This window comes from Plecotus auritus (genome assembly GCF_963455305.1).
Source record: "Plecotus auritus genome assembly, chromosome: 7".
Lineage (NCBI taxonomy): Eukaryota > Metazoa > Chordata > Mammalia > Chiroptera > Vespertilionidae > Plecotus > Plecotus auritus.
Genome location: NC_137774.1, coordinates 71,986,934 through 72,044,411, shown reverse-complemented (window position 1 = coordinate 72,044,411; position 57,478 = coordinate 71,986,934). Strand labels below are relative to the sequence as shown.

The 57,478-nt window shown below is 47.4% G+C and overlaps 3 protein-coding genes and 1 long non-coding RNA gene across 5 annotated transcripts; 2 read left to right on the top strand and 2 right to left on the bottom strand.

Moving 5' to 3' along the window:
• Positions 1–1,831: 1,831 nt before the first annotated feature.
• Positions 1,832–3,645, top strand: LOC308252686 (small ribosomal subunit protein eS26-like; the record flags this gene model as incomplete). The annotated part of the gene is made up of 3 exons (XM_080677446.1): positions 1,832–1,851; positions 3,090–3,210; positions 3,412–3,645. The coding sequence occupies 3 exons, from the start codon at positions 1,832–1,834 to the stop codon at positions 3,643–3,645; spliced, it is 375 nt and encodes a 124-aa protein (XP_080533572.1).
• A 23,534-nt stretch (positions 3,646–27,179) lies between these two features.
• Positions 27,180–28,408, top strand: LOC308254841. The gene is made up of 2 exons (XR_013961253.1): positions 27,180–27,451; positions 27,799–28,408. It is a non-coding gene; the product is annotated as an uncharacterized lncRNA (long non-coding RNA).
• A 13,879-nt stretch (positions 28,409–42,287) lies between these two features.
• LOC308252685 (caspase-14-like) lies at positions 42,288–47,223 on the bottom strand (the record flags this gene model as incomplete). Its single annotated transcript, XM_080677445.1, has 11 exons — positions 42,288–42,401; positions 42,952–43,055; positions 43,575–43,649; positions 44,060–44,176; positions 44,483–44,705; positions 45,247–45,414; positions 45,551–45,661; positions 46,444–46,532; positions 46,642–46,837; positions 46,924–47,064; positions 47,149–47,223. 11 exons carry the CDS (start codon positions 47,221–47,223, stop codon positions 42,288–42,290), a joined length of 1,413 nt encoding a protein of 470 aa, XP_080533571.1.
• A 1,390-nt stretch (positions 47,224–48,613) lies between these two features.
• Positions 48,614–55,054, bottom strand: ZNF213 (zinc finger protein 213). Of its 2 annotated transcripts, none has more exons than XM_080681307.1 (6): positions 54,773–55,054; positions 52,952–53,458; positions 52,154–52,277; positions 51,822–51,895; positions 51,497–51,620; positions 48,614–50,141 (listed from the first exon to the last, which is right to left on the bottom strand). In XM_080681307.1, exons 2-6 carry the CDS (start codon positions 53,348–53,350, stop codon positions 49,483–49,485), a joined length of 1,380 nt encoding a protein of 459 aa, XP_080537433.1. In that variant the 5' UTR covers positions 53,351–53,458; positions 54,773–55,054; the 3' UTR covers positions 48,614–49,482. The 2 variants fall into 2 exon arrangements, with proteins under 2 accessions (XP_080537433.1, XP_080537434.1); XM_080681308.1 differs by having other exon boundaries at positions 48,620–50,141; positions 51,497–51,578.
• Positions 55,055–57,478: the final 2,424 nt, after the last annotated feature.

Genomic DNA, 57,478 nt, shown 5'->3' with positions numbered 1-57,478 from the left:
TGTCCACCCCAGGTGACTGGGGAGGCTGAGCCACTGGGCCCTATAGGACACCAACCACACAAGGCCACTCTATCAACTCAGGGAGACTTAGCAGCTCCACCCAATACATAGAAATAAACACAGGGAAGCCCCCAAAATGCGGAGACAAACAAGTCACAAATGAAAGAAATGGATGAAAGCAAAATACTGGATATAGAGTTCAAAACCACGGTTATAAGGTTACTCAATAATCTTCTAGAAACCCCAAGAAATTTAGTGAGACCCTCAAGGATATGAAAAATGACCAATCAGAAATTAAGCATACACTGACGGAAATAAAGAATAATATAAGAAATTCAACAGCAGACTAGAGGATCCCAAGAATCAAGTCAAAGATTTGAAATACGAGGAAGCAAAAAACACCCAACTGGAAAAGCAAAAAGAAAAAAGAATCCAAAAATATGAAGATAGTGTAAGGAGCCTCTGGGACAACTTCAAGCATACCAACATCTGAATTATGGGGGTGCCAGAAGAAGAGAGAGAGCAAGATATTGAAAACCTATTTGAAGAAATAATGACAGAAAACTTCCCCTACCTGGTGAAAGAAATAGACTTACAAGTCCAGGAAGCACAGAGAACCCCAAACAAAAGGAATCTAAAGAGGACCACACCAAGACACATCATAATTAAAATGCCAAGGGCAAAAGACAAAGAGAATATTAAAAGCAGCAAGAGAAAAACAGTTAATTAGCTACAAGGCAGTACCCATACGACTGTCAGCTGATTTCTCAACAGAAACTATGCAGGCCAGAAGGGAGTGGCAAGAAATATACAAAGTGATGAATAGCAAGAACCTACAACCAGATTACTCTACCCAGCAAAGTTATCATTTAGAATTGAAGGTCAGATAAAGAGCTTCACAGACAAGAAAAAGCTAAGGAGTTCATCACCACCAAACCAGTATTATATGAAATGTTGAAGGGTATTCTCTAAGAAGAGGAAGAAAAAGGTAAAGATAAAAAATTATGAACAAAGTGACGACAAATACATATCTATCAACAAGTGAATCTAAAAACCAAGTGAATAAGAAATCTGATGAACAGAATAAACTGGTGAATATAATAGAATCAGGGGCATAGAAAGGGAGTGGACTGACAATTCTCAGGGGGAAGGGGGTGTGGAGGGTGCGGGAAGAGATTGGATACCTATGGATGAGGACAGTGGTGGGGGCGGGGAAGGGCATAGGGTGGAGTGGGAACCGGGTGGAGGGGAGCTATGGTGTGGGGGGGGGGGGAAGAGGAACAACTGTAATAATTTGAACAATAAAGATTTATTTTTAAAAAATTAGAGTAGAGCCCTAGCCGGTTTGGCTAAGTGAATAGAGCATCAGCCCATGGACTGAAGAGTCCCAAGTTTGATTCCTGTCAAGGGCACGTACCTTGGTTGCAGGTTCCCCAGTCCTGATCAGGGTGCCTGCAGGAGGCAACCAATCAATGTGTCTCTCTCATATTGATGTTTCTCTGTCTCTCCCTCTCCCTTTCACTCTCTCTAAAAATGGGTGGAAAAATATCCTCAGGTGAGGATTAACAATAACAACAACAAAAAGAGTAGAAATCAATGAAATTTAAAACAATCAATAGAGAAAACCAAAATCAAAAGCTGGTTCTTTGAAAAGATCAATACAAGTGATAAACCCCTAGCCAAACATACAACAAAAGAGAGAAGGCACAAATTACTGCTATGAAAATGAAATGAAAAAGGAGCCATCACTACAAATCCTATGGACATTAAAAGGATAATAGAAGAATATTATGAACAATTCTATGCCCATAAATTTGATAACTGAGATGAAATGGACCAATTCCTTGAAAGGTAATCTACCAAAATTCAAGGAAAAATAATCTGAATAGGCCTATATTAAACAGTATGAATAATTAATAACCTTCCAAAACCGAAAGCACTGGGCCCAGATGGTTTTACTGCTAAATTCTACAAAAACATTTAAGAAAGAGATTATGCCAGTTCTCTACAATCTCTACCAAAAATAGAAACAAAAGGAATACTTCCTAACTCATTCTATGAGACCAGCATTACCCTAATACCAAAGACATTCCAAAAATGGAAATCTACAGACTAATATCTCTCCTGGACATATATGCCAAAATCCTCAAAATATCAGCAAGTTGAATCCAACAGTATATAAAAAGAATTATACATCAGGACCAAATGAAATTTATTCCAGGTATACAAGATTGGTTTGACATTTGAAAATCAATTAATGTAATCCATCACATCAACAGGCTAAATAAGAAAATTATATAATCATATCAGATATAGAAAAAATCATTTGGCAAAATCCAACACCCATTCATGATTTAAAACAAAACAAAACAAAAACAAGCAAACTAGGAATTGAGGGGGACTTCTTCAACTTGATAAAGAACATACACAAAAACATACAGCAACATCATAATGGTCATAAAATAGATGCTTTCCCCCTAAGATCAGGAATAAGGAATAAAATATCCCCTCTCACCACTCCTATTCAACAACACACCAAAATTTCTAGTCAATGCAATAGGACAAGTAAAGGAAATAAAAGGTATACAGATTTGAGAAGGAAGAAATGAAAATGTCTTTGTTTGCAGGTAAGATGATTGACTATGTGGAAAATCTCAAAGAATAGAAAAAAACAACAAAACTCCTGGAACTCAAACAATATAGAAAACTATCAGGATACTAGACCAATCTACAAAAGTCAACTGCTGTCATACGATCCAGCAATTCTACTTCTGGATATATAGCAGTGAGCAATTGGAATTTGAAATTTAAAATACAACACTAGCCATAGCCGGTTTGGCTCAGTGGATAGAGCGTTGGCCTGCGGACTGAAGGGTCCCAGGTTCGATTCTGATCAAGGGCATGTACCTTGGTTGTGGGCACATCCCCAGTAGGGAGTGTGCAGGAGGCAGCTGATCGATGTTTCTCTCTCATTGATGTTTCTAACTCTCTATCCCTCTTCCTTCATCTCTGTAAAAAATCAAAAAAACACTTTTTAAAAAAAAACAAAACACTATTTTTGGGATTTGAGAGCTGGGTCAATGGAGGAGTGGAAGGAATACCAAGAAAAGAAGGAATAATGATCATGCCAAAAAAGGCCATGGCCATGTGGAGCCTATTTGTTGCACCAACTGCACCCAATGCGTGCCCAAGGACAAGGCCATTAAAAAGTTTGTCATTCAGCCCTAACCGGTTTGGCTCAGTGGATAGAGTGTCGGCCTGCGGACTCAAGGGTCACAGGTTTGATTCCGGTCAAGGGCATGTACCTTGGTTGTGGGGATGTTTCTCTCTCGTCGATGTTTCTAACTCTCTATCCCTCTCCCTTCCTCTCTGTAAAAAAAATCAATAAAATATATTTTTTTAAAAAAAAAGTTTGTCATTCAAAATATAGTAGAGGCTGCAGCCATTAGAGACATTTCTGAAGCAAGTGTCTTTGATGCCTATGTGCTTCCCAAGCTATATGTGAAACTACATTACTGTGTGAGCTGTGCCATTCACAGCAAGGTAGTCAGGAATCTTTCTCGTAAAGCCCGGAAGGACGGAACACCCCCACCCCAATTTAGACCTGCTGGTGCTGCCCCACGACCTCCACCAAAGTCTATGTAAGGAGCTAAGTCCTTAAGGACTGAAGAAAAGTTCTCTTGGGGGAGGAGGGGACAAATAGAAATTGTACTTTAAAAATAAAAATATGCCCTAACCGGTTTGGCTCAGTGGATAGAGCATCGGCCTGCGGACTCAAGGGCCCCAGGTTCGATTCCAGTCAAGGGCATGTACCTTGGTTGCGGGCACATCCCCAGTAGGGGGCGTGCAGGAGGCAGCTAATTGATGTTTCTCGTCGATGTTTCTAACTATCCCTCTCCCTTCCTCTCTGTAAAAAATCAATAAAATATATTTAAAATAAAAATAAAATAAAAATAAAAATATAACACTATTTTCATTAGCACAACCCCCCCAAAAAAAGTTTATGTCTAAATCCAAAAAAATATGTATGAAATCTATACAAGGAAAACTTGAAAGCAATGAAAAATAAATCTAAATTAATGGACAGCTATCCCATGATCATGGATAGGAAGACTCAGTAGTGTTAAGATATCAGTTCTTCCCAAATACTATCTATATGCTGATGTCTCCAAAATGAATATTTCCAACTCCACCCTCTTCCCTGATGTCTAAGTCTATATATACCTTTCCTTTTTGATAGTTCCACTTGGATGGTCCAATAAACATCTCAAATTCCAAATGACCATAACAAACATTGTATGGTAATGCAGTATTTTATTTATTCTGTCCGTTAATGATTAACAGTTGAGAACATTTATAATATTAATGGACTCAATCTAAGAGAAGTTCTTTAAAATATTTCAATACCAGGTATTAATAAGAGAGTCAAAATTACTGTCAAAAACTTATAATAAATGTTTGGTGTTAGTCTACATATAACTTATAATAAATGTTTGGTGTTAGTTTAGCTTTTGGTGTAAAATTCTTTGGCTGCAAGAAAGAAATTTGGTTTATTTCACTAGTAGGAATATCTCTTAATGCTGGGATGGCCTCTTTTTGTATTTCTTCTGCTGTTGATTTTTAGCATAGTTATCTATGGTTGTGTGAATAGAACTGAGTGGATAGGTACTCATCATGTTTAAGAGTACATACCTGATTACTCTAGGAATGAGGAGGTAGACAGGTAATGCAACTGCCCAATAGGTTTGGGACCAATAGGTTAAGCCTAAAGAGTTTAGCCAAAATTCAGAAATAGAAGCCCACATGAAATATAGTAGGAAACTATCATATCAAATATTACATAAAAACAACACACAGGCACATACAGAGCCCTTCTCTACCATTATCTATGTCTCTTTTAGTAGCTCATAGAGATCAAAGAAACAGCCAATTATTCCTGAGTTTATCTCAAGCTCAGCTGATGGATTCAGGACTCTTATTATTCCTAGATCTGGAAGGAGGTTCTTCAAAGAACTTCACTTATTAGTAAAGAAATATTGACAGCTCCACTGTTATGATCTTGTTATGAGGAACTAGCCGATGTTTCTCTTTATTATAAGGTTTGGAAAGTCTTGGAAATACAGGTAGTTCCTGAGCAAATGAGGAGCAGAAGTTCATGGCCGTAGCCCTCTGTGCAGGAAGGGTGTTTGGGGAAATTGGAGATGGGTATTTATTGTAGCTTCCATGTCCGTTGGACCAAATTTCCTGAGAACCTCATTAGAGATAAGCAAAAAGAACTGTCCCACCTACTTTCTGGTCCCTGGGGACTCAACAATGATGATGAAGTATATTATCAAGTCCTAAGTCAGAACTTGGAGATAAAGCACTCTAGGTTGAGACAGGTCCCAGAGAAAATTTCCAAGACCTCATTGCATCATCTTGAGGATCAAAGCTTACGTTTATAGATTTTAAAATTCCATTGTTGTTTTCTTCTTATTTTCTTAGTTCAGAAACTGGGATTACTGTAGTATTATCTGAATAAACCTCTTTTTTTCTTTCATGTCTGGTCATTTACTGTGTAGTGTTAGTGATGTGTTTGCAGAGAGGGATGCTGGAGCGGGGGAGGGGCAATGGCATTACAGAGTTGTGCTGAATCCTTTAAAGCATTTGGTGTGAAGGATAACCTGCTTGTAATTACGAGGAGAAATGTATCAGAGAGAGCACAGCATGCCATGACTGAGAAACTCTAGGCTCCTAGAGTAGATTTCTTTTGGGATATATTCTCAACTCACAATGAGTCATTTTTCTGAGAATGAGAACCTTAGGGTTGTGGGTTCCAATTGCACAATTTATACTGTACCACCTCCTGCCCAGGAAGGACTCATGATTGGAGGAGGGAACTAGGGACTGACGCTGAGGAGCTGCAGGCCATTCTCAGTATGACTTGGTCTGGATATGTAGAGCCAGATGTTTACAAATCTCTCCTGACTGCCTCATAGATGGAGATACAAAAGATTATAGAGTAGGGCAAAAAATGCAAACACAGAGAGAAGCAGAGATGAGCTAGAGAGACTACTGATGGCTTTCCAGTTCAGGGTTCCAATCCTTTTCTAATAATTGGCTACATTACGGCCTCACTCACAGTTCTTAGTTGCAAATAACAAAAACCAAGTTTTGCTGCGCTAAGCAGAGAATTATTTCTTGAAAATGATAATGGATACCTTTCAAAAACACTGAGCAGCTGGATAACCAGGCTTAGAAGGTCACACACCAGCTATAATAGCCCAAATCATGCCACAGAACTGGTTTTATTAGCATACCAATGATTCCTGCTACCTCCAAGCACAAATGTTAAGAGTTCATGGCTTTGGCCCAGACAGTGTGGCTCAGTTGTTTGGGCGTCATCCTGTGCACCAAAAGGTTGCTGGTTCAATTCTGGCCCAGGGCACATAACTGGGTTGCAGGCCTGATCCCCAGCAGGAGGCATGCAGGAGGCAGCCAACTGATGTTTCCTTGATTGATGTTTCACTTCACATTGATTTTCTCACTCTCTTCCTCTCCCTTCCTCTCTCTATAAAAATCAAATTTTAAATATTCTTTTTTTAAAAAAGAGTTCATGGCATTGACACAGCTGTCACTGGACATTGGCTGCCACCAGTAGCACTGTTGCCTCGGAATCCATCTTGCTGCGATGGCAGCCACTACTAGAAAAAGTTTCTCTTGGTTTCCCCTTCTTCATGTCAAAGGCTAAGTCAAGATATCTGATGGGTAGTCATATGCCCACATCTCAGCTGCAAGAGAGGCTGGGAGACAAGTTGCTCAGGGTTTCCTTATATAGGAATAAGTAGGCTTTTTACCCAGCCAGAATTATGAGGTAGGGGGTTACCTAAGCTTTGGAAGGGTTTACAGAAGTGGAGAAGCAAAAAAGCATGATAAATGTCCACGAGAATATAACCCTTCAGTTGCAGGACATTAAACACACATACCTCTTACCAATTTACCCTTCAGTAGAAGATAAATTTTCTGGCCAAACATAATGCAACTACCCTTCTTACAACAGGGAAACAACTCAAAATTCCATCAGTTACTGTATCCATGTCCACAATCAAGAATCAAACTTGAAAGCTAACTAATAACTGCATACCCTATGTGTATTCTTACAAAGAGGTACAAATGGAAAGGAAAGAAAAAGAAAGCTAGGAATCCATCCAACTTGACTCCACGGAGACAAGTTATTCAGGGTTTCTTTATATAGGAATAAGCAGGCTTTTTACACAATCGTTTATAATACATAAATATATACATAACAAAGGAAGAATGAAAATATGACTGGATGATACAGTCTTCGTTTCCACAGGTAGCCATGAATCCTTAGTTGATAGTAGTAATTTTCCTTATCCACAATCTAACTCATGTTCCCTTTGTCTTTAGCCAGCATCTCAGTTGTCCAAGGTTATTAAAATCTGATATAGTAACCTAAACTTTCATGTTTGAGAGATTTGGCACCCTTTTGTTCTTACCCATATAAGATTATCCTAATCTTACACTGGACGTGGCAATTTCAGAATCCTCTCAAGGAGATCTTTCCATCCATAATCCTCTGTTACCATTGTGTAGCAGCAAAACAACATTAGAATCTCCTTTTTGGTCAGTTTATCCAGTAGCAAATGGAGCCCAAATTGGCCAGAAAAAAATCTCTTCAGAGCCCACTGTTGCTGGGATAAGAAGAAAAAATATGCAAGCTGATCATTAGGTATTACGTCTACCTCTTATTTCCTTGCCCCATAAATTCCAGGTTGGGAGAAAGTTCAGCATATATAGGTATGAAATGTATACTGTATCCTGTAAAACAACCCACCTCACAGGGTAACCTCAACTGGTGCCAGAACTGAGTCTGTAAAGATCATTTCTCTATTCCACAGGGTCAACTGCTTCTTGGAGATGGTGTACAAGTAAATGCCAATGAGCCCATGGGCCCCAGCCTTATTCCTCATATAGATACTCTATTGTCAAGTAACAAATTATCCTGAAACTTAGCTACTTAAAACAGTAAACATGTATCTCACACAGTTTCTGTGGGTCAGGAATCTGGTAATGGCTTAGCTGACTGGTTTTGGATCAGGGCTTCTCATGAGAGAGCAGTTAAGCTGTCAGCAAGGACTCAGTCATCTGCATGCTTGACTGTTCCTGGAGGGTGGGCTTCCAAGATGGCTTGCTCATAGGGCTATTGGAAGCCAACGTTCCTCACATGGACTTCTCCATAGAGCAAACTTGATATGCCCTTGCAACAGAGTAGCTGGTTTCCCCAGAGCAAGTGATCCAAGAGAGCAAGATGTAGCTCATATATTTTATAACTGGAGTCACACTCCAACATTTTCACAACATCCTATTGCTTAGACACTACTGTGGACTGACTGTATTCCCACAAAATTCATATGTTAAAATCCTAACCCCAAAAGTAATGGTATGAGGAGGTGGGGCCTTTGAGAGGTGATTAGGTCATGAGGGCAGAGCCATCACCAATGGGACAAGTACAGAAGAGGCCTGTGAAAGCTCCCTTGTCCCTTCTGCCCTGTGAGGTTACACTGAAAAACCACCTATTCACCAGGAAGTGAGCTCTCACCAGACATCAAATGTGCCAGCATCTTGATTTTGAACTTTGCATCTTCCATAACTATAGAAAATAAATTTCTGTTGTCTATAAATTTCTGTTGTCTGTGGTATTTTGTTAGTGCAGCCTCAATGGATTAAGACACAAAGTCAGCCCAATTCAAAGTGGGAAGGGGTTGCACAAGACTATGATCATTGAGGGCCGTCTTAGCAACTGGCTACATCTCTTTTATTATAAAGTGGATTTCTTGGTTAGAAATGTTTGTGGGGGGCATCTTTAATACTCTCAACAACAATAATAAAATAAACAAATAAATAAATTACATTTGTAGGATGCCAAGTTGATGAATAGACATCCCTAATAGACATTCTGTCAGTATTGCAACCTCAGATTGATTAAGCACCCTTCAGGTACATTCATTTCCCTTCCTGAGTGTTTCTGAATGTTCTCAGATACCAATCCTCATTGGAGATTTTCTACCTATATCATCCCACATGGCATTCATTATATATCATCTTGATTAAGTGGTAAGTGATGCCTGAGATGTCATAAAGATCCTGAATCTGACTCACAAAGCTCAAACCTTAACATGCCGTTAGGTCTGCAGAACCAAAATACATAAACGAACATTGCCTCCTAGACCAGAAATCTTGGGAAGCTTAAAGCAGCTATTGTCAAACATTAACGTGCACAGAAATCACCTGGGGATGTTGTTAAAGAGAAGATTCTGATTTAGGAAGTCTGGGATGGAGCCTGAGATAATGCATTTGCAACACTCACCCAGGCAATGCCTGGTCCTCAGATCACACTGAGTAGCAAGGGCTTAACCCTGACTCCGAACCCCCTACATACGTTTACATGCTCCTGGCTCACAGCCAACCTCGCCTTTTGAAAGGATATCAGGTTTGAGGTCAGCCTTAGCCTCCAACAGTCCTAGCCTGTGGAAGTAGGACTTGGAAATCCTAATACCTCCCTAACCAGGAAGGGGAGACAGCTGGGATAGAGACGTCAAGGAATGGGAGCTGGTGGAATGTGGAAGACTCACTGGACGCGCCAGTTGTTCAGGTTTGGCGGGCACCAACTCGAGCGTGCCTCTTTATATTATTTCAGGTAAGAGAGTCTCAGGCACTTACTGCACAGCAGAGCCTCCCCGAGATGGGGAGGGGGGAGGAGGGGAGGAGGGAGAGAGAGGAAGGGTCGAGGAGGAGAGAGAGGGAAGGAGAAGGAGACAGCTCTGAGCTGAAGCCCCGCCACCTCCTGTGTAATTGGACAGGAGCGGGCGGGAAGAAGGTGATGACGGTCCGCTTTTATTGGATAATTAAAGGAAGATCGCAAGGGGCGGGGCAAGGAGAGCCAGGAGCCGCAGCCTCGGATTGGTCCCGTTCGTTAGAAGGTGCGCGCAGCTCTTCCGGGAAGAAGTGTGATTGTCCCTCCTTTTCTACTTGGTAGCTTAGCGACCGGTCTAAGGAGGTCCTCCCCGCGTGCGGGAGACTCACGTCGAGAAAGTGGGGGAAATCTTAAGGGGGGCCCCAAAAACTTAGTAATCAACAAATATTTCAATGCAGTGGTTTATAAAAATCAAAATTAATGCAAAAGTCTTTAAAAGAAATATCAAAAATTTAAGATGGAAGTTCATTTAATATTATTGGAGACCTTCATCTGGCCCAGAGAAATTGTCAAATATGGCAATTCTCTCAGTTGAAACCGAGACAGGCCAAGAAGTAGATTTTGATTGATTTACCTCCACTAAAGCTGGTGTGAAAATAAAACAACCCGGACGTTAATTAAAGCAGTGACAACCGATTTTAGTCAGTAACTACTGACAGTAGGGGAAGGAGCCGAGCCCCGTTCCAACTTCCGCGGAGGTGATGGCATTAAAGGGAAAGTGAGGAAGTGGGAGGGGGAATGGCAGGGGCTTAAGCACCAGGAAAGTGGAATTTTACAAAAAAGTGGGATGAGGGGGTTGGTCCCTGTGAAACCCATCTGGGTTTGCTCTTATGAAAGTTAATCTCCCATCCTCTCACAGGGACAGAAAGAAAGGGGCCCTCTCTTCAATATTCCTGGAACAAAGAGCAAATTGGTTTGGCAGCCTTAATTTTTCTGAGGCAAGCACTTTAAGGGGGCTAGGGTCATCCTAGAGATGTGGTCTTGAGCTGTCAGGTGCCATATTGGTGTTTGTTCAAGTTTTTTAGGCCCACGTTGAGCCTGGTCCACAAAAGGCAGGAGCCTGACTAGAGTTCGGTCAAGGAAGGAATCTTTCTCACTAGGAAAGTAAAATTTCAAAATATTCTGGTTTTGGCGTAAGTAAAATGTTGGAATTAGATCTGTGAGTTGTAATAGACCTAATTTAAAATTTTTAAATATTTTTAACTACTTTAAATGTTGGGGGAAAAATTAACTATTAACAATACATTGAAACATGCATATCAGGCTTCAATATGACTTGGAAGCTCCAATATAAAGTGGCAGAGAACTGAGCCAAGCCCATAAGTTCCTTCAGGAAACTTTTTCATTTTCCTCTCCAGTGACTTCCCCATATATTTTTAAAATATATATTTTTATTGATTTCAAAGATTCCCCGTCAGGGCACATGCCAGGGTTTCAGACTCGATCTTCAGTAGGGAGCGTGCAGGAGGTAGCCAATTGATGATTCTCTCTCATTGTTGATGTGTCTATCTCTCTCTACTTCTCTCTTCCTCTCTGAAATCAATAAAAATATTTTTTTAAATAAAAAGAGGGACTTATCTGAGATTTGATAAGAACCCGGGATTTCTCATACCCTACACAAGAACCTTAACCCAGACCAACAAGCTACCTAAAGTTCTGGATCTTCTTTATAATTACACTAGTGGCCCGGTGCATGAAATTTGTGCATGGGGGGGGGGGGGGGGGTCCGGCCTGCACCCTCTCCAATCTGGGACATCTGTCTCACAATCTGGGACAGTTGGCTCCTAACTGCTCACCTGCCTGCCTGCCTGCCTGCCTAATTGCCCATAACACTCTGCCTGCTGGCCTGCTCGCCCCCAACTGCCCCCCCCCCGCCCCCGCTGCAAGCCTACTCGCCCCCAACTGACCCCCCTGCTGGCCTGATCACCCCCAACTGCCCTCCCCTCCTGGCCTGATCGCCCCTAACAGCCTCTACCTCGGCCCCGCCACCATGGCTTTGTCAGGAAGGTCTCCCCGTCTAATTAGCATATTACCTTTTTATTAGTATAAATTAGTGGTCAGCAAACTCATTAGTCAACAGAGCGGCAAACCATGGCTTGCAAGCCGCATGTGGCTCACGAGCTGCGGTTTGCCGACCACTGGTATAGATGACTTTCGAGGGATGGGACGGGCGGCACCTGTAAAGTGGCACAGAGACTCCGATTCCACAGCCACAGGGAAGGAGTTCATTTAATGCCCACCTTGGCCATCTTCTAGTGCCCACCTTGGCCATCTTCAGCTCAGGGGTGGGGCTGGGGGTGGTGTAGGAGGGAGCCCAGCCCTCCTCTTGCCAACAAAATGAGGAGCAGCCCCTGCACAGCCCTCTCCCCCTACACGGTGGCTCCAGCTCTGACAACAGAGAACCTCCGGCTGGGAAGGGTGGGCAGCAGAGCCGGTGATCCCTTCATCCCCATGCCTTCCTTGGGTCACTTCGCAGACACTCCTCTCAGGCACTGGGGACGTGGTGGGGCAATAGCCAGCAATAGCTCCCCAGCACTGAGTGTCTTTTGAGCCTCAGTCACTGAGACGCCTTGGAAAGGCCGCACCCCTATGGATGCTCACTAAACGCTGCCTGCGCCCGCGGAGTTTCTCAGGACTCCTAGGTCCAAACCAAGAAAAAGAACCGCCCAACGTGAGGCTCAAACCCACAACCTTGAGATTAACAGTCTCCTGCTCTACCAACTGGCCTAGCCAAAAGTCTCTCGGGATGTGTTATTGTGTCTAAATTTTTCCAAGTGCCTAAGGGTGGTGGGAACTAGGTTAGATAATGAATTGGACCTGGGCACCAAGGGCAGGGCAACAGCTAAAGCTTCCAACGCTACAACAGGGTGCTCCCAGTCCAAGACTTCCCTCACCACCCGGTGGACTCTAGCTGAGAAACGTGGCCTGGTCCCCTGGCCCACCACCGGGGAGCCTACCTCCAGCGCAGGAAGGAGCAGCTCCAGCAGCCAGAAGGAGAAGAAGGGGTAAACAAATAAATAAAAGTTTAACAAAATAACAATTGAAAACTTAGGGTGAAATGAACCACAGTGAAATTATTGATCCTTGAAAGACATCTGGGCTGTTTCCATTTTTTTCTTTTTATTGTTACAATATAATAGCTATAAACATTCACGTAGTTTTTTTTGTGTGAACATAAGTTATAAGTCTTCATTTTTCTGGCATAAACAACCCTATTCTATGCAAGGTTTTATGTGAGATCAAAAAAAAATTTTTTTTTGCTATCTTCCATTATTTGTGGGTTTTTTTTATTTATTTGTTTATTTATTTTCAATTACACTTGAAAATATTAGACATGTAATTTAAGAAATGATCCCCCTGATAAGTCTAGTGCCCACCTGGCATCATACATAGTTATTACAATACTAGAGGCTCAGTGCAAGAAATTCATGCCCTGGTAGCACTGCGGCTGCTGGCCGGGTACTCCCTCCCTTCCCCCTGGCCAGTCTGGCCCCTGGTCAAACTCCCGGAAGAACTCCGGTGGAGGGGACAATTTGCACACTATGCTTTTATTATATAGAATTATTGACTATATTCTTTATGCTGTACTTTATATCCCCATGACTATTTTATACCTACCAATTGTACTTCTTTTTTTTTTTTTAAGAGAATGTCTTTATTTTTAAAAAACATATATTTTTATTGATTTCAGAGAGGAAGGGAAAAGGAGAGCTAGAAACATCAATGATGAGAGGGAATCATTGATTGGCTGCCTCCTGCACACCCCCTACTGACGATTAGGCCTGCAACCCAGGCATGTGCCTTTGACTGGGACTGAACCTGGGACACTTCAGTCCACAGCCCGACGCTTTATCCACTGAGCCAACCAGCTGGGCCCAATTGTACTTCTTACACTTGTCACCTTTTTCACCTAGTCCCGCTACCCTTCCTCCCATCAAAACTTTCTTTTTGAATGTTCGGTAGTACACTCGACTAAAGCCATTGGGTCAAGTATTTCCCTTGGAGGATATTTGGCTATTGATTCACTTTCATTACTGGTTTTAGGATCATTTACATTTTTATTCCATTAAGATAAGTTTTATATTTCAAAAATACAAAGGCCAGGCGATGTGGCTCAGTGGTTGAGCGTTGACCTATGAACCAGGTCAGGGCACATGCCAGGGTTGCAGGCTCCAACCCAGGTATGGGATGTGCAGGCTGCTGATCATCATTGATGTTTCTATCTCTTTCTCTTTCTCCCTTCCTTTCTGAAATTAATAAAAATATTTTTTCTAAAAATACAAATATATATATATATATATATATATATATATATATATATATATATTTTTTTTTTTTTTAAGTTTCAGAGACTTTAGAATATGGGATGTATCTTAAGTTAGGCAACAACTGTAAAGTCATTCTTATCCCTGGGTTAAGTGTGTCTTCTTTCATTATTCCTTGATCAGTTTCTGCAGTTTTATCAATAACATTAGCTTTTTCCAAGATTTGTCTTCAGGATTTGTCATTAATTTCTATCATATGCTTATTTTCTACTTCATTAATTTTTTTTAATATATTTTATTTATTTTTTACAGAGAGGAAGGGAGAGGGATAGAGAGTTAGAAACATCGATCAGCTGCCTCCTGCATACCCCCTACTGGGGACGTGCCCGAAACCAAGGTACATGCCCTTGACCGGAATCAAACCTGGGACCTTTCAGTCTGCAGGCTGATGCTCTATCCACTGAGCCAAACCGGTTTCGGCTCTACTTCATTAATTTAATCTCTTATCATTTTTTCCTTCTTCTAACTTTTGTGTATTTATTTTTGCTGTTCTTTTTCTAAATTCCTGTCATTAGTTTTCAATATTTCATTATGCACATTTAAGGCTATCAATTTCCCTCTAACTACTGCTTTAGCTATGTCCTACAGGTTTGGATATGTAATATTTTCATCATCATTTTCAAAGTGTTTTCTAAATCCCATTGCAATTAATTTCTTTCTTAACCCATACAAATTTTAGATGTGTGTTGTTTATTTTTTTTTTCAAATTTTTATTAAGGTATTATATGTGTACATATCTTACCATTAGATGTGTGTTGTTTAATTAGCAATTATATTGGGATATTTGAGTTTTTTTCTTTATTTTTGTATTATTTATTTTGACTTATTTGTAGTTTACTATTTCTCTTTACTTTTTAATTGACTGTTACATACATATATTGAGTTTTGTTTCAATTTTGTGTATTTTTATTTTTAGAAGACTTAGTTCTTTTTTTATTTTACCTAGTTTCTATCCTCAAAGATTCTTTTATTATTGTCTTTCATGGTTTTTTACATAATAAGGATAGTTGTGTTATATTCTGTCTGACCATCTTGGCATCCAAAATCTTTGCAATTTTATTTCCATTGCCTGTTCTTTGGTTGTTGTTTATAGTGTCTTGTTTGCTTTTTGTTTTTTATTGTGAGTTGCCTATTTTTCTCCTAAACTTTTTTTTTGTGGGGAATTTTGTGAGATCTGGAATAAAAGTGTATTTCATACAGAAAATTGTTTATGTCTACCAGGGAGGGGCTCAAGGACTTGCTAGTCATGGATTAGTTTAAATTAAATCTTTTACTTGGGTTTTTTTCCCCCCAGTTGGCCCTTGCATACACAGAATTGGATTATTCATAATCCTTGCTTCATGGCACACTCTCAAACTCACCATCCCAAACAAAAGGAAGACCCTACCAATAATATTTGTCCAACCATATGGTTCTCTCCACCACCCCACTCCTCTCCAGTGTAACCAGCCCCCAGATCCTATTGGAGACAGATGTTCTTGGCACCCCTTGGCACACTCCTTTTCATCACATGCTGAAGGCACCAGCAGGCAGACACTTGCAACTTTACAGGAGGACTTTCTCTGGGCCTACATGCTGGACAGGCAGGAAGGCTGAAGGAGTTAATTCACCTCCCACAGTTCCACTTTCCTCTCACCCCCAGGTGAAAGATGCCTTCCCAGTGAGGGAGTGTTTTTAAGAATTGGTCACCCCAGCTCTGACTGGTTTGGCTCAGTGGATAGAGCGTCAGCCTGTGGACTGAAGGGTCCCAGGTTCGATTCCGGTCAAGGGCATGTACCTTGGTTGCAGGCACATCCCCACTGGGGGGTGTGCAGGAGGCAGCTGATCGATGTTTCTCTCTCATCGATGTCTCTAACTGTCTATCCCTCTCCCTTCCTCTCTGTAAAAAAATAAAAATATATTAAAAAAAAATTGGCCACCCCAGGCATCCCTGCTCAGGGTTCTGAAGAACAAATGTCCACCCCTGTAGAGTTCTTGAACATGGTTTGTTAAACTTAGTCACGGGTTAGAGATATTCTGACAAAGTGTGTTGTCTGGTGAATCCACTGATGTTATTTACTGGTGGGGCATGGAGTGGGGCTGTAACCACATGGGACCATATAGCCTTGGACCAACAACATACCCACTACTGTTCTTCAAATGCTTGGATCTTCTAACTCTCCGGTGTTAGCAGGACCAGATTTTCACGTCTGGGCTTTCCCATCTACGCATAGTCGGAGCCCAAGAGTAGGGCATGATGCTGGGGCTCAGGACCCCAGGACCCGGCACTGGAGCTCCCAGGAATCCTTCCCGACCTCCCTATAGGAAAAGGGGGCCGTCAGGAGGCCACGCCTAGGTGAGGGGTGACCGGCTGGGGAGGCAGCCTAGGGATGCCTGCTACAAACGCTAGTAGCCCATCCCCATCGCCTCTTCCCAAGCTCCCAGGCCCTCTGGCAGAGGCCCTTGCCTCTTGGACTCGGACTGTAGGGGGAGCCCCAGGCTGGGTGTTTAAAAGGCGTCCAGCATCCGGCTAGAGAAGCACGAATTTCTGATGTACACGGGAAGGAACACCTACCTCGGACCAGCAAAGAAATTAGCTTGTCGGGGGACAAGGTTTGGCGCTTTGAAAGCTTCATTTTATTTTTTTTTTAAATATATTTCTTTATTGATTTCAGAGAGGAAGGGAGAGGGACAGAGAGACAGAAACATCAATGATGAGAGAGAACAACCGATCGGCTGCCTCCTGCACACCCCCCACCGGGGACGGAGCCACAACCCGGGCATGTGCCCCCGGCCGGAATCGAACCTGGGACCCCTCAGTCCGCAGGCCGACGCTCTATCCACTGAGCCAAACCGGCCAGGGCCATTTTATTTTTTTAAAGCGGTAGTGAGATGCACTTAGTGAGCCTTTTATAAATCATCTCCCACGGAGCCAAGCCTCGTGATCCTGTGCTGAGATCTCAAGGCCGAGCCTAGATCTCTGATCTCTGATCCACATCTGCAGAGTTACAGAGGGCTCATCCGGGATCTCTCGCACCCACGCGAGAATCGCACCCCTACACCAACGAGCTACCCCCGTGGCTCTTTGTGGCCGGTGTGGCGTCCGGGGCGGGACCCGCAGAGGTGGTAAATGTGCACGTGGGGAGACTCCGATTTCAGATGGCCTGGAAGGCGGCCCCGGTTCCCAACGCCCACCCGAGGGGAACAGCCCCTGCGCGGCCCGCCCTCCGTTGGCGCCGCCCGCGGTCCTCGGCCGCCGCCTCCCCTCTGCGCTGGGACAACACGGATCCTCCGGCCCGAAGTCCGCGCCGTCCTCCGGTTACCTCCAGGCGCTCCTCCCTGCAGCGAGGGACCCGCTGGGGCAAAAGCCCGCGCGAGGCGTTACCGGTCGGTTGCGGCTGGTGGACACTCAAGAGCGGGGCGACGGCGCGTGGACGTCCTGGAGCCCTGATCCCTGGGGACCCCCGCTTTGAAAAACGCCGCATCCCCACGGTGGGACACCCAGTGGGTGAAACAGCCGCCACCGCCTCTGCTCCTTCCCGGCTCCTGCTTCTCCGGCTCCGCTCCCGGCTCCGCTCCCCGCTCCACCCCAGACAAAATCAAAACCAAGAAAATGCGTTTCCGACCTGGGGCGTCCAGCCCCGGAGGCTGACGTTGAGTCGTTTTGTTCTACGGACCAAAGCAACCGGGCAGCAAAGGTCCTGGCCTCAGGTGCCCTACGATGGCCCGGCACTGGGAGAGGATGGCCCCGTGCCAGGGCGGGTCAGCGGCGCCCTCGCAGCTCACCAGGGCGGAGGCGGGTCCTCCCTCCGGTTTTCAGAGAGAGTGCAAAGCCCCACACGCCCTCCGATCCGCGGTGCTAATTTCCTTGCGCTCTCACCCAGGAAGGCCCGGTAGCCTGGGAGTGGGCAGGGGGCGGGAGCCTGAGCCCCCAACTAAATCGCAACTTCAGCTAAGAGTAGGTAGGATTTCACCCAGGACTTGAGTGGCATTGATCTCGAACTCCAAGAGTTCTTATTCCCAGAGCAACCAACGACGCACTTCCCCTTCCTTACTTGTAAGTAGCCGCCTGCTTCTCCGGAGTCTCGGCCTCGAACCGCGGTTGGTTGGTAGGCGGGATCCCCAGCACAAGGGATGCTTTCTGCGTTGCCAGGCCCCCCACCCTGGTTGTGCCGGCAGAAGCCTCGGCCCAGTAGGTCTCCTCTATATTCCGCTGAAGACAGAGAAAGGAAAAGGGGGGCTTATTCTGGATTTCAACCCGGGACCACGGGCACCCAAAGCGCGAAGCAAACCCCCTAGACCAGCGATTTTCAATCCGTGTGCCTGGGGCCGGTAGGGGTGGGGGTGGGTTTGAAGAGGTCAGTGGGGGAGAGGGGACATATATAATACTTTCAACAATAAAGATTTAAAAAATCACGTGATACCTTCCCAGCCGCTGTGGCTCAGTGGTTGAGCTTCGCCCTAAGAACCAGAAGGTCACCGGGGGATTCAAGTCAGGACATGGGCCCGGGTTGCGGGCTCCATCCCCAGTAGGGGGCGTTGGGGAGGCAGCCAATCAGTGATTTTCTCTCATCATTGATGTTTCTCCTTCTTTGAAATCACACACACACACACACACACACACACACACACACACACACACCATGTGATACCTGACTAGTCAGGGGCATTGGTTTCTTTCCCCTTAGATTGTAAAAAAGAGCCAACAGAACAATAGTCATCCGGTGTGAATGAATCAAAACTATTCTATACCTATTTTTTAATATATTTTATTGATTTTTTACAGAGAGGAAGGGGGAGGGAGAGAGAGTTAGAAACATTGATGAGAGAGAAACATCAATCAGGTGCCTCCTGACGGGAGGGAGGCACTAGGGATGTGCCCACAACCAAGGTACATGCCCTTGACCGGAATCGAACCTGGGACCCCTGAGTCTGCAGGCCGACGCTCTATCCACTGAGCCAAACCGGTCAGGGCTATACCTATCTTTTTTGTCAAATTGGCAAAAAATATATTTTTTGATGTGCCGCAGAATTTTAGTAATCAGTTTATGTGTGCCATGAGATGAAAAGGGTTGAAAATCCCTGCCTTAGATCAATGAGCCACTATGCCACCCTTGCCTTGCCCTTGCCCACTTCTTTTACTTTCTCTTTCTCCTCCAGCAGCTGACAAGGGAAACTTACGCAATCAACCAGAGAGCTCAGTTGTTAGGGACCACACCTATAAATCTGGCTCTGTGGTGAGCTGCTACAATTCTGGGAAGTCCCAAAACCTCTTATGCCTTCTACCAGGGTGGGTGGTCTCCCCATGGGCTTCCCCAGTGGAAGAAATAAGAGTCAGGGAGTGGAAGCCATGCCCCCAAGCCAGGCTGCTGCCACACAGAGACCAATCATCTGTCCCCTATTTCTTAGGGGGGACGGGTGGAGGCAGGGACAAAACAGGCACTGGAATTCCCAAACTACTAAACATTAGAATCCCTATACCCTTCTATTTGATCAGACATCTGAATCAACCTCTCCCCCAACATGAGCCCATGGGGACCAGGGTCCTGGTCCACCAAGCCCCCCAACTATGTTCAGGGTGAACCAGGGTCTGGCCAGTGGCCTTATACTACTTTTTATTGTTAATAATGACCAGTGTGGTGTAGGGGTACCTTGAGCATCCACTTCATAAAATTGACTTCTCCACTTTGGTCCAAGTTTCTCCTCACCTCCTCTTTCCCTTCCTGGGGTCTGAGCAGAAACTGCAGGGCTACTTCAGCCTGTGGCCCAGTGCCCTGCATTACTCTGGCCGTTAATGATGGACATAGAGGTTGCCCCAACCTTCTCTTTGTCCTGGTGGAGTACAAGGCGACCACCTTTTCTCCCAGCCAGAAGGTGTCAGTGGATGCCTAGTGGGGATCTTCAACTCCATTCCTGCCCAGCAGTAAGGGAGGCCCCACCCGGGGTGAACTACCTCCGCAACAACAGTGCAGTGCCCTCTTTACCCACCAGAGGGCGCTTTGTCAGAGGAAGCTGGTAAACCAGAGACAAATAAGATAGAGTTTCATAACATAACTAGTGGCCCGGTGCATGAAATTTGTGCACATTAAAAGGGGGACCCAGAGTCAAGTCTCCGCCCACCCACATGCGCCTCAAAATTGCGTGAGACCCAGACCCAGCAGCCCCCCCACCATTGGGCTAGATCCAGACCTGGCCAGTCCCACCTTTGTCAAGCCCCGCCGAGGAGGGGGGCGTAGCCTCAGGTCCCCTGTCCTGGCACCAGGCCAGGGGGCATGGCCTGAGGTCCCCCGTCAAGCACCACCAGGTGGGGGACACGGCCTGAGATCCCCTGTCAAGCCCCGCCAGGCAGGGGGATGCAACCTCAGGTCCCCCATCAAGCCCCGCTGGGCAGGAGGCACAGCCTGAGTTCCCCCGACCCAGCACTGGGGGTGCACCTTGAGGTCCCCCATCAAGTCCCGCTGGGTGGGAGCGTGGCCTGATGTCCCTGTCAAGCCCCGCCAGGCAGGGGGGCGCAGCATCAGGTCCCCTGGCCTGGTGCTGGTGCAGCCTGAGGTCCCCCAGCCTGGTGCCGGGGTGGGGGGCGTGGCCTGAAGTCCCCTGTCAAGCCCCACCTGGTGGGGGTCACGGCCTGAGGTCCCCCGGCCTGGTGCCAAGGCAGGAGGTGCGGCCTGAGGTCCCTCACCCTGACACCAGGGTGGGGGGCAGGGCCTGAGGGACCCTGTCAAGCCCTACGGGGGAGGGCGTAGCCTCAGGTCCCTGCTGATTGCTTGTTAAGGCTCCTTAAGGGAACTTGGCCTCAACTGTGGGTGCAGCCATCTTTGTGATGGAGTGATGGTCAATTAGCATATTCCCTCTTTATTGGATAGGATACTGAAAATGTCCAAGATGCAATGAGAATCGCCGGTCATATTAAGAACCAAGAAAAATATCAACTTGAAGGAGGAAGGACAATTGAAAGACACCTACTCAGATGTTGGAACTGCCTGACAGGGTTGTAAAGGTGGTAAAGCAGCCATCGTAAACATATTCCAATGAGCAATTAGAACCTGATGGAGAATTCAAAAAACAGAAAGTCTCAAAGAAATATAAGATATAAAGAATAAATATGGAAAACTTAGAACTGAAAAATACAATAACCTAAATAAAAAACATAATTTATGGGCAACAGTAGAATGGACAAGACAGCAATAAGAATCTGTGAACTTGCCGAAACCGGTGTGGCTCCGTGGATAGAGCGTCAGCCTGCGGACTGAAGGGTCCCAGGTTCGATTCCGGTCAAGGGCATGTACCTTGGTTGCGGGCACATCCCCAGTGGGAGGTGTGCGGGAGGCAGCTGATGGATGTTTCTCTCTCATGGATGTTTCTAGCTTTCTATCCCTCTCCCTTCCTCTCTGTAAAATATCAATAAAATAAAAAAAAAAAAAAGAATCTGTGAACTTAAAAATAGAATGATAGAAATGATCTGATCTGAAAAAAGAGAGAAAATGGATTTAAAAAAAATAAAACAGCCCTAACCGGTTTGGCTCAGTGGATAGAGCGTCGGCCTGCGGACTCAAGGGTCCCAGGTTCGATTCTGGTCAAGGGCATGTACCTTGGTTGCGGGCACATACCCAGTGGGGGGTGTGCATGAGGAAGCTTATCGATGTTTCTCTCTCATTGATGTTTCTAGCTCTCTATCCCTCTCCCTTCCTCTCTGTGAAGGATCGATAAAATACATTTAAAAAACAAACAAACAAACAAACAAACAAACAAAAAAAACAGAGCCTCAGGGATTTGTGGGCTTTAACAAAATATCTAGTGTTTGAGTCATTGGAGACCCAAGAGAGGAGAAAGATGGGGCTAAATAGTATTAGAAGAAAGAGGCTGAAAATTTTCTGTGTGTTTTTAAGAGAAGTTTTAGGTCCACAGCAAAATTGAGCAGAAATACAGAGTTCTCATAAATCCTCTGCCCCCACATGTGCACAGCTTCCCCTGTTCCTGTATATTTTTAAAACCTATCTGCTCTGGCTGGGTAGCTCAGTGGGTTGGAATGTAGTCCGCATGCACCAAGGTTTCCGACTAGATCCCCAGTCAGGGCACATGCAGGAATCAACGGATGAATGCATGAATTGTTGTGGAGTGAATGCGAGTGAACGACCACTGGGGTCCAGACCAAATTAAAATTCAGGGAAACTTTATTAGCCGGCTAGCGACTGCTCTGCCTTTCTCCACGAAGGGAGTCCAGAGAGCAGCCCCGACCCTTTGTGCAGGAACACTTTTAAGCACATTTACCACATCTTGTTTTTGTAGAACAAGCAATTTAAGACAAAACAGTTTTTCTTAAGTAATGTCAGGGTCATATTATTGATGACCATGTTATTTACAGGGCCATCCTATTCTTCAGAAAGCTGACAGTGTTCTATCTTGCAAAGCTATTTTGTGAGGTGCAGCTGGGATTCAAGGCTCAGTCGACTAGGAGGAAGCATGCTCAAAAATTTCTACTCTCTAACAGAATGAGTGGAGCAACAAATCAATGTCTTTCTCTCTCTCTCTCTCTCTCTCTCTCTCTCTCTCAAAAATCAATAAATTACAAAGAAAACTATCTCCCTCCACTTTTTAAAAAAATATTTTAAAGCACATATAATATTGCTTCGCCAATAAAAGCATTTGCCTTTTTTTTTTTTTTTGCAAATATCTCTATAAATAAAGTTCTTTTGTTTTATAATATCCCAAATACCATGCTCACATCCAGCAACTTTAGTATTTTCTCATCCCCAGTTTGGGTACAGGTTTCAGCTGCTCACACCTGCCATTCAAGGATGCACTGGCTCCTTCCAGGGACACCCTTCCTCCAAGGCAGAGGCCTGGTAGCAGGAAACCTGGTGGGCACCCTGGAGTCTTCTACTTTCTCTGCCCTCACAGCCAGGTGGCAGCTCAGAATTACCCAAAGCGCAGATCAAGAAAGTTTGGGGCAAAATAACTTAATTTTTAAAAAATAAAATAGTTTTCAGACAACTAAAAAAAAAAATAGTTGGAGTAATGTGAACAATTGGAATCCAGTAGGCCTAACAATTATTTTAAGTTTATGGGTTCGTTTGACCACATACAGGGCAATAGTTCTGTTGTCATTTCCCCATTTCCTGCCACATGCCCATAAGATGTGGAGATGTGGAATCAGCTCGAAAGCACAGGTCTGCTCTGCGTCCTGCTCACACCCCAGGGCTCTCCAGGGTCGAGGGTCGCTGAGCCTCTGTCTGTTCATCTGTAGGTCAGTGTGGTGTCTCACCCCCACTTGGCATGCCAGCTTCACCTTTCCCCAGTCTCCAGGCTGGCAGCCCTGACATGCAGGCAGCCTCGACGGAACTTCAGAAATAGCCCCATCCCCACTGTCTCCAGGACCTGACCCACCCATTCATTTTGGTTCATCCACAGCCGGTCAAGTTCTGAAATTTAGCTGCAGCCTCCTTTTCACATTTGCCTCAATGGCCTAGTAGGGAGAGCACTGAATCTCCTAGTTTCAGGGTCGTGGGTTCGAACTTGATGGTGGGTGTCCTTTTTTGTATGGAACACATTTATTTTGATTTTTCTAAAAATATCAGGAACTACAAAAAAAAAAACCAAAAAAAAAAAACACCAAAAAACAAGCTCAATATCTGGCCATACAAAAAGCAAACACAAGTAAAAATAACACTTAGAAATCATGTTTAACCTTAAAGAAACATCTTTTAAAATGCCAAGTTTAACACTCTTTCCTCCATAGAGCAAAGCCAGTTTACTGAACCACAACACTGAGGTGGACTTTTCAAACTGACATAATTTTTAAAAATAAAGTTAAAAGAAAAACAAAGCATTTGATTCTAACCCTCACATCTTGTCATTTATAAAATAACATGCTCAGTGAAAATAAAGAGTTGGTAAACTTGAAAACAAATCTTTCACTGAATAAATTCAGATTTCAACAGAATACAGCACTCTATAACTGGGGGGTCCTTTGGACAGCAAATTTCCTACAAATTGCACAGGCCTCTGAGCAATTCCTGGCGTACTTGGTCCAGGTGCAATCTCTTAAAGCACCAACAGCGTATAGTCCGACCGGCAGGGAAACGTGTAGCTGCCACTGCACACGGCCACACGGAGGTGGTGCTGCCTCCTCTCCTTGAACCTCTTCCTTCCTCAGCTTCCTCTCTCAGCAAAGTGGGTCCATCGGAAATCTGAACCTAGTTCCCAGAGAAAAGCCACCCACTTTTCCTTTGGTGTCGTCAATAGAACAAGCCACTGCAATTATCTACTCATCTACAGGGCAGCATGTCCACAGTCATAAAAAGGTCAACTTTTACTAAATCATCACTCAACATGGACTGGCCCCTCAGGGCAGAGCAACCCAGACCACTAGGAGCATGTATGAGGGTGTCACCCTGGGTGGGCATGTCATCCCCTAGTGAACACAGATGCAACAGCAGGACTTAGGGACTCTGTGTTCCGACAAACCCAACCACCAACCACTCTTCAAAGGGGTTTGGACCCAGGGCCTCTCACACCCTAAATGAGAATCACATTCCCAGGCCAACAAGCCACAGGCCTGTGGTGAATCTTTGTCTTCCTTGGTGAGCTCAACCCAACTGCACCCTCAAAGATCAGAAACTGTCCCAGTTTTCTTGTCCACGAACTGCTCCCTCCTTTCCAGTGGGTATCCAGAAAGGATTTGGCTCAGGTCCCCATGCACAAGAAGGGAATGGAGGAGGTTCACTATTGCCATAAGCTGAGACTCCAGGTTGGCAAGTCCCCATCCAGGTTTTGGGGTGTCCTGCTCCTCTGCTTCCCCCTTCTCCTGCCCACGAAAAACTGAAACCATCAGTTTGGGAAAGTGCCCCCAGGTCCTCCTTTGTCCTGGTAAGGGCTGACTGTGGAGTGAAGCTGAGAACGAATTTTGGACTCGCCCCTCCCCCAACACCCACACCCCCAGGCTCCCAGAGGCTCCAAGGACCACACCCCCTCCCATACCACCCACTGAGGGACCTGCCCTGGGACCCAACTTCTGGAGTCCAAGACCAGCATCCCAACCAGGAAGGTGTACAGGAAGTAGGGATATTTAAGTAGGGAGCAAAAAGATGAGGAAGGATGTTGAGAAAATTCACGGAGCCCTCAGGGGAGACATCCCATATTGCCACTGCTCATAGCCTGGGGCAAGGCGTCTCCCTGTCCACTGAGCACACCTAGACACCCGGACTCAGTGCCCAGGCCCAATCTGACGACTGGGGTCCAGCTGGGATCTGCACCCACAATGCAGCCTCCCATCTAGCCCCACAATCCCACACCTCACTCCACTCTGCTGGGGACTCCATTTAAGCCCTAAAATAACCAGGAATGACAAACTAAGGGCTCCTCTGGGATTTGAAGCTGAAGCAAGAATAAGACCTCCTGAACAGGGACCTTCCTCTGCAGCATGCACTTCGCTGTCCTGGACTGTCCACTCCCCATTCATCGGATAGCTGAGCCCAGCGCAAGCCAGGCCCTGGTCTGATGCTGGTGTCCAGTAGACCCTGAGGCAGAAGGGGGAAGTGGGGGGGGGGGAAGGGGGCCTGAGGGAGGGCCGGCACAGAAGAGGACTTTGGAGAGGAACTATCCTGCTTGTGAAGGCTGAAGTGGTTTCCTCTTAAAGGACCAGGAGTCTTAAAAGATTCTGATCACCAGAGAAGAAAGCTTTGGCCAGGGACCCTGGTTTCTCCCTTGATGCCATGGGCCTTAGGGTAGGGAGAGGCCTCCCTGGGCATCCGAGTGGGCTCTGGTTTCTGCACAGGAGACCCACTCATTCAGGAACTCAAGTCAGAAGATTTGACAGAGGCACCCAGATCACCACCCCGAGGCGAGGCATAAGTAGAGAAACCCACGGAGGTTTAGATCAGACAGGCCCAGCGGCCTGCCTGCCAGTCTGCAGGCTCCCGGGGGACTCTGGCCCTGAGGCAGCTTGCAGGGAAGGGGGCTGGGTGGCTGTATGCGGCACCCCCTGGGCTAGGCATGCCTCTGTGATTGGGATCAGGAAACTTCCCAGCTTGGAGCCGCCGTGGAATTTCCACCAAAGCTTCAGTCCCTGCCTGTATTAGCCGTGTCTTTTATTTTCTGTATTCTGAAGCTTTGGCTGCCCCTCCCGGAGTTAACCAAATTGTGGAGATAGCAGCCCCCACCCCTCCCTCACCCATGAGCAGGCATTTCAAATGCAAACCAACCAAGCCAGAGTCCACAGCCCCAAATCAGCCCTTGTATCTGGCTCACACTCAGAGCCACTGTCCACCTTCCAGAATCACTCCAAGGCCAGGAAACACAACGCAGGACAGCACCTATGCCAGAGGCGGCTGAAATTACTCCACCCAGCCCATCGACACCTGCTTCACCTCCCGTGAAACCACCATGAAGCTCTGGCCCAGATTCCCCCGCATCCCTCTGCCTCTGGACAAACCTGGGTGCTGCCCCTGCGGCCCCTGAGGCGGTGTGTCCCCACGTCTTGGGAACTGTGAGTAACAAGCCATCTTTTCAATGGCTGGATCTGTGTGTCTCATCATATCTGCATAATAAAACACAGCAGTTCTTCAGCGTGAAGAAAAGACACCCCATGTCGGGAGCGCAGCCTCGGAGACCCGGGGGGACCTCCTGCGCTTGGCGGCCCCAGCACTGAGGCAACCCGCCCCCCCTCCGTCACCAGCCTTCGGCTGCGGTGCCCTTCCTTCCCGCGGTTGCGGACGGCCCCTTCGAACAGCCCCCCAAGAAGGAAAAAGGCGTTTGAAAACGTGGGCTCCTCCAGAATTTGAATTTATAACCTTTCACACCCAAAGCAAAAGTGTATTCGCAGACCAAGTTGCATGGTCGCCGGATTCTGAGACTGCCGGGCCACGCTGCCCAGACCTTCGCTCGCCGGGAAAGGCGTGGCCGCGGCGGGTGGCCCCTCTGGGTCCCGGGAAGCGGCGTCCCCCGCCGGCGGGAAAAAAAGCGGGCTCGTCCGGGATTTGAACCCGGGACCTCTCGCACCCAAAGCGAGAATCATACCCCTAGACCAACGAGCCGACACGCCGAGGCGCTGCTGACTTTTGTCCCTGGAAGCCTTAGCCCGCGGCTCCGCCCTCCCGTCCTGCGGTTCCGGTTTCTCTGTCCCAGGAGGGGGACCGGGGAGGGGAGGGTTCAGTTTCAATTCCAGCCGGGGAGGAGGTGCGGGGCCACCAGACCTGCCCAGAGGGGGAGCTGCGGCCTCCCTTTCCCCTAGACCCGCGGAGCCTGAGCCTCCGGCCCCCCGCCGAGGGCCCCCAGCCCCAAGTCACTAGAGGAGGGGGCGGTGACAAGAAGGGAGGCCGTGGCCTGGGTGAGCGCGGAGGTCTCTCAAGGTGGACCCCAGCCTGGAGACTTCACCAAAGTGGGACACAAGGTCAGCACCCTGAGCATAACGCTCTGTCGCCCCCAAGGGGATCCTCGATCATCTCGGGGTCCGCACAGACCGGGCTCCTGTCCTCAGCCGAGAACCCTCTGGGCCTGGCCTCGGCCCCAGAAGACTCTGGCAGCTCTGGAACCCCCACGCAGGGGTCAGATATGGGGTGGGAGCGGAGCGCACTTCTTCCCCAAAGGGCAGCTCCAACGCCCCCTCTTTCCTCTTGCACTAGCAAGGGAGCCCCCCAACCCAGTCTTCCTGATTTGCTTCTTGCTGCGGCCCTACAAAGGGCTGCAAGTTTGAAAATGAGGGAGTCCGTGATTGAAGATCCCACTGCTTCCTCACAGGGTACCTCTGGTGACACTCATCCCGGTTCCCTTCCTTGCCCTCGACTTGCCCGCCTCTGGAGCTGCTGAGGCACCGAGACCCACAGGAGGGCTCCCTCGCTTCCTGCTCACAGGACCAGCCAATTCAGCGCTCCGGGCCGGAATGCAGCACGAGGGGATCCAGGGTGGATCTCTACCAGTTTTCGGCGAAAGTTCTAGCTTCAACTAGTTTTGGGGTGATGAGCCCTTACAACTGCCTGGCCAGATTAGTTAGGAGAGCCGGAGAACCCTCAAATCCCCGGTGGCGGGTTTGAGCCCTACGCTGGGTGTGACTTTTGCCCTGACGGCTTTACAACTAAGCAGAGGTGACTGGGTCTATATAAACTAAATCTCTTCTTAAGGAAAACCTGTTGCTGGTCCAGGGGACAGCACACGGAGCTGACCTCCAGTCTCACCAGAATAACCTGCTTTTGTCTCATTAGTGTTTTATTATTATTATTATTATTATTATTGTAATTTAAGAAGTTAAAATTGACACAAAAGACTCTAGGCCAAGAATTACCAGGCCAAGAATTACCCCCTAAAGTACTTGGACTCTAATGAGAGCGATAATAAAGGACTTGGAAGTGGATTTCCAGCTAAAGGTAGAACCTCACTAACTTGGGTCCTGAGCCTTTACCTGCATAGGGTGTGGTGTCCTGAGGTGCTCCCCAACCCAGGACTCTCACCTCCTCCACACTGTGCCCCTGCCCTGCCTCGCTTTTCATTGGACAGAGAAGCAACAATGAAGGGAGTCCTTCATCCGTCATCCAGCCCTGTTCCAGCACCTCTCCCCATCTAAAGCAGAAAGAAAATGAGGAATCGTGGGATACGCCAAATACAGTAGAGGTTAGGTGTCACTGCTCTCCTGAGAAGCAAGCAGTGAGGGAAGTATGGGTGCCTTTCTGGGGATGGGTTAGTGTTACCAGGGAAACTCCCGGTTGAGCTCCGGCTGCCTGTAGCTCTGTCCAATAACAAAGGCCAGGTTGAATCATGTAAGGCATTTACTGAGAAGGCTAGCCAACCAAGAAGACAGGGTGCTCACAAGCATTCAAATTCTGTCTTCCAGCAAGGTGCAGGGGACAGGATTTTAAAGGGGAAGGGGTTAGGGCAGGGGTGGGCAAACTTTTTGACTCGAGGGCCACAATGGGTTCTTAAACTGGACCGGAGGGCCGGAACAAAAGCATGGATGGAGTGTTTGTGTGAACTAATATAAATTCAAAGTAAACATCATTACATAAAAGGGTACGGTCTTTTTTAATTTTATTTCAATAGTTTTATTCATTTCAAATGTTTTAACAAGAAGAATGTAAACACTAATTATTATAATTTGAAACTTCAAAAAATGGAGGAATCATAGCACAATAACATACCTTATATTGAAGATGGCAAAGGCAAAATAAAATTGCCTAACAAAGGAAAGGTACAAAAGCCTTTCAAATTAAACTTAAATATAATAAAATAATTTAAAACTAAAACAAATAGAAAAGAACAAAATGTGTAAACAGTAAATTAAACATTTTCTTTAGTGCAACTTCCAAATTATGCCCGGACGTAGATGTAGATGGCAATGTAGACTGGGTTGAAAGGTTTTTGGTCTTTAAAACATCAACTTCAGTGGGAACAGTGTTGTTGGTCTCCTTTTTAGCTAATGCTCTGATACTGTGCTCTCCAGGGGCGTGTCTCCCTACATCACGATAACGTGTCTACCCATTCCCAGGATGATGTCGGGGGGGACGCGTCCGCGGGCATTACAAGGAGCCTCTGGAAGATTGAGAGGTTGTTCCTTCTACTGAATGGGCGGATATAAATCCGCCCACTCAGAAGAAGGAGCTGTGGCCTTGTTTCCCGACGTTGCCATGTTAACACTGCTGCTGGTGAAGGAGTGGAGGGGAGAGCAAGAGAACCCTCCGCTCTTTCGGCTCCGCGGGCCGGATAGAACAGCCGAACGGGCCGTAGTTTGCCCACGGCTGGGCTAGGGTGAGTCTGGGAACGGAATACATCTACGTGTAGTCCTGGAGGTCCACAGACATTGGGTATTGTCCTTGTCATCAGGCGATGAGATTATGTTGATGAGATGATGTTTTGATTCCTCATGGGTAGGCCTGACCATGCTTATTGGTTCTGCTTGCTGGATTCACAGCTGAGTCACCTCCTTAATCGCTTTGCACGGGCCTTGAAAAGGAAACTTAAGAAAAACTTAAGCCCCTATTCACATATAAGAAACTTAACCCCCTAATCACATAAGTATATGTGTTCTAAGATTTAAAATAATATGATTATTTTTCAGATTAATTCAGGTGCTCTATCTAGCAGATTGTAGGTCCCCCCTATCAACAGGGAGCTGAAAGGTTAATGGTGCAGGCCCTGAGGCTCCGCATCAGGGAGTCATCTGGGTACCCAGTCAGGGGTCCATTCCTCAGTCCTGGCTCTATGCCAGAAAACCAAGGCTTCCATATCCTAGGGGGCAGGTGGGGTTGCCAGTGGGAGGGGGAGGGGGTGGGAATAGGAGAGGGCTGGGGAGTGGGGAGGAGCCTGCAGGGTCCCTCTTAGTGTCTGGGCTAAGGCACCATACTTATCCCAAAGAGACTGTATTTATCAGATTTCTCCAGAGGGGGAATGGAGATCACACACACACTCACACACACACACTCACATTCACACACCCACTCACACCCACACACACTCACATTCACACACACACTCACACACAGACACACACACACATTGCAGTCTTCCTTCTGCAGTAGAGTTGGAAGACAGAGGCAGAATTTCTTCCTCTCCAAGGGAACCTCAGTATTTTCTCTTTCGACCTTCAACTGACTGGATGAGGCCCACCCGCAATATGGAAGGTAATCTGCTTCACTCCGAGTCTACTGATTTAAATGTTAGTTACATCTAAAAAATACCTTTACAGCAACGTCTAGGCTGGTGTTTGACCAAACATCTGGGCACCATAGCCTGACCAAGTGGACACAGAAAATTAACCAGTACCATCTCTGGGTCCTATCAAGTGACTGGGCTTCTTTCTTTAAAAAAATTTTTTTTTCCATTGATTTTTTTTTTTTTTTTTTTTGAGAGAGAGAGAGGAAGGGAGAGGAAGAAAGAGAAACAGATGTGATAGTGGAACATAAATCAGATGCCTCCTGCATGCCCCCTATTGGGAATCGAAGCAGCAACATTTTGGTACATGGAACTAGGCCCAACCAACTGAGTCACACCAGCTGGGCTTCTTTCTTTTTTTTTTTTTCCTTCCTTCCTTCCTTCCTTCCTTCCTTCCTTCCTTCCTTCCTTCCTTCCATCTTTCTATTTATTTATTAATCCTCATCTGAGGATATTTTTTCCATTGATTTTTTAGAGAGAGAGAAACATCTATATGAGAGAGACATATCTATGGTTGCCCCACAGGTGCCCCGCCTGGGACCGAGGATCGAACCTGCAGCCCAGGTACATGCCCTGGACTGGGAATGGAACCTGAGACCCTTTGGTGCCCTGGTCAACCCTCTAAGGCAGGGGTCCTCAAACTTTTTAAACAGGGGGCCAGTTCACTGTCCCTCAGACTGTTGGAGGGCCGGACTATAGTTTAAAAAAAAAACTATGAACAAATTCTTATGCACACTGCGGGCCCGGGACGAGTCGGCTGCTAAGCAGGACAGGCAGCGGCACCCGGCGGGCCGGATAAATGTCCTCGGCGGGCCACATGTGGCCCGTGGGCCGTAGTTTGAGGACGCCTGCTAAGGACTGAGATACACCGGGAAGGGCCGGGCTTCTTTCTTAATAATAGGACAAAAGTTTCACCTTCACTTTGATGTGTCCCAGTATGTGCCAGACCAGAGAACAGTCACTCCTAAGCTTCTCAAAGATGCTGGTTCCTCTCCTCAACTGTGCATGTCTTCTTGCCTTTGTAAATGGCATTTCCTCCAGGTACTGTGGACTTGTGCTCTGATACTAGGGCCATTCTAGCATGCCTGTATTTCTGACCCTTCTGAATCCTCCCTTCACAATTTGCCATGGTATTTCTGGCACCTCTACTTCATGTAATGTAGGCCATTGCAGGCCATTGCTTTTTCCATGCTTCCAAGAGCAATGCCAGCAGTGTATCATAACCAGTTTGAGGGACCCTTGCCAGGATGTTAAGTCTTGTGTCATGAAAATATATCTCATCCTGATAATCTCTCCCTTTTCCAGCTTAATATGTTTTCTATTGATTTTAGAGAGAGAGGAAGGAAAAGGGATAGAGAGATAGAAATATCAATAGAGAGAAACATTGATCAGCTGCCTCCTGCACAGCCCCCACTGTGCCTGAAACCCAGGCATGTACCCTGACCAGGAATTGAACCAGTGACCTTTTGGTTCATGGGTCGACGCTCAACCACTGAGCCATACTAGCCTTTTCCAGCTTTTTATCCTCCCCATCCTGATCCAGAACCATCAGGATCTACTCTGGACAAACTCTCCTGATTCCTTCTGTCATGCTATCCAGATCCTACAACTCCTTTGCTTTTATAATTCTCCACCCTTAAGCAATACCAGTACTTTTCCAATTGAGTTATGCTGAGATGTGGCCCTAGTATTTGGTCCCATGGCCTGGAGGAGAAGTAGTAGCAAGTCCTAAAGAGAGCAAACATTGTCCTACAAAGTACCTGCCTCATTTGAGGTTCTTCAGTCTTCAGACAAGGGGGCAGAGGCATAGGCCACATTAATAGGCCCAGAGAGTTCAAGATTCTCTATGCATCTACCCAGATAGCCCCATTCCACGTCTTAGGGTCACTTCTTCACTATCTGCACCCTGACATGGGCATAAGGTTGAGAATTCAACTTTTTCTCATGTTCTTCCACTTTCACACTGAGGCCTTGAGCCTGGTTTTCAGCTCTACCGGCCTTTCAGCTACAGGAGATGTGGGTTGACTTCAAGACTGCCAAAGTGGCCTCAGGTTTTCACACTGCTTTGAATTGGTGATTAGTCAACCTGAGCCTGTTAGTCCTTTGTTTTGATTCATTAAAGATGCTCATCAACAGACACATAATTTCACAATCCTTACCATTACCATCTCTACTACATCGCTGAAATGTCAGTCCATCCTAGTCGGACATGGGCAAAGTCTTAATAATTGCACAGCTCCAGCATGCCAGGGTCTCTCTAAACTCTACCTACCATCAGTGATGTGGTCTTCCAAGCCAGGCAGTCAGCAAGTGATTCAACTTTAGAACCTCCTTCATTATTATTATTATTATTATTATTATTATTATTATTATTGATTTCAGAGAGGAAGGGAGAGGGAGAAATAGAAACATCAATGATGAGAGAGAATCATTGATTGGCTGCTTCCTGCATGCCCCCTACTGGGGATTGAGCCTGCAACCTGGCATGTGCCCTTGACCGGAATCGAACCCAGGACCCTTCAGTCCACAGACCAATGCTCTATCCACTGAGTCAAACTGGTTAGGGCTGGATTCTCATTCTTGGAGTCTGGCTCCACCTGTTTTTGGACAAGTTTCCTAGAAGCAAGTCTGAGATAGGAGGCATCTGTAAGGAAGTAGTAATGTGCCAGTTATTACACTCTTACCTCTCCACTTCAAACTCAGGCTTCTAGACCCTATTTAGGGAGACTGTGTAGATTTGCCAAGAGGGGGGACTAGAAAGACTGAAGACTGGAAGAAGAAAGGACTCCCTACCGCCTCTTTCCTGTTCCTATTGCATCCCCCTCACTTTGTTTTTTAGCCATGCAACAACAGTTCATTCCAGAAATCGCAGCTGAATCCAGTTTGAAGTTTTCCCAACACTCACAGAATCAGCTTCATCACAGCTCATTAGAAACATCAGAGCAAGCTGACTGAGGTCCCCTCCTCAGAGGTCTGCATTCCAGCTCTTTTCTGAGCTCAAAAACACCCACACTAGCTGAGTGGCACCTCTTTTTCGGAGTTCCCTAAACCCTCTCCAAGCTTCTAATTTTTAGTAATCTCACCTTGCACCTGGCTGGCATGGCTCAGTGGTTGAGCATCAACCTGTGAACCAGGAGGTCACGGTTCAAGTCCAGGTCAAGGCACACACCTGGGTTGTGGGCTTGATCCCTAGTGTGGGGCATGTAGCTGATCAATGGTTCTCTCTCATTATTGATGTTTCTGTCTCTCTCTCCCTCTCCCTTCCTCTCTGAAATCAATAAAGTACATTTAAAAAAATTAATAATAATCTCACCTTGACCTGGCCAGGTAGCTCAGTTGGTTAGAGTGTTTTCCTGATGCACCAAGGTTGTGGGTTTGACCCCTGGTCGGGGACATGCAAAAAGCAATGAATGCATGGGTGGGTGGAGCGGCAGATGGATCTCTCTCTCTCTCTCTCTCTCTCTCTCAGCTCTTCATTCTCAAATCAATGCTTTAAAAAACCTCACCTCTTCCCTTGGTCTCCCAGCTATAAAGGTGGTAGCTGCTTTCTCTGTGTTCCCTTTCTGCCTCATTAACAACTCTCTATACCTTATTAATCATTTTTTCATTAATCTGTTAAAATAATGAATGGATTTTCTTTCACCCCCAGCTTTACTGAGGTATAACTGACACGCAAAAATCATATATATTGAAGATACACAATGTAATGATTTGATATAACTACACATTGTGAAATAATTATGACAATCAAGCTAATTAACACATCCATCACTTCACCTGGTTACCATGCGTGTGTTGAGAATACAAGATCTATTCTCTCAGAAAATTTCAAGTATACACTATGTTATTAACTATAGTCATCATTCTATACATTAGATCCCCACAACTTACAACTAAAAAGTTTATACCTTTTACCAACCTCTCCCCATTTCCCTCACCCCGATGGGTTTTCTTATTGTTCATGGACCTTAATTCAGTAACTTAAGCTTGAACGGAGTACTGAGCTCCTTGCCAACATGAGACGGGATACTGGTAATTTATGGCACACAGTGGCATCATGATCAAGCCACAATCACTTGGTTGATAATGATAGAGTGCTGACTGAAGCAAGTGCTCTGGGGACCACATGGCTTCTGCACTTGACTGTTATGAAAGTAAAGGTGACTCCACGGACTGTGTGGCATAGGAAGTATCCTGAGTGCACTGGTTTGCTTACGGAAAGAAAATGACAAGATCAAGACTTTAAACTTTCAGCCTAAGTCATGTTTAGAGACAGGGACATTTTATGATAGCCATAAAATAATCTTATAGCTTCATGGCTGATATTGTTAAAAATCCAATACATAATTGAATTATACATGTTGCAGAACTATGTTTTTGTATGTATGGATGACAAATCTCCAGTGGTCATCTCTTCTACATGATTGTATTATATATAGGAAACTTCTGGTTTTACTCTAGATCATGTTCTGTAGTTTGAAAGACTTTTACCTTGAGGATAAAGACATGGACTTTTACCTTGAGGATAAAGACATGGATGACAGAAAGAAAGAAAAAAAGAAAGGACAGAAGAAAGGAAGAAAGAAAGAAGAAAGAAAGAAAGAAAGAGAAAACTTTATCATAAACGATTTCAAGCATGCACTAAAACAGAGAAAATTGTACAATGTGCCCTCATGTCCCCCAGCTTAAGTCATTATAAACTGATGGATAAGCTTGTTTTGTATATATTTCCATTCAGCCCATTATATTTTTTGACAAATAAAAATCTATATATATAAAAGCCTAATATGCAAAGTGTCCCCTCGGGAGTTTGACCAACCAGGAATTCGATTGCTCGCTATGACATGCGCTGACCACCAGGGAGTGGCACAGAATGAAGAAAGGTCCTGGCCGGCAACCAGCAGCCACTAGGGACCCTACCTGTGCATGAATTTTGTGCACTGGGCCTCTAGTAATATATATTGAAGGTGTGCAACATGATGATTTGATATATGTATACATTATAAAATATTTACCAGTCAAATTAATGTCCACATCTATCAGTTCAGTTACTTTTCTGTGTGTGAGAACACCTAAGATCTACTCTCATAGCAAATTTCAAGTATACAATACAGCATTATTAACTATAGTCACCACCTAACCCATTATTTTCAACAAACCAGTTGTCACATAATTTAGTCTCTAAACAACTGGTGTGCTTATAAAATACTAGAGGCCCAGTGCACGGATTCGTGCACTGGTGGGTTGGCGTGGCCTGCAGGGATTGGGCTGAAAATGGCAGTCTAACACCGCCTGCTGCTCCTGCCTGCTACTCCTGCCTGCCCACTCATCCCGCCCTGCTGCACCTGCCCAGTCAGTCCCTATCAATCGGGAGAGGCTCACACTGCTGCAGCAGCACTCACTTGCCAGCTGTGAGCCCTGTGTCTGGCATCCATCCTGAAAGGTGGGGGGGCAGGATGCAATCAGCCTTGGATCCGGATCCATCCGGCTGACGGGAGTCACCCAGCAGCCGTCTTTATATCATTTCTTCCTTGCAGAGCATCTAGGGTGGGGAAGCAGCCATGGTGCCCAAAGCTTACTTCCAGGAGGCCGGCAGCGCTGTCAGGATCGTGCTGGCAGTGCTGGTCCCTTGGTGCCTGGCCCATTCTCTGGAGATTGGACCTGTAGGACTACTGAGGGAGTAAGTGGCTGCAACCAGGCTGTTGGGCCACCTGGACAGGTTGGTTAGCTGAGTGGCACTCCTGCTGTGGGAGTGCACTGACCACCAGGAGGCAGTTCCTGCATTGAGCCTGGTTGTCAGTGTGCATCATAGTGACTGGTTGTTCAGTCGTTCAGTCACTTGGGCTTTTATATATATATAGATGAGGACTTTAAAAATACATATGAAAGGATAAACAAAATTGATAAACCATTAGCCAGACTCATCAAGAAACAAAGAAAGAGGACCCAAATAAATAAAATCAGAAATGAAAGTGGAGAAGTAACCACAGACACTACAGAAATACAAAGAATTGTAAGAAAATACTCTGAACAACTATATGCCAACAAGCTAGACAATGTGGATGAAATAGACAAATTCCTAGAAAAATGCAATCTCCCAAAACTGAATCAGGAAGAATAAAAAAACCAAACCTGAATAGACCAATAACCACTGATGAAATAGAAGCAGTAATAAAAAAAAAAACTCCCCTCATACAAAAGCCCAGGTCCAGATGGCTTCACAGGGGAGTTTTTCCAAACATTCAAAGAAGAACTAACACCTATATTCCTCAAACTATTTCAGAAAATCCAAGAGGAAGGAACACTTCCAAACTCTTTTTATGAGGACAGCATTATCCTAATTTCAAAACCAGATAAAGACACTACAAAGAAAGAGAATTACAGGCCAATATCCCTGATGAACATAGATGCTAAAATCCTCAACAAAATATTAGCAAATCGCATCCAGCAATATATTAAAAAGATCATACACCATGATCAAGTGGAATTTATTCCTGGGATGCAAGTCTGGTACAATATTCGCAAATCAATAAACATGATATATCACATAAACAAATTGAAAGACAAAAATCACCTGATCATATCAACAGATGCAGAAAAAGCATTTGACAAAATCCAACAGCCATTTTTGGTAAAAACTCTCAGCAAAGTTGGAATAGAGGGAGCATATCTCAACATGATAAAGGCCATATATGACCAACCTACAGCCAACATCATACTCAATGGGCAAAAACTAAAACCATTTCCCCTAAGAACAGGAACTATACAGGGATGTCCACTTTCATCACTCCTGTTCGACATAGTACTAGAAGTACTAGCCATAGAGATCAGACAATAAGAAGAAATAAAAGGCATCCAAATTGGAAAAGAAGAAGTAAAACTGTTCTTATTTGCAGATGACATGATATTGTACATAGAAAACCCCAAGGACTCCATCAAAAAACTACTAGACTTAATATATGAATTTGGCAATGTAGCAAGATACAAAATTAACACCCAGAAATCTATGGCTTTTTTATACACCAATAATGAACTCACAGAAAGAGAAACTAAACAAACAAGCTCCCTTACCATTGCAAAAAAAAAATTAAGATACCTACGAATAAACTTAACTAAGGAGGTAAAAGACCTGTACTCAGAAAACTACAGGACGTTGAAAAAAGAGATAGAGGAAGATATAAACAAATGGGAGAATATACCGTGTTTATGGATTGGTAGAATCAACATCATTAAAATATCCATACTACTCAAAGCAATCTATAGATTCAATGCAATCCCCATTAAGATAGCAACAGAATATTTCACAGAACAAACTGTCCAAAAATTCATCTGGAATAAAAAAAGACCCCGAATAGCTGCAGCAATCCTGAGAAAGAAGAACAAAGTAGGTGGGATTACAATACCAGAAATCAAGCTATACTACAAAACCACTATTCTCAAAACTGCCTGGTATTGGCACAAGAACAGACATATAAACCAATGGAACCAAACAGAGAACCCAGATAGAGAACCAAATCATTATGCTCAATTAATATTTGACAAAGGCCAAAACCGGTTTGGCTCAGTGCCAAAACCGGTTTGGCTCAGTGGGTAGAGCGTCGGCCTGCGGACTGAAGGGTCCCGGGTTCGATTCCGGTCAAGGGCATGTACCTTGGTTGCAGGCACATCTCCAATAGGAGGTGTGCAGGAGGCAGCTGATCGATGTTTCTCTCTCGTCGATGTTTCTAACTCTCTATCCCTCTCCCTTCCTCTCTGTAAAATATCAATAAAATATATTTTAAAAAATTCTTTAAAAAAATATTTGACAAAGGAGGCAAGAGCACACAATGGAGTCAAGACAGTCTTTTCAATAAATGGTGTTGAAATTGGACAGATAATGCAAAAAAAAAAAAAATGAAACTAGACCACCAACTTACACCATACACAAAAATAAACTCAAAATGGATACAGGACTTAAAAGTAAGACAGGAAACCATAAAAATCTTAGAAGAATCCATAGGCAGCAAAATATCAGACATATATCATAGCAATATCTTTACCGATACAGCTCCTGGGGCAATGGAAACCAAAGAGAAAATAAACAAATGGACCACATCAAAACAAAAAGCTTTTGCACAGAAAAAGAAACCAATAACAAAACAACAAGAAATCCCACTGCATGGGAGAACATATTTGCCAATGTTATCTCTGATAAGGGTTTAATCTCCAAAATTTACAGGGAACTCATACAACTTAACAAAAGGAAGATAAACAATCCAATCAAAAAATGGCCAAAGGACCTAAATAGATACTTTTCAAAAGAGGATGTAAAGAAGGCCAAGATATATATGAAACATGCTCAAAGTCACTAATCATCTGAGAGATGCAAATCAAAACGACAGTGAGGTATCATCTCACACCTGTCAGAATGGCTACCATCAACAAATCAGCAAACTACAAGTGCTGGCGAGGATGCAGAGAAAAAGGAACCCTTGTGCACTGCTGGTGGGAATGCAGACTGGTGCAACCACTGTGGAAAACAGTGTGGAGTTTCCTCAAAAAATTAAAAATGGAACTCCCATTTGACCCAATAATCCTACTTCTAGGAATATATCCAAAGAAATCAGAAACACCAGTCAGAAAGGATATATGCACCCCTATGTTCATAGCAACACAATTCACCACAGCTAAGATCTGGAAACAGTCTAAGTGCCCATCAGCAGATGAGTGGATTAGAAAACTGTGGTACATCTATACAATGGAATACTATGCTATAGTAAAAAAGAAGGAACTCTTACTATTTGCCACAGCATGGATGGTATTGGAGAGCATTATGCTAAACGAAATAAGGTAGTCAGAGAAAAATAAATATATTATCTTACTCATTTGTGGAATATAATGAACAACATAAACTGATGAACAAAAATAGAGCCAGAGGGGGGGAAATATTCTAGAACATAATAGAAGTAATCCTGTTATTTGCAGATTTTTAATATTTCCTACAACTTTTGGGATCATACTATGTTAGTACAGTTTTGGTAATATTATAATTAAAATCCTTTTATTCTTGAAATATTAATGTTTATTGCATGTAATATTATATGTAAGATCATTTTTCTTGAATAATTGGTGTTTATTGCATGTAACATTATATTTAAAATCATTTTTCTTGAAATAAAACTGAAAAAAATACATATGTAACCATAATACAATTAACACACCTAGAAAAAGGAACATTCCTTTATCATCAGGTAGAATGGATTGTTTTAAAAATAGTATAAAGGATGCCAGCATTTTCCCTGAAATCTAAGGGATGCATCTAGATAACTTTAAGGAAGTAGGGGTCTAAAACTCAATCCTTTATACCCCAGGTGGGACTTGAACCCACAATCCCTAGCATAGCAGGCCAACACCCTATCCATTAGGCCACCAGAGCCCATAAAGTAGTGTGCTGCAATAGTCTTAGACCAATCTCTCAATCATCTCTTCTGGTTTCCTGCAGGTTACACTCAGTCTCCAGGTTCCATCCCAGCCCTTCTACTGCCCCTCCACTTCCGCATTGGGTCCTCACTCCCTCTCAGATGCTTTCCGCCAGAACATGCTCAGGTTAAAAGAGACTGCGCACTTGTGGAGTCCAAAAACCTGGACAGCAGGCGTCAAGTCATCTCATTGGATTGGGATACGATCCTCACTAAGGGTACAAGAAGTCAGGGGATCGATCCCAGAGGAACCCTTCCCCCCTCCTTTTAGGAGAATCTGGGTCCCAGGATAATTAGCTGCAGAAAGGTAGTGCAACTTGTAGGAGCCGAGGGGAGAGCGGGATCAGCGCTTGCGAAAAGTTCAGGTCTTTGTCTCCATCCTACTCCCCACATTGCCCCTTTGATCCAAAGTGTTACCTGGGCCCAGGTCTCCACGGTTTTTAGCAGAGCCCAATGGTCTTAGGTCTTTGTCCTCAGGACTCTTCATAATGGCTCTGTATCCTGTTCCACCTGGCTAGCTCAGCTGCAGAACCAGAGACTCTGAGAGAACCCAGCGTTTACTTTCCTACCATAAGATGGGTGTTCTTTCTCATCTTTAAAATGTTTATTTTAATGATGTTTTTCTTCTTTATATTTATGAGCCTTCAATAAACCACTGAAACATCATCAAAATGATAAAAGAGAAAGTGACATGATGCATGACCCCAGGTCAGCTGAGCTGATCATGGGGTGCCATTCCCCCAGCGTTTACCCTGGTGGGGGGAGGTCCCATCACCTTGGTCATTGGCCAGAATCCTTTGGAGAGAACTCCCTTGCAAAGGTAGAGACATTTTTCCTGGGCAAAATGATGGCTCAATCCTGGGCATACTCTTCATTTCAATTTTAATATATAGGTGTCCCCAAAAATGTATCCACATTTAACAGCTGATAGCTCAATTGATGTTTCTTTTCAGATTTAATCCAGTTTGAATAATTATTAATTCCAATTAATATTTGAATTAATAATTATTCAAACTGTGTATACATTTATGGGGACACTCTGTATACATTCACATAGTAATTTAAGGGTGCACTCAGTGTAAGAAATTGAAATAATCTATTACATTTTTAATAAAATTTTTATTGTGGTAACTATATATATAATATATACATTATATAGTTAAATTTGCCGTTTTAACCATTTTTAAATGTACAATTCAGTGGTATCAGTTACAGTCACATATTGTGCAGCCATTACCATTTCCAAACCTTTTCATCACAATAATCTCTTACATTTTCAAATGCATCCTGGGGCAACTCCACTGCTCTATTCGCTACCTCCCTCAACAGTCAGAAACCTCCTCTGGAACAGTTTTCTTCGTCTGAACTATATTTCATGTAACCAATTCTCAGTAGGATCCCGGGTCCCGCCAGCGTTGGTTCCCGGAGTGCCATCGGAGCCGCCACGGGTAACTCCGGGCTCTTAGAGGGGGAAAATATTAAGCGAGGGAGAAAAACCAGCCTCAGCAGCGACCACGAAGGGACTTGAACCCTCAATCTTCTGATCCGGAATCAGACGCCTTATCCATTAGGCCACGCGGCCCTGTGAAAAAGACGCTGTACGGCTTTTTCCATAAAGCTTGTCTAGGCGCCTGCGTGGTGTGCATCAGTATCTGTGTTCAGTGAATAGGAGCTCTGCCCCCCACCCCACCCCCACCCCACCCCCACCCCCTCGGGCTCCGTGTGGGCGGGGCTCCGGTCTGGGCTACAATGGCAATTGAGCACCGACTGAAGACGTAGTCCTGCTGTTGCGAATTCCAGACCCAATCAGGCCTCCAGGCCCCTCCTGCTGGGAGAGGCCCCCTCCGATCGCTTTCCCTGCAGGCTCCCAGCTGGCGTTGGGTCAGGAGCTGCCCACTGCTCCCCCCACCACTGTGCTTTCCCCATCACAGCACCGCTAACCTGCAATGCTTTGTTCCAGGCCTGTGGCCCAATCTGGACTCTGACAGTCCTGAAGGCAGAGGCCAAGTCTGCAGCTGAGCCCAGCACCTGCTGTGATGCCCCATTTATAGATGAAGTAACTGAGGAGTGGATGGAGTTGGAGGTGGCACTGGGTGTGGCCACTCTGTCAGCACAACTGGGTGGCTGCAGTCAGGCCTGCAGGCAGAGCCGGCGCCTCAGGGAGCTGCGGATCTCCAGGCAGGCCTTGCGGCGCCCACTGCAGTCAGGACCTCGCACATCCAGCTCACACACCTGCCGATTGACCTGCGTGGACCACACTCGGCCTGTGCCCAGGTCCCCTCGTGCCCAGTCTGGCACCCAGTGTATTGTAAGGCCTAAAGTTTCCAGTTCTGCCTTGATATCTTTGGACCTCATAGGGCTCAAAAGGACTAGCCAGGAGTCCCCCTGCTCTTGTCAGATATGTCCCCCACCCAGCAGGAAAGGCTCCCCACCCAGCTAGTTCCCCCACCAGCCAGACCAGCTACACTCCACCCCAGCTTCAACCTGAGGGGCTTCAGTTCCCTGCCAACTTACAAAACTATTCAAACAAGCCAATCACTTCCTCCTGCTGGTTCACTCTGTTCCTGAGTGCAACCCCGAGTGGCCCTGCCTGGTGTAGGGTGTACTCCCCCTAGGCTGTGAGCACATGATTAATAACTGCTGTGGGTGTCATGTGTTCGGCCATCCCACACTATTGAAGTTGGGGGTTCCCTCCCTCACCAATGGGGTGCATAGGAGGTGATCAGGACACCTGGGCTAAGAAGGATGAATCTGGCCTCTCCCCCCTATTGCCAACCCCCATTCCCCAACACACCTCAGTCAGCAGCTCCAGGAGGTCTCCCTCGGGGGTAGCTCTGAGGACCTCCACCAGTGTCTGGATAAAGTCTGAACCCTTCTCATCCCGATAGGCTACACAGCCTAGGCCAGAGGACCAGGGCCAGCATGTCAGACTCAGGCTGACCAGCCGCCCTTCAATCCCCAGGGGCCTATTGATGGTGGAAGTGGGCAAGTAGACAAGACCCTTGGAGTCAGGCAAGCAAATGGGGCAGGGAGCAGGAACTTCTTGTTTCTGAAACAAGTTGCTCTCAATATTTGCCAAATGAATATATGATGACTTCAACATTAAACAAACATTCACTGTGAACATCCTATTTGCTAGGCACTGGGAAGGGCCCTGAGCAGGCAGGACTGCCCTGCCCTCATGAAACTTACAGCCCAAAGGGAATGATGCAGGTACAGTGCTTGGCACAGTCAGCCCGCAATGCATGCTCACCAGCATTACTATTATTATAAATAATAAACACGAAAGGAAAATGACCTAATTGGAATCAGATGGATGCCACACATGTCAAGCCCCAGCTGCCACTACAGCCACACCAGACCTCCAGCCAGGCTGGGTCCTGTGTAACGAGACTTCTTGATGACCCTTCCCCTTACCCTCGGCTGCTGCATAGACCATTAGGATGTCTGCTTGGTCACAGCTCCCTGGCGTGAAGCCCCCAGAGGAGCTGCCTGCAAGAGGGATCAACTTTATTTACTCAGCATCCCAGGACTCCACCATCCCTGGGGCCTCCCTGAGTTTGGCTCAAAGGCAGCACACGGCAGCGGCAGCAGAAAGAGTGCAGAGCAGGAAAGACAGATTAGAGTTCAAACCTCAGGCCTGCCACTTACCAGCTGTATGACCTCAAAAAAGCTATTTCACCTTCTTAACTCCAGGGTTGTTTCGAGGCTCAAGTAGGGGAGAAGCCCTTGTGGTTTCAGATGGTTTTTCTTCCCATCCTCTTGGCAAAGAGAGGACAGGGGCGGCAGCAGGACCCCAGCTCAGAGCCCCCGCCACACACACACACACACACACACACACACACACACACACACACACCAGCCCTGCCCAAGGCCAGGCTCCAGAAGGAAGACAGACCCACCTTGGGCATCTGCATAGATCTGAAGGACATCAGCGTGGGAGGGGATGGCTGGTGGGGCCCGCAGCCAGGGCCAGAACCAGGGGAGAGCTGTGGGCCCCATGCCCGCATCCCTGTGTCCTAGGGAAGGAGAGGACAGGCAGGTCCTTTCATTCATCAGATCCTGGAGGTGCCTCCAGGGGTCCAACCCCCAGCCCCTAGAACTCCAGAGCAGGTCTGCCAGGCTGGAAACATTCAGAGCACTGAATGAAAAATGATGAGGGTAAAGTGCTCCAGTTCATGGACTTGACCTCCAGGAGACACTGGGAGAGGGGGCAGGAAAAGAACTAGTGCTCAGGCTTCCTGGAGGAGGTGGGCTGGGTGAGGAAATCTAAGACAGGAGTCAGGCTGGAGGCTGACCCCAGGGAGGGCCCCAGACCCACTCACCACCACGGCAAGCCTGAAGCAGGAAAATCTTGGGACAGCCCCGCAGGGCCATGCAGTGGCTCAGCTCCTTCACCAGTGCCTCTGGCTGTACTTCTTGCCCATCAGCCCCCAGCAACTGCCCCTGAGGTCCCCCATGAGCCATCAGGGCCACAAGGGCACAGCTCACGGGGCTCCTGCGAGTGTCCAGCCGCTCCTGGAACTGGGCCAGCTCCTCCTGGAAAGCCTGGAGTGCAAGGAGATTGAGCCCTGGGTCAGGGCCACTGCCTTCCCAGTACCTGGAAGCCTTCCAGGTAGACTTCTCCAGCCCCACCAACCCTACCTCCCACCTCCTGCCAGCTTCAGGATCAGGAAGGAAGTCCTTCTGACCCCTGCTGCAAAGCCTGGGATGGAGGTGACAGACATGTGGTTGGCTCTGTAGTTGGTTCTCTGGTGCCAAAAAAGTTAAGAGGCATGAGGGGAGGGCAGTGAGCTGATGAGTTTTGGAAAGGAGCCTGAGACCCTTCCAGGAAAAACCTGAGGGTCCAACTGGGGCCTTGATCGGGAGAGCAGAGAAACAGCCAGCCTGAGAAGCCAAGGGAGCCCCGAAGATCAGGCTTCCAGAGGCAGGGATTCCCAATGCATGCAGCAGGGAGGATGGGGGCTAGACTTGGGGCTGACCTTCCTGCCCACCATGGGTGAGAGGCCCAGGAGAGAGGCCCCAGGGTCCGGGGGTGGGGGTATGCCTTTCTTTAGAGCAGCACCAGAAGTTCTGGGCTTCCCCTCACCTGGGCTGTAGGGTCTGTCCTCAGGGTGGTCTCGAAGCCCAGGGTCTGGCACAGGCCCCCCAGTGCCTCCACATCACGCTGGGCCCCAGGACGGTCCCGGATCACGGCTAGGAAGAGGGCAGCCCTGTCTCTAGACAGGTCATACTGAGCACTGGGGCTGGGTTCTGGCTATAAACAAGATAAGGTACATTGAACGTAGTCACAGGACTTCCAGCTCCTTGTGTCCCCCATCTCAGGTCTCTCTAAGCCTCTGTCCCACTTGCCACTGCTGCCACATGGTTGGACATTCCTCCTGCCCCCTTACCTCAGGCCCCCAGGGCTCCACGTCCCTCAGGCACAGCGCCCCCCGCAAGGAGCTCTGAAGGACTGGGCAGTAGGTGGCCTCCGAGGACTCTCCAGCTGTCCTGCAGAAGACCTGGGGGGATGGAGCCACAGGGTCCTCAGGGGGCTGCTCCATGGGAGCATGGTGAGAAGAGAACCTGGTTCCAAGGAATGACTCAACCAGATGCATAGCTACTACAGTCTCTTTGGGTTCCTCTGCCAGTTAGAGGGAGGAGGAGATAAATGAAAGATGGGGAGGCTACAAGGAGAGTTCTATTTCAGGCTCAAGGTCATACGCTTCCCTGGACATGAATTGTACAGTGGCCATACCATTAACCACTGCCTTTCAAGGAAAGGCACCAAGCTGGAGCAGAGCTGGGGTTCACCCCTCATTTGCAGGGTCACCCAGGGCCACCCAACCATCCAGTGAGATCTTTGGGTGTTGGAACTAGAACTGAATCATTCCCAACCCTGCCCTCCAGGGACCTACAGTCTGAGGGAATAGTCACTACCTGGATGAGTGTGAACCGGGGTGGGCAGAAGTATGAGCGTTGACTCAGGGAGTGTGAGAGAGGGTATCACTGGCAGCCTGGGGCTGTATGAGGCTTACCGGGACAGGCAGGGCATGGCAAGCAGAGGGAGCAGCTGGAGCAAAGACGTGGAGATGGGAAGATATTGGAGTGTCCGAGTGGGTGTGAGGCAGGGCATGGGTGGGGGGTGAAAGGCAGGGCCATGTCTAGCGTGTGTAGACAATGAATTGTAGAACAGTATTGTAGAATGAATGGGTGGGAAGCATGTGAATGAATCTGTGTAACAGGCTCAGGGGAGGCGACTGGCACAGCCCCCTCCCTGGGACTCCCCACCTGGGGCTCCCACCTCTGTCAGCAGCTGCAGCAGGGACCAGTGAGGACAGTGGCCACAGAGTTCACTCAAGCCAGTGAGGAAGGTCCCAGGCTTGGGGGAAGCTGGGTAGAAAAGTACAACGTTGGCCTGAAGGGAAGGTCTTGGCCTCCTGTCCACCCCCACCCTGGGTCTGCTCTGCCCCACAATAGGGGTCCCTGCCCAGCCACTCACCCCCAGGAGCACTTGAGAGCAGCAGGAAGACTTTGGGGCAGCCCCGCAGGGCCTCACAGCCACTCAGCTCCCGAACCAACTTCTGTGGCTGCCTCAGCTGCCCATTGGGGGCCACCAAGGCCACTAGGACACAGCCCATAGGGGCCCTGTGGGCATCCAGCTGCTCCCGGAACCCAGTCAGCTCCTCAAGGAAGTCCTAGAGCAAGAGTAAGAGGGAGGCCTGGGTCTGGGGAGGCCCCAAGTGGGGCTAAGGGTGGAGGCAGTAGGCAGGGTAGGGCTCACCTGGACCGAGGCCTCCCTCCTCTGGCAGCTCTCAAAGCCCAGGGTCTGGAACACACTCTCCAGGATAGCCACTGTAGAGACCGATACCTCAGGGCTGCTGAGTATCAAGGCCACCCTTGGACCCTGCAGGCTGTACTTCCCCTGGGAAGGTAAGGCCAGAGTTGGGCAGGGTGGGGCTCAGCTGGGAGCCAGGAGGGAGTAGGGCCAGGCAGTGCCTCCCACTACCTTTCTTCCCAGGCTGTCTTGAGCATCTGCTATCTGTGCGGCCACCCGCAGTGTCCCGGACACCAGGAAGGCCATGGATGTCAGGTGGGCACGTCCTTTGAGCCCAGAGCTCACCTCCTGGCCCCAGCACCTATGCCTTGGGTCTCAGTACTTGCCCTCTCCCTGGTCTCAGACCTATCAGCTGTTTATGAGCTGAGCCGGACTCTGTCCCCTCCCTTGGAACCTTGGATCCTGGGCCCCACTTCTTGCTCTGTTCCTCGGGTATAGCAGGCTACTTCCTGGCTGGCACTGACATGCCCCTGCCTAAGCCAGGAGCCTGTGCCCAATCCTATTCTTAGCTCCTGGGCCACCTCTTATCTGATTTTGTTACACCCGAGTGTCTCCCTTCTGAGCCAACCATCAGCATCAGAAAAGTTTGTGCGCTACTCCTGCCACCTGTCACCCTACTCACTCATGCAAGATGCCCACACACATGCACACAGCAGCCTCAAGCATTAAAGTACAGAGTGAGGGGTACTATCTCAGAGGTAGAACCCCCCAACTGGAGTCAGCTGTCCATGGTGAGACCCCAGTTGCTTCATCTGGGAAGTGGGGTCTGTCCCAGATCAGTGGTTGAGCATTGATCTATGAACCAGGAGGTCACGGTTCGATTCTCAGACAGGGCACATGCCCGGGTTGTGGGCTTGATCCCCAGTGTGGGGTGTGCAGGAGACAGCCAGCCGATCAATGATTCTCTCTCATCATTGATGTTTCTATCTCTCTCTCCCTTCCTCTCTGAAGTCAGTAAAATATATTGACTGGCTGAGGAAAGGCCCAGGGGGCAGAGAGGCTGGCACACAGATCAAGGAACGGAACAGAATATCTTGTCTCAGCCAGTCCCACCTCTCCTCAAGTGAGCCTGCTGAGGCCACCCCTGTGAACTGGGAAGGGCAGAGCAGGGATGGAAGGAGCTGGCATGAGCCCAACAGCTACAGGCAGGCCCCAACCTGGGGTCTGGGCATGCGAATGGTCAGATGTCAAGGGCTATGTGGGAGATGGAAGCAAGGCCCACTTTGATTCAGCAGCCCTCTCCCTAATGGATTTGAACACAGGAACCAGCATGAGCACACCACCACCCTGACCAGTAACCCTGTCTCCCAGCCTGTTTCCTCATTTCTCCAATGGGGAGAAAGGGAATGGCCTGGCAAAGACCCCGAAGTCCTGTTCAGCTGGGATAGGGAAGGGTACTACTGGCGGTCTCATCCTGAACTGGCCCCAGACCAGGACAGACACTGACCAACACAGGAGGATCAGAGTCTCAAGGCTTATAGTTGCCCTTTGGGGCCCAGCTCACCTGGAAGCCAATGTGGCTCTACCTGGTAACTGCCCAGCACCATGTGCAAATAGGACTACCAGGTCAGGAGACCAAGGGATACAAATTCTAGGTTCCCCTACCCAGCAGCCTCCTAAAGAACAGACAGCCTGGAGGAAGTTTCCACATTTATTCAAACCCTTTTGCTGCCCTTTTGGGCAGGCTGGGCCGAGCTCCTTTGGTGAGCCTGTGGTGTGTCCCTGTGAATGCCAATCTGCAGACGATGCAGACAACATGGAATGCAGTGCCTAAGGACTCAGTGACAAAGTGCTGACAGAGTGCTAGTGTTAAGTACTATAAACCCACATCTCTGGAGGGGAGTGTGGGAGCAGTGGGCTTCCACTGGCCCTGATCTTGGTCTGCACAGACCTCCAGTCCCTGGAGCTACCACTAGCCTCAGTAGAGGATGGCTCTCAAGGGGGAAGTTGGTACAGATCAGTAGCATGTTGCCAGGACAGGGCAGAGTGGTCAGGGCAGAAGTGGGAGGGGGTGGGGGCCAGAAAGCCCTTTTGGCCCCATGGAGGGCCCAGATCTTCACAAGTGTGGGCTGACTAGAGGTCAAAGCCTGTCCTCCACCCCTATGGGAAGGCACAGGTTGGCAGGGCAGAGGGCCTGGCCCATGGACCCAGCCAAGAAGGCAGGGAACAAAGAGCCACAGGGCAAGCAAGGCAGAGGGGAGTTTCTTGGATGGGGGACCCTGGGTCCTGCCCAAATCCTCACACTTCCCTGCTGCCTCAGTCTTTCTCCCATGCTAAGGCCACCTGCCAGGAATGTGCTGGGGCTCCAGGAAGCCAGAGGGCAAGAGAAACCCCCAGAATGGCTGCGAGGTCATAGGGGATTTCCATTGCTTGGTTGTGTTGACCAGGTCCTGGGGCAGAGCAGAGCAGGGCAGGGCAAGGCAGTAGGGGTGGTGGCTGCAGAAGGTGGCAGTGGAGAGAGGTGGCCATCCTGCTGCTCGGTCTCCCAGAATACCCCTCCAGCCCTCACCCCACGGGCTGGGCCATCTTGGCATGCAGGCTCTGGTGGGCGATGAGGTGGGCGCGCTGCTTGAAGCTCTTGTCGCACTCTCCGCAGTGGAAGGGCCGCTCGCCAGTGTGCACACGCCGGTGGTCCAGCAGATAGGAGCGCAGCGAGAAGCTCTTGCCGCAGTCGCTGCAGCTGAAGGGCTTCTCACCCGTGTGGATGCGCAGGTGGTCCGCCAGGTTGGCGCTGCGGCTGAAGCTCTTGCCACACTCAGAGCAGGAAAAGGGCTTCTGGCCCGTGTGCACGCCCTGGTGGCGCACCAAGTCCGAAGAGCTGCGGAAACTCTTTTCGCACTCCTGGCACTTGTGGGGCTTCTCGCCTGTGTGCGTGCGCTGGTGGCGCGCCAGGTCTGAGCCCCAACGGAAGCGCTTGCCGCACTGGCCACAGCTGTGCGGCTTCTCAGCTGCCAGTTCCCGGAACTGGCGCCTGCAGGTGGGCGGCCGCCCCCGCCTCGCCCCCACTGCTGGCTCCAAGAGCGCCCCTGGCCGGGCCTCACTCTCCCAGGGTTCGGCCTCCTCAGGGCTCCAGGCCACAGTCACATCGCTGCCCGCCTGGCCTGGGAGCACCCTCACTGCCTCCTCCAGCGGGGATCGCCCTCTTTGGCTCTTGAGCCCCAAACCTGCAAGAGGAGGAGGTGGGCTCTTCAGTCCCATCTGGGCTGGGCTCAGAGCTGAGGCAAGGCAGAAACAGGGCTCAGTGGCAAGTGCGTTGGCTGTCAGGTTCAGAAACTCCTGGGCTGGACAGACCAGAGCCTGTTTCCTCCTCCATAAAATGGGGACATGATAAAAGGCCAGCAGAGAGTGCAGAGACGGAAGCAGAGTCAGAGGCAAGGAGTCCGCTGATCCTGCCCCAGAGGCACTAATTATACACCTAACCAATCTATGCTTCCCTCCCATACTAGGATCCAACACCGCACTCTCTGAATCCTGGCAATTCAAACTCCAAAACTTAAGAGATTAAGGTAAAGTTTGTAAATGATCCAAACTCTCACTAATCATTATCAGAAACAGGACTCAAATGGGTTCAGCTACTGTGGTTCCTCTCACTACACAAGCCCTTGTCTTCTTTTTTTATAAACTTAAATAAAAAACACTTTTTTATTGGTTTCAGAGAGAAAGGGAGAGAGGAAGGGAGGAACAGGGAGGGGGGAGAGCGCCCTCGCGCGCGCAAGCGAGCAAGAGACAGACACATCAATGATGAGAGAATCATTGATCAGCTGCTTCCTGCACACCCCCTACTGGGGATCGAGCCCAGATCTCCTGGTTCATGGGGGGACCCTCAACCACTGAGCCACACCTGCTGGGCCAAGCTCTTGTCTTCTAAACTCAAGAACAGAGTTGGATCCAGAGGGATCCTAGCCCACCACACCAAGTCGTGTAGATTATGTGAGATGACCCCCAAACAGAGCTCAGAAAGGTCCTGGCTTAGAGAGGTTCCAGGGAGTGTGGCCCCTACTGCACAGGGCCCAGGCCCTGGGGCACAGCACATGTTTTCACTGTCAGTATCTCTTCCCAGGGCAGCCTGGAGGGCCCTGCAACCACCATTTGGACTGAGTCCCAGCTCTGTCCCTTTGGTGTTCATTGACCTGAGTCTCAGGTCTCTTGTCTATAAAAAAAGGAGAACACCTTTATGTACTGGGCTGTGAGAACCACATGAGAAAATGTCCACATGAGTGCTCAGCCAGTGCTAGCATGTTGCATGTTGCAACATATATTAATACATGTTCAAAGGCAAAGCAAAATGAACATTAACACAAAAAAATAAATTAGCCAGGGCTCTTGAAGACAGGCTGGGAAAGCCCACTTTGGAGCCAGCTGAAAGGGAGTGAGGAGGAAGACTGAGGATTCCAGCAGGATGTGCAGGGGAGTGTGGCCTGCCTGGACCCTCTCTGCTGCTGGGACCCCCAAGGAGGCTACTGCCTCCAGGTCAGAGAAACCAAGGACTCCGAGGGTCCTGGCTGCATCTACTGCTTACCCACAGCAACGTTCCGGGAGTTTTCCCGCTTTATGTCCCAGAAAAGATCCCGCTGAGCAGGGTCCAGGGACCCCCATTCTTCCTGGGAGAAATAGAAGGGAATGTCTCCAAATGTCACAGGTCCCTGAAATGAGGTGAGAAATCCCGCTCAGGAATGTCTTGCTCAGGACTCCCCTGGCAGCTGAGAGGAAGAGGGTTGGGATGGGGAACAGGATGGGCCCAAGCAGGAGCAGGATGAATGGAAGAGGCTTTGAGAAGGCAAGGACTATTTAGAGAGTCATCAGTACCAACGGCCTCAGAAGGGACAAAGGGACTGGTAACTTACATGGATCTCAGAGGCAAAGTAGGCATTTGTTTTCTGTTTGGTACTCCCCTCTTTAAGAAGAGCAGGAAGCTGGGCTGAAAGAAAAGAACAAAGCTTCAGAGAGGCCAACTCAAGCTAGATATGAAACCCCATATACTCTACTGTGTGTGCGCGAGCACACACACGCCTAAGCTTCACAGAACAAGTACCCTTCCTGGTACTCTTAGGGCAGTGGTCGGCAAACTGCGGCTCGCGAGCCACATGCGGCACGTGAGCCGCGGTTTGCCGCTCTGTTGACTAATGAGTTTGCCGACCACTGCCTTAGGGCAAAGCCCGGGAAGGAGCTTACTCACCACCTTGGCTGTGCTGCTCCCAGGGCACAGGTGGCTGGTTTTGTGCCCCCACCTTAGGGGGAGGTCCCTTGGCCTGAGATCCCTGGACTGCAGCCTTGGGTTCCACCTCCTCTGAGGGCACATCCTGTGCAGGAACCACAACATGTTCATCAGCACTGAGACCAGACAGGGAAGACAGAGTTTAATACCTGGGAAGGAGGCATATGACATGTCCCTCACGAGGCTGGGGTTTGGGGAGACATCAATACAGGGCCCAGGAAAATCCAGAGGAGAATGTGATACCAAGCAGTGCCATGTGCCCAGGGACACTCACTGATCAAACACAAGGCAAGAACCAGCCCCAAAGGAGAGAATCACAGAGCCATTTAGCAAGGAGTCGGGAGGAGGGGGGGGGGCCTCCCTGTGAAGGACAGAAACCCTTACCCCAGTTACTCAGCACCTCCCCAGATGCTTCCAGTGTCAAGGACCCAACACCTCACAAGACAGTAGGGTTCACATGTACAGCTCTACCTTCTCATGCCCCCTCTGGTGCTCTCACTATACACATCCCTGTATCCCCAGTGCCTGGCCTAGAGCAGAAAATGAGTAAACATTTGCAGAGCTCGTGTGGAGCTAAAACATGCCTTTCTGGAACATGCCTGCTTTGGTCCAGCTCTACCTTCCAAGGCCACCAAAAAGAAACCAGATTCATTTGGATAGTGTCTTTCAGATAGGCAACACCCATTATGACATGCTCCTGTGGATGTTCTCGCTGGCTCTGCGCCCCCACCACCCCTGAATGTGGGAAGGGCCCCTCACCTGCGGCCATACTTTCACTGGCTGCTTCTGCAGGTCCTCCACCAAGGCAACAGCTTCCTCGCCACTCTCAGGGCACCGCTCTCGCACCCAGTCCTGGACACCCCCAGGCAGCACACTCAGGAACTGCTCCAGCACCAGCAGCTCCAAGATTTGCTCCTTGGTGTGCAGTTCAGGTCGCAGCCAGCGGCAGCAGAGCTCCCATAGCTGGCTGAAGGCCTCATGGGGCCCACCCGCATCCCTGTAGCAGAATTGCCGAAAGCGCTGGCGGCAGGCCTCAGAGTCCCTGCTGTCCTCTTGCTGGGCAGAATCCTGATCCCAGGAGGAATCTTCCACCTTCACAATTAGAAGCCCTTCTCCCTCCCCAGGGGCCTGGTCCTGAGGCTCCAGGGGGGCTGCCATTCTCCTGGCCTAAGGCTCAGGGTTGGTGGGCCTCAACCCAGGAGCCTGCCCTTCAGTCTCCCAGAGGGATTCCCTGTGGCAACTGCGCCAGCATCTGGACACAAGCTCCTAGGGAAAGAGCAAAATAGCAGGAGGGAAGAAGGTACATGAGCAAACAGCAGTCTGGAGGGACATCCAGGGACTTTAGCTCCCATCCTTTCCTGGCCCTGAGGCCTTTTGTAGGCTCTCCTGTAATGCCTTGCTCATATGACTCTCCCCCTACCAATACAGGTCCACAGCCCCTTATCTTCAGCTCTGAAATCCAAAACTCCCAGGTTTATACCATCTGGCCTACTGATATGAGCATGTTTGTAATCTCCATTTATCCCACTTAATGTAAATGTTCATATATTTTATAGCAGAAATATTCACGTATTTGAGTTTGTAAAAATCCATCAAGCTGTTCTTAGAATGTGTATTTCTGTATGTGTACTATGGTTCAATAAGAAAATTTAACATGTTTGATTGAGTGTTGCCCTAGATTCTGCTGGCAGGGGTTACTTGATATACTATGTGTACTGTATTATCTTTCTGAAATTTAAAAACTTCTTAATTCCAAACATTGTCAGGTCCAGGGGTGTCAGTGATGGGCTCACAGACATCATCCTAAGCCATTTATCCACAGGTATGTATGAATGTATGGCACGTTTATTATGCCTTACATTGCCATAAAAGTCTTGAGTGTATTTTAGAACTTTGGTTTTTTGTTTCAATAAAGAAGTGACACCAACCATTGTAATAAAAGGGGGAAGGGGTTAACAATACAGACTACATAAAAGAGAAACTCTCCATTCGACAATGCAGCGCACCCTCCCATTAAGTCACATATAACCTCCCAGACCTTTCCCTAAAGTACTAATACATTTACTAAAAATGTACTTCTAGAAACGGAAAGTGTTTTTGTGTGTGTGTTTCACATAATGAGATCTTATTGCACCAACTATTTTGTAATACGCTTTTCCACTTAACAATGCTTCTTCATTAGCCACTCTGGAAGATTTCGAGGTATGGATGTACTCCCGTTTCTGAACCAATACCCAAGTGAGGCATTCAGGTAGGTTCCAGTCCTTTTCTCTACGGCACACTGAGTACTTTATTCTGTCTTTTTAAAATTTTTATTTATTTATTAGAGAGAGAGGGAGGGAGAAAGAGAACCATGGATTTGTTGTTCCACTTATTTATGCATTCATTGGTTGCTTCTTGACTGTGACCTGACCCAGGATCAGACCCGCAACCGTGGCGTATCAGGAGGACGCCGAGCAATCCGGCAGGGCAAGCACTTTATTCTTGTACTTCTCACAACACCCCTGAAAGGTACGCGCTCCATTCTCGTCCTCTAGTGACCGAGGAGGAGGCTCCGCTCGGAGAGGGCGAGGGACTCACCAGGGTCGCTCGGCAGGACGCGGCAGGCGGGAACGCGGACCGCCGGAGTCCCGTGCTCGATCCCCGGCAGCCTCGCCTGCGCGGAGCTGAGGCGGCGGGGCGGGCAGTGGGTGCAGGCGCCCGGGCTCCCAGCACTTCTGAGGTGCACGCCCCCTTCGGCTTCTGCCTGGGAGCGCGGGCCCCACCCGTGGGGAGACCCGAGCTCGACCTGGGAGCCCGGCAGCCCAGGTCGCGCGTCCCGCCCCGGGGCCACACCTCCCACAGCCGCCCCGGCGTTCCGAGTTCCGGTAGATTCTGGCACCGGAAGTCCGCGCGGAGCTCGCCGGGAAACGACACAGCGCACGCGCTGCTCTTAGTACTCAGAACTACATCCCCCAAAAGGCCGTTGCTCAGTGAGCCTGTTTGCCTTGACCGATGGCCAATGAACAGAGAGAGTTACCTTGCGCATCAACACCCACGCCCGGGGGTTGTGGTCTGCGTCTAGGCTCCCGTAGTCCTCTTCGCTAATCCTTCAGACTTCTCAGCTCTTCTGACTCTTGAGGAGCGTGGAGCTTTCTGGGAAATGCAGTGAGGGGCGCGGAGCCTCCTGCGGCTATTCTGTCCCTGAGCGTCGGCTGGAGTTGCTCAACAGGACTCGGCAGGCGGGGACTCTGACCTCAGGGAACCCCGCGTTCTCCCGCCAGCAACTTCGTCTCTGGAGCGGCGGGGATCCCAGGGCCAGGGAGAAGCTAGAACAGGTGGGCCGTATCCGGGAACTTTTGGGTTCTCCTTTCCACAGATTTGGTCCTGCTCCCACGCTCTCTACTTACTCCTCGACCTGGAGATCTGAGGCTCTAGATCTTTTTCTGAAATAGAAAATGCTTTCTTGTTTTGATTATGTAAGCATTGCATGCTTAGTGTGGAAAAGAAAACTAAGAAAATATGGAAAATTATAAAGGTATGGAGATCCACAAGGTTAGCTCCGTCACTTTGCTCAAATGTCACTCCCTCAAAATGGCTTTCCCTAACTCTGTGTAACCTATACACACACACCTCCCTGGCTCTGCCCAGCCTTATTTTTCTTCCTAACTTTTATTCAATACCTGACATATTTGTGTAATAACCGTCTCTTGACTACAAGCTCCATGAGGTCACACTATTTTCATTGCCCTACTCCCAGCATCGAGAATTGTTTCTGACACAATATTTGTTGAATAACTAAAGGTTTAAAATATTCCTAATAGAGCCATTCAGAAATAAATACTGTTAATATTTTAGTCTGATCTTACAGTTCTACATCTACATGAATGTTCCTAATATAAATCTGGAATCATTTGCTCAGGCCACGTGTCTCAGTTGGTTGGAGGGTGAGCCTGTGCACCAAAGTTTGTGGGTTTGTTTCCAGTCAGGGCACATACCTAGGTTTTGGGTTCGATCCCCAGTCCAGGCACATACGGGAGGAAACTAATGGATATTTCTCTCACACCAATGTTCTTCTTGCTCTCTTTCCCTCTCTCTCTCTAAACAAACAAAAAACATCCTCAGGTGAGGATAAATCTGGAATCATTTTATATAAGTAATCTTTTGTCGGTTTTTGTTTTTTCCTTTTTATTGAATCTATGGGGTTAACACAGGTTAACAAAATTATACAGGTTTCAGGTGCACAGCTCCATAACACATCATCTTTACACTGTTCACCATCCCAAGTCAAGTCTCCTTCCATCACCATTTACTCCCCCACACCCTTCTCCACCTCTTCTTCCCCCCAAGTAATGTTTTGTTGACTGAAAAGTCTATCAGGGATATTTTTCCATATCAGCATTTATAAATAAAAGATTGCATCTGTTTTTCGAGCTGCATATTATTCTATAGCATAAAAGCTGCATATTTTATTTAAAGCCCCTTACTACTGGGCATTTAGTTTCCATTTTTTCTGTATTTCTACATACACTTTGCTGCATTCCCTTGGGGAACTTGCTGGAGGACATGAGCCAAAACTGTTCTAACAGCTGACGTGGATGTTACTGGGTTCCCTCCCTCTACTGACCTCAACGGAAAAGGACAAGGGGAAGAAGAAACTTGCAAGTCCCCTTTTCCAAGAATGGCCTTATAGTGTTCTACCAACGCCCTCTAGTGGCAAAAGCTAACATCATATTGACGAGCAAAGGAGAAATGTCTACAGGATCCAGAAGGCTTCAGTATCACAAAGGACAAAATGAGTGTATTGGGGGCTGACAGACAAATTAATAACTAGCACACCTACCATATATTCTACTGGGCACTGCTGGTAGATGATAAATTATTTTCACACAGGTATATGAAATTGATAACCTAAGTGAACTTTCTTTTCCTTCTGACAGTATTTTAGTTTACTTTTCTACCTAGAAAATACAATCTATAATGAAAAAAGTGAAAATTTATTTCCAAAAAAAATTATATTAATTTCCAGAATTTATATGCATTATTTTCTTAATATTATAGCATTGTCCAGAATTCCCTAAACAATGTTAGGGCAGCAGACATCATTCTCTTGGCTCATTAAAATACTTTTATGATATACAATTGTCTATTGTTTGTCTCTTACAGCCATGCTTATGTTAAGCAACATCTATTCTCATTTGTAGCAGAAAGACTAGTTGTTCCCTAATATCAGTTTTTCCCTTCTGTAGTAAGCATTTTTAGATGGGCACATAGCCATTTAGAATAAAGAGTATATTTTCCAAGCCT

Excerpts from the sequence above, each read along its gene's own strand:
- ZNF213 (XM_080681307.1), bottom strand. The coding sequence starts at position 53,350 with ATGGCAGCCCCCCTGGAGCCTCAGGACCAGGCCCCTGGGGAGGGAGAA. Across the intron at positions 51,896-52,153 it reads GGAGCAGCACAGCCAAGGTG|CCCAGCTTCCTGCTCTTCTT; the intron begins GTGAGTAAGCTC and ends CTTTTCTTTCAG. Across the intron at positions 51,621-51,821 it reads ACTTTGCCTCTGAGATCCAT|GGACCTGTGACATTTGGAGA; the intron begins GTAAGTTACCAG and ends ACCTCATTTCAG.